Source organism: Esox lucius, chromosome 6 (assembly GCF_011004845.1).
Source record: "Esox lucius isolate fEsoLuc1 chromosome 6, fEsoLuc1.pri, whole genome shotgun sequence".
Lineage (NCBI taxonomy): Eukaryota > Metazoa > Chordata > Actinopteri > Esociformes > Esocidae > Esox > Esox lucius.
In genome coordinates this window covers 23884639-23956727 of record NC_047574.1, presented here as the reverse complement: position 1 = coordinate 23956727, position 72089 = coordinate 23884639, and the positions used below count along the sequence as shown (strand labels likewise).

Sequence of the window (72089 nt, the reverse complement as noted above, 5' to 3'; positions counted from 1 at the left end):
TTTGTTTTAAATGAATAAAGCATAATACGTCAGTCATTAGTTTAGTGTTTTGTTAACGATTAGTGGCAGTGATAAAATAATCCAACGTTTAAATGAAATTAATGCAGGGATTTAGCATCTTAATCCATTCTCACAATTGGCCAAAGTACCCACTGTGCGCAAATGACAGACCTAACTGCTGCCTCGAGCCCATTCTTGGTCTACTCCAAAATATACTTTTCCCCCTAATGTAACTTATCCAAAGTAAAGATTCACATTACTACTAAAAAGTATAAAAAATATTTTTTAGAAAGAAATATCTTTCTATCCTATTTCTGTGGTAAAACTGCCTTTTAAAGCGACAGTACACCAACATTTGAAATATGCTTGATTTTATTAGCAGGACGTGCTTAATCCATTCATCATAACAGACAACACCAGAAAATAGCTTGATTACCTACCACACAGCCAGCAATACCGTTACTGCTAATGAAAATATTCGAGTGGTAGGGTCTATGGCAGGATACTTTACAATACAGGCCCAAAATCTCCAACTGATTTCCAACCAAATGTTATAGCAACCAACACCATAATAAGATACACAGAATATTGAAATGTAGTATAGGAATTTGGGTATTAATTTAACAATATCTACTGAGACTTCTGAGATTATATAATAACTATTATTCTGATATTACACACCAACACGGCACTCAGATGGTAGTTGATATCTTATTCTTCAAAGTATCTACACCATTTTGAGATATTTTAGTTGTTTTGATCGCAAATCATACATGTTTATGACCAGGTTTAACCACTGGCGGAGTGGGACAAAATCAGGTCTGGTAATGGTGTAGATAAGTTCTAAAATTTTTACTAATTGTTCGTCTGTCAGGTTCAGATCAACCCGTAAAAACAATCCGCCCCTTCCAGTGGTGTGAGGATGACAGTCCTGAACACCGCTTTTTTTCTAAAATATATTTTCTGAAATTCTGATTTTAAACCTGACTGTGAACTGTTACCTCATTGCTAACCGACACTGTGGCGGTGTTATCTACTGGAAACAATATTATGTTCTGCCAAATTACAGAAGATTTTTTTCAACGTTTAACAAAAGAAGGACCGTTTTAAATGCATAACTGACCTCAAAACATTAAAGTAATAATATAACAAAAGCAACAATAACGACATTGCTAAAAGTGGTATAAAGGGTCTGGTAATAAACGTGGCTATTATCAGCAATGTAGCAAACTGCTGATGATATTAACATACAAATGGTAGGTTAATTTGTTAAAATTACATACTAATACTAGAAATTGAACTAGGAGTACTACTACGAATAATAACATATTCATGATTACTATTATGATTATTATTAGTATTGGTAATCATTTCAGAATGTGTTTTTTCCCCAACTTTTCCTATCTGAAAACAGTGTATTTTATTAGACCTACCAACTAGGGACTGATTTCTATAGAAATCATTTATAGTAAAATTGGCTGACTAATTACCATCGATTATTATGAAAGGCATGTTTTATATTAGGCTTAGTGAGTTTTGTAAGAAAATATCTAACTTCTCTATAAATTATTAACAGCTTGCTGGCACAATATTACCTTCTCTCAACTTAAAAATTGCTATAGACAAATAAAAATGTAACTAACAGAAAACCATACTGAGAAAACAAAGCCCTCCACCAATCGAACAAAAATATGGGAGTACCCTATTTAGCATGAAAAACACCCAGGCAAAAGCCAAATATTATTTTCACCCGCTGACACAAACACAAAGCATAGGCTAGCCCCTCCAGAATAAGAGACTTCAATTGAGATGCATAGACTTGTTTAAATCGCGAGTTAAAAAGCTTGACAGTGATAGCTATGAGCCCAGATGCCCTCACTTGCGTAGGGGCTATGTATGCATTACTGCCTTTCTAACAAAAAGGAGCTAGAAGGAGGGTTAAATCAATCGATCAAATTGACGGAAATTGTGAGGAAAATTCAGAAACCATATGGCCTCCAAACGTTTGTGTCCTTTCTTGTGCGGTGGGACACGCTTCTTTCCGTATTGAGCGCGGCTGGAGTCCGCCCATGCCCCATTGTAGCTGTCACACCGGGGGGCAGTGCTCATTTGTCCGCGGGTTTCACGGTTCTATGCAGAGAATGAGTGAAAAACGCACATACAGCTTGGAGGATCTGGCCCAAAACTGGACGTTTTTGTGTCTCCAGATTGGCGTTTCTCACAAATTCTATTGAGGAAATGAAAACACACGTCGTGGGGTCAGAAGGCAGTTTTGAATGTGTTAAATGTGAAAGAAAAATGATACATTTGCTCGCGGCGCAATTAATTTATTAGATCGAAATGTGACATTTGTTTTTAAACGAAAAGATAATAGCCTATTATAAAACAGAATGTCCGAAGAGCCTTTATGTTTCAATAAATGCTACTAAAATGATGAATACTGAGAAACGAAATGTTTTATTTTGTAATATACACTTTATACATTAGGTTTTAATGATGTTCTGGTATTGAAAGGCACTTATAGGTATACAAACCATTATAAATATATTAAAGTGGCTGATTTTACAACAACCAGATGACATATTATTTATCTTTGACCAGTACTGTAGAAAATGTCGTTATCAAATGTTTGAAATAGGATAACATATGTAATATTTTACAATTTGAATGCTGCTGTAATATTCAAACAATGAGAGTTGTTTAAATTAATATTAAGTTAAACAAAATAAAACATGCACTGAAATAATTAATAGGTTTGACTCTTAAGACTGTGTGTGTGTGTGTGTGTGTGTGTGTGTGTGTGTGTGTGTGTGTGTGTGTGTGTGTGTGAGAGAGTGTGTGTGTGTGTGTGCGCGCGAGCGTGTGCTTTTGGTGTCAAATCATTTGATAGGTGTACATATTGCTTTTCTTTTAACGATCCGCGTTGGTTAAATGAATGGATGAATACAATATGTGTCTATCTGCGGTTGCATATCATAGTCCATGCGTATGCTGGGTGTTCTTCATAAAAGCCTCATGAATACATGTGCTGTAAAAATGGCACTTCAAACTTTTGTAGCGGTAAGAGCGAAATCCATCGGTAAAATCCTTAGTCATCCACGTCAATCTCCTCATCCTCGGAGCAGCCCTTGCTGCTAGTATGGTCTGTATATGGCGACGAAGGGGAGGACAATAGCAGTTTATTCGGGGTGTTGCGCTCATGGTTCGATAGCGAAGGTGATTCTGATCTGTTAGGGCCCAGTGCGCCATTAGCTGCGCATTTTTCCAACTCAGCTAGTTTGGCCATTTTCTCGAAGGACACTGTACCCACTGCTTTGGCCGACTCCACGTCCGCCTTCATCTCCTCCAAGTCCCGTTTGAGCTTGGCGCGCCGGTTCTGGAACCAGGTGATGACCTGCGCGTTGGTGAGTCCAAGCTGCTGTGCTATTTGGTCTCGGTCAGCTGGACTCAGGTACTTCTGGTATAGGAAACGCTTCTCCAACTCGTAGATCTGATGGTTGGTGAAAGCAGTGCGAGACTTTCGGCGCTTTTTGGGATTATTCCGCGAACCAAAAAGTGTCATGCCGTCTCGGCCTGTGAGAGGATATACAGAATAGCAATTTGTGAATCACCATTTAGTTTGTCCCTCTAATAAACCCTATAGAAATAACGTCTAGAAAAATAACAATAATAGGCACCAAGGCCATATCAGCATTAACAACCATAACTACAATATTGTCAATATGCTTTTTATAGCAAGACAATTGGAGTGGTGTTAAAATGGTGTAACTAATTAATACAATTCTTGAACGAAAAAAATCGTATTATATTATTATATGTGCAGCGTGATGTACCAATTTCCCCTCATATAATTGATCATATTTAGGCCTACATAGTGGAACAAGCTAGTAAAATATATTTTGTTCGCTTATAAGTAACCAAACCCATAAGCTAAAAATATCTTGCTAGGATGTAATAAAAAAATACAAACATCGTTTAAGATTTGTGGCACTGCTCCTTGTGCAAATTCCATCGAAAACAAAAACAAAAAAAGATGCCTAGGCTAAATCATCTTGCATCCATTTAATACTCGAATTCTGAAATATGTATAGGCACAGATCCACTGCAAGGCACACACACTGAGACCTGTGATATTGTTATCTATACATTCTGTGCTTAATACCTAATTAAATAAACAATGATCTGTCTCTCTAGACTTACCCTCCGCGGCTTGAAGAACACTAACTTCGAGGCCTTTGAAGGTTTTGCTGGCAAGCTCCTCCAGAGCGCAGAGCGGGGAGGTTTGAGTGAACAGGGCCCGGTTGGACAGGCTATGACCGGATGAAGACAGCTTTTCGCTGGAGGACAGCAGGTGCGCCGTCCCGCAGCTAGAGTAACTTCTCTTCACCGAAGGTTTATTCAAGATGTCCTCTATACTAAACGGCGTCAGGGGCTTGTTTGAGTTGGCTGGCGGCGGAAGCTGGTCCAGCGCACTGCGTCTGCGGTCTTCCATAACAGTGGGATCTTTGGAGGTCATAGTAGCTTATCAGATGACGCTTCGAAGAATTGTTTTGCAAGAGTTACTTCAATAATAATAATGCCGTCAATAAAAATGTTGGTGTATGTGGAGAAAAAAAATCAGATCACAGGTGTTTCTGCAAGCGCATATTGGTCGCTTTGTCGCATGGAAGGGAGACTTTAAGTCTAGTTAAAGTCCCACTTTTTCTGTCCACTCTTCCAGGGTGACGCACGAACCACAACATGAAACCGTCCAGCGGACAGTGATGCCCAAAAATAAGCCGCAATTGACTACCACTGACAAGTGATTGTAGATTGTAAGGCAATTAATTATTGACTGATACACATGTACACACTCCCTCTTTCTTTTTCTCTCTCCCCCTCACTCTTTCTCCCCTCACTTTCTCTCTCTGTCACTCTTTGAGTATGACGCGGTCCCGTGCAGGCTTTAGCGCGAGCAGAGCACCGGTAATTAGAGGGCATGGCTGGGGGAGGAGTCAAGTTGGAATACTTAATGCAAAGCAACAATTCATCGAAATACATATTTTATTTATCCATACAATATTTGTTGGTAGAATAGCCTATTTTCGTGCCACATAATGGACGCATCAATTTACCTATACAATTGCTTTTAAGAATGTAGGTGCAACACGTTTTTTGTCCTCTAAAATGCAAGATAATTTGATTGTACTTGAAATATGTGATTTATGTAAAGGAATGTTTTGTTTTGTTACTACATTACCTTTTAACGCTTACTTTCGATGTATGAAGTAAACATGCATGGTTATTCCTGTAGGTAAAAGGTTACAGCCTGCGTAGCTGCGATTTTAGATATCAGCACTGTTGTTTTATAAAGGTGGGGAATTGTGGAGGTATGCAGTATATCAGGCTGATAATACTTCCTGGCAGAGAGACATCATTCCCAGCCGTGCCAAATCCTCTGCACTATAACTCACACTCAAAAGGCCAGCCTCCATAGCTAGCTGGGAGATATTTCACCTCCTCAATGCTTGGCTGCCATGCAGAGCTAGATTTACAAATATGGTTTTATCTTAGAGGTTAGGTTTTTTGCAGTAGACCTACAGTTTGGAAATAAAGTCCCAGCTTCACCATCCAGCAAGATCTCCCACTGAACACATTGTTGCCTTTAAAGCAAGATCAAAGTTCATAATACGCTTCAGCTTGTATGGATGTTTATCCAGTTCAGATACAAACGTCGGCAGACCAAAGAATCCGGTTGATGAGTTTGTTTTACGTTAGTACTGGGCCTGTCCATGACTACTTCTATTAACAACAATTGTTATAATAATAATAATAATAACAATTATAGGCTAATATTACCATAATGTATACTTATAGTTTTTCATGCTTTGTCCTATTTGTGAATTTTAAAAGATATCCTTACTTACACTTATGTAATTGTCCTGTATGGCTCAATTGGTAGGATAAGGTACCAAGGTTGATTCGTTTCCAGGCACAGATGACTATGATTTGGATAAACGCTTAAGCAGAAATAGGTTAAATTTAGCGTTGGAGTTCACATAACAGAGATCGTATGAAACATTGTGGGACTCTTCCATATATGATTTTCTAACATACTATTACTGGAATTATTCTTGGAAAGGAAATTATACAAACTAAAAACTCAAGTGACGCATTGGTTGCGTCCAATACACTCCACAATTTGAAATGATGCATAATTAAAATCTAACAATTCTCATTTTTAAGATGAGTTCAGAATATGTTTTCATACTGCAAAACTTTCTATTACTGGTGTCTGTCAAATTGGAGGAGATTTTGGGATTTAAAAATCTAAAAAGTTATTTAATGTATTGTAGCCTACAGATCAAGGATATTCAAATACCAAGCTAATCACGAAATGTAAGTACGTTGTACGAGTTTTCTATATATCATTTATTAAATCGAAAGTGCTAATCAATGTTAAATATATTCTAATTAGGATAAATTACATTGTGAGCTAAAATTATTTTAAAAAAAAGTGATGATTACCTTAAATTTGAGCTGTTGTGGCTTCAATACAAAATCCTACCCCTAGTGGCGGCATAATGTAATCAAGGTAAAAAAAAAAAAAGGCCTGTTACTTTTTGTATGTATTTTTAGTATTTTATGCTAATTAATCGCTAGATCTCCCTATATTTGAAAAGGGAACCACATCATTTTAGAATTCTAGAACACTGAAGTTAATGTCCCCCAGAATGCCATGCACACATTTACATTGATATTTGAGTTATATAGTATGCATTCTTATTCAGAGCGACTTGGAAGAGCGGTTAGGGTTGAATATCTTGCTGAAGGGCCCGATGACGGATTGTTCACTTTAGGGCCAGCCCTAAGATTCGAACCAGCGTCACTTCAGTTACTGACCCTAGGCTCCAACCGCTATCTGCCATCTTAATTTCTAGAAAGTCCCATATAACACTTTGTGTGAGTCAATTCTGGAGATGTCCAACAATATGATAAGAACAGATTACATATTTTCAGTCTCTAACAGTCAGTTGTTTCATGTCCAATATCTAACGCCCTTGGGCAATTTACTGGACCAAAGCGCGTGACATTTCAGAGGCTGATTGCTTTCTCTCCCAGATTTCTGTTCATCACAGATTTCGTCTACACGTGACAATACTGCAACAGCATGTATCATTTTCTTTAGATAATGTACTAGTAGCTTGATTGTAGATAAGGCTATGGTATAAAGATTGATTGACGAGTTTTAGGTGTCTGCAATCAAAATGTAACAATGAGTTATTCAGAATAATTACTATGTTACTTAGGTCACTATATTTGGTGCGTTAGAACTTTTCTCGACAGTTTTATTTCGTAATTTACTCACGTCTTCCCCGTGCGTGAGATCTGATTTCACGGCAGTGTTGGATCTTTTCAGGGTTACCCTTTCGCCCGCGCGCGTGCCCTTTCTGTACTCCATCATTGCACCCACATCCGTGCGGATGAATGTGATGTCTTCATTTGATACCCTCTAAGAAATTGAGAAACACTCACATTTTCACGTAGGTCTTGATTTCGTCATCAGGAGAAATTTCTACTCAGGCCTTTCATCTTTTGTTGGCAAAGTCAGAGCAGGGAACCTAGGGATCTGTATTCCCATGTCAAGCAAAAAGAGCAGTTACTGCACATTTGGTTAAAAACTGTGGTACCAACATTTTTGATACATTAAATAATGCTTCATTATAACCTGGACAAATAACCTGGCACCACAGTAATACCTGCAAACAGAACGTGTCAGTTCATGTTTGCAGGTATTACAAAAAGTTACATTGAAAAGAGAAAAAGCAGAACTGCCATCAATCATCTCAGTTTTACCTATAGCTCAGGGCTGCAGTTTCTACAGTTTACCATGGTGTTGTTCTTTGGTGATAGGTATGAAAGTATATGAAACTGACAATCAAATAAAACTAAATGTAACTTCAGGAAAATATTATAATTAATACATATTCCACTGGAATTCCACTAAATATTGATCTATGTTTATTCCAATTAAATAAGTAAATAACTGGTTTTAATAAAATTACGAGTATTATAAAACATTTGTCTGCTATATGTTGTCTTTGAGTAGCCTATCCCTAGCTAAGCCATACAGATACAAAATACACAGCATGTGAAGGCTGGAAGTCTAGTCCACATGCTGGCATCATTTGTTTTTGCCTGTGACCTTCACTCGCTTTGTGAAATCACATGCAATAATGGGACGATGACCGAACTCCTTAATGTGCCATTTTACCAAACCGACTCTCTGGATTTGTTGTCTGCATTCTGTGTGATGAGGTGCAGTTTGAAGGTAAATATATCCAGTAGTTTCCTTATAGGGTCAAATTACTGATTAAAGCATGAAAATAGGAACATGGCCAAATATTGTTCTAGGCAAGTACATTATTTTATAAAACAGCATGATTATTTACAAAAACATTTTTAATATATTTTTTCGCGTGTACAAATGCATAATAAAATATGTTTGTATGGAGAATAGCTTTAAAGGCCAATTTGGTTTTATTTATTTTTAATGCCTACTGAAGATTTTAAATAAAATTGCTAAATAATCTGTCCAAATCAGAACCACAACGAAGGGACCATACTTTTGAGAGTTAAGAGAAATGCTGTGTCATTCTACACACAATATTTCATAATGTTAAAGCAGAATATTGTTCTGAAAAATTGTCACAAATGTTAAAAATGAAAAGTTGAAATTCTATTATTCAATAAGTATTCAACCCCTTTCTAAATGCAAAGTCACAAATTAAGGTGTGTGGACTCCGTGTTCAATAATGGTTAAGATGATAATCAAATAACAACCCTATTTCTGTACGTTTGAAGCAAGTGTGATGGTGGCAGCTTCATAGTGTGGATATGCTTGTCACCAGTAAGGACTATGAAGATTTGGGTGACTAAAAGAAACAAAATAGAGTTAAGAACAGGCAAAATCCTAGAAAAAAACCCTGATCCAATCAGCTTACCATAAAACACTGGAAGAGTAAGTCACCTTTTCGCTGCACAGTAATCTAATCTAAGTCCAGTTCTATGCTGGAGTTGCTTACCAATACAATATTGAAGATTCCAGAGTGATCTGGACTTACATTGGCAAGACAACCAACTTCACAGAATTTTAAAAATGAACAATTAAATAAGAATGGACAGATATTGTACATTCCAGGTGCGCAAACCTTTTTGAGGCCTACTCAGAAAGATACAAAGCTAGATAATATAATGAAAATAGTGTTTTTAATTTACATAAATACTTTAAACATTACATTATTTTATTATATATATCATGCCTGACGGCTGCATCCAGGCACTCCCAATATACTATTGGTTATATCATACTTTTATAAACTGCAAATAATTGTCGTACTTACTCGTATCCCTTCTCATTCTGATTACAAGTCAGAAAAATCTCTTAAGAAAATATCAGAGGATCGGTCCCCTAGCATTTGATGGAGCTATCACTCAACTAATTTGATACATTTTACTAATTGGTTACTAAAGAAAAAATAAACAATATGGGCTAGGGGTTAGAGGGTTGCTTTCAGACTAATATTGGCTCTCACAGGCAGACATGTTGGCTGTGATTATGGAGGCCCGACATTTCTGCCATAAATGTGACCATTCATGGGACTGAGTCTGAGGCACTTATAGTGCACACTGCCGTGGGCAAACAGATCCGCTCGGTGCTAAACGAATGCCTATGTTGACTGGCCTCTCAACGTGGCTATTGGCTAATCCCACACACACAGATGTGTGCCATCGTAGAGCTGATGGGCCCCCAAAAGCAGACAATGACAATGACTTTATCGCATCAAGTTTTGAATGGTCATCTAGTACACCACAGGAGACCTTCCTACCCCAGCCAGCTATAGCTCCAGCTGGTTTCATCACCTGTTCATCCCTTCATTAATTCAATCACTAATTTATTTCTTCATCTGTTCATTCATTCATACATGCATACATACCTACATGCATACACGTTCTCTTTTCCCGGCCATGTGTTGTGGATAACAAGCATATATCTATGTCAGACCCTGAGCCAGCCTTGCCAGGCTGGTAGACAAACAGCTGGTGAAGGAGACTACCCTCTGACCCTGACAGACTTGTTACTAATCACATCATCTCTTCCACCACCGGAGGCAGCAGTGAGAGGTCCAGTCCAGCGATGAAGGCAGAGGGATAACAGGGTGGTTTGGGTTGGGTGGGTCAGCCTGGCATGGAGGGATAAGAGCTCTGATCGATGTCTTCACCTGTGTGTGTCTAAAAGCAGAAAGCTGGACAGGTGTGCCTTGAGGAACACAAGGGTAAAGGGCTTCTTTTGATGGATGGCAGCAGTTAAATCGTGGATGTACTGTATGTGTGTTTGTGTGTGTGTTGTGTGCATCTTTGGCGCACAAAAGTGCGAGCTGAAGGAGAGGGGGTTGTTTATGGGTCTGCTGAGTCTCATGGTGAATTTAAACCTGATTGTCACATTAAAAACAGATTCTGATCTACTCCAGTCATTCTATTTACCAACCAATACGAGCCTAGAAGCAAGAGAAAGCCATAATATGGGCCATGCTCCAGACAGCCCCTCCCACCACAATGTGGGAGCTGTGACTAATGTGATATATTCATTACAGATGAGTGATGACAACAATGTGATGTACTCATTAATAGTGAGTGATGTCACTAATGTGATAGACTCAGTGAGCGATTTCCCCTTCCTCATTCCCAGCTGGTTGGCTATTTTGTCTCACCTATGCTACAATGAACAGTACCATTTTGGGCAAACCACAACGGGTTACTGATAATGAAATAGAAGTCAAGGTTTGGTTGTGGCATGGTGTATCAGTTGGCAGAGTAATGCTGTTACTGTCACTTGGCAACCACTTTTCAGATGTGTGTTGCCAGATTTCAATTAGAGGGAAGAGAGAGAATGATGGCAGAGAGACAAAGACGCGGAGAAAGAGGGAGACCAAGACATGCAGAGATAGAGACAGGGTGACAGAGTGAGAAAGATGGAGACAGAGACATTGATAGACAAAGACAGGGAGACAGAGAGAAAGAGGGATAAGAAGACATTCATAGGACAGAGAGAAAGAGGGAGAGAGAGAGAGAGAGAGAGACAGGGAGAGAAACAGAGACATACAGGAACAGATTTAGAGCGACAGCGACGTGGTGGAAGAAAGGCAGAGAGAGACAGAAAGAGAGAAGCGAGGAATGAGAGGCGGCAGTGACACCATCAGTGCACAGAAAGAAAGATAGCGACAAAATAGAAAAAGAGAATTTCTGTAGTGTAGATACTAAGAAATACCAAAGAGGGCCGGTGATTAATAAGATGCCAGGAGAATAAAAGGAGAATAAAAGAAAGAGAAAGTGTTAGGGGGAAGGTGTGTGGCTAGCCAGTCTGATTCAGCAGCAGATGTTGCTGCCATTCAGCTGTTAATTGAAGCCTCTTTACTGAATCGTAATGAGGAGGAGCTTGCTGACCATGACATTCTACCAACACCTGCCTGCGTGGCTCTAGCACTCGTCTTCATTCCTAACCTGTGCAACCTATCCTATAACTTATTTTCCTTATTCCCTCTTTTCGTATCCGTTCCTCCTCCGTTAGGCCGGGATTCATTCCAGCCACAGGTTACAGTAATTAAGTCAGTGTTTTCCACGTTAACAGGGATTCCGTTCACAGGTAATGATGATTATGTCATCTGTTCGTGGTACACTTCAAACCCAGTGGTCAGATTGAACAATGGCCTTATTTAGCCAGTATTCAATTTATCCTCATTTGTTGCTGTTTATTCTGCCTTTTCCATGCCTCTCCTCTTCCTCTCCTTGTTGTGGGAGGTTCAATCAGAGTACACCTGTGAGGGAAAAGATTGAATTGGAATTGCTCTCTCAATTTTTCAGCCAACTTAATCATTAATGTCATGGTTGTCCAGCCTGTGGTGGTCAATGTGGTGTCCTGTCCAGACGGCATGGTTAACAACCAACTCGTAGGCATAGATGTGACAAAAAGAACATTAAAACAATGTTGAAAAAAAAGAACATTTGAGGATGTGTTTTTAACGGCGGGTGTTCAGTAATGAAAATGTCATTAATGTTGGCGCACTTTTGTAATGTTCCATTCATCAATGCGAGGAGCTCTAAAAGAAAATCAATGTTTAATTTAAGGAAAGGTGTTTAGCAGCATACAGACCAAAAAAACAACCTCTTTAATTCAGACAAACTCAAACGATCGCTGCTGGTCTGACAGGTGCCCTAGCCGATAGGGCTCTGATTAGCTCATTCTATCAACCTAGCCTAGTGAAATAGACAAAATGACCGGCGGATGGTTTAAAGGCAAATCTTTTCAGCATATTGACAACATGTCTGAGAATGTGTGTGTCTGCGTGCAGCTTGTGAAAATCTGAATTAAACAAAATTGTATTTGTCATATGCTTTGTTAACATGTTTAGAATAAAAGTGAAATGCTAATTCAAAAAAAAAAAAAAATCCAAAACTTAAGATTGAAGTAATTAAAAAGAATATATACAGAATGTATAGAAAAAGTACACAAGGATTTAATACACAATAATATGAGCAACAGTATATTTTTCTATTTGCAGAGAGCACTAGATTAAGCAGTCTGTGTAAACCTAAATTACCCATATTGTGGTGGGTGTGATATCCTGCATTAATTCTATAGTACTAGGTTAGTTCTGGCTGAATGGATTTGAATGTGTCGAGTAAATGCTGGGTAGGGAGAATGTGACCCCATGGGCCTCTCTCAGTCACAGCTTCATTAAGGCAAAACACCCATGAATACAAAATCCCACCAATCCGAAAGTGGCATGGTTTACAAATTCTTGTTGAATTTCATCAGAAGATGCTTTCACTGTTTCACACTCAAGGAAGTTTACCCATTAAAATGCCTTACGTAAAACAAAAGGATGCTCAGACTTGAAAATTCTCACTGCAACTTTAAAACCAGGAACTTTTTTCATCTTAATGGGACATAGTTTTTCACTCTCCGTCTTGGGTGTAGCGTGGGTTTTTTAAAGGGTTTAAATGTCACATCTCTCTCCCATTGATCCAGTAGTGGCCTCTCCTCTTCTCAGATCAATGGGAAATCAAAGAAAACCTGGGGCTAAAAGGGGCATGGAGGGTCATAAACCTTCTAGCATAGTCTGATTGGATGAAAAAAGGTCACAGCTGAATGTCACTGCAATCATTCCAGTGGCCTATCAAAGAGATAGTAGTAGTTTGTTGTTGAAACTCACGCATACAGTAAATACACATGCAAACACACAAGTACAGACCTTCGGCTAAACTTAACCTTCGCACTACTTGAACCCTAAACCTAACTCCAAAACCCTAAACCTAACACATAAGTCTATAAATACATATTGGTGAATTTTGGTCATGAAAAAGTAGGGAAACAAGTACACACACCTAACACTACCTAAGACTTTCCAACAAGCATAGAAATCACGCAATTCGTAAGAATGACCACGCCAGCGCTGAACCCCTCTATACTGCCTGTAAGTGGCGGGTTGAACAAACCATCCTATTGGAAATGTGTTGTCTGACAGAAATGACTGCATCGCTGCGAGCACCCTTAATTAACTGATTGAAAAATCAATAGGAATAGTTATTTTACTTAGTTTCTTCTTAATTGACTGTGAAAAAAAAAGAAATCTCAGATGCATTTCTGAAAATGGTATGTATCAAACACTGCAAAGGGATGTGTGTGTGGTTTTAGTGTGTGTGAGGTGTTAAGTGTCGTTTTGCTGCTGACATTTCTCTTTAAATCAGCCCGACTCCCACCCAGGCTCTTCCACACTTGAACTCCTGGTAATGAATCACTTGGCCAACACAATATCCACTCCCCAGGAAGCAGAAAGGCCTTGAGCTTTACAGCAGCATCCATCTGGCCATAAGTCTCCCTGCTGCAAACACACATACACACACAACTACCCACACATACACACATTCCCACTCGTGCCCCCCCCCCCTTCACTCACTAAGCCTAGACAAGAAATCACCCCTATTGAGGCAAGGACACAAATCTCACCCCAGATCACACACAACAACCCCCCCCCCCCCCACCCCACACACACACACACATATACACAATATCTCCAGTGCTCAGATTGCTCTGAGATTTATTCGCCTGCCAAGCCAGCAGAAAATTGACTTGTTTCATGGAGGCAGGCTATTGACACACACTGGTGAGGAGAAAGAGCCAGAGAAATGGAGAGAGAGAGAAATAGAGGGAGACAGAAATAGAGGGAGAGAATGATATAGAGAAAGTGTTAGAAGGTATGGGGGACAGAGCCTGTGAGGAATAGGTTTGGGGAGGAGGGAGAGAGAGAGTGAAGGATGGGGAGTCGGAGGATGAGGGAGCAGATCTCTCCATTCTGAGCTAATGTAATCAGCAGTGTGGGAAATAGCTCTGAGTAAAATGGCACAGCTGACATTTATATAAGAGGATATTGATGACATAAGCCCAGACGGCAGCCGTCCTCCTGATAAAGCAGCTCATTTAGCCAGTACATCATTCTCCCCCTGCAGTCACACACACTCAGGCACAAACCAATGCGCATACACACACACACACACACACACACACACAAACAGTGCGCGCACAGAGACACGGGCACAAACACACATACAGTACACACAAAAACCACAAAAATGGTTTAACACCAGATAGACAGGGGATAAGTAGTCTCTAAGCTCAGACAAACATGACTGACTGAGTCAGACAGAATGAAGGACCAAACTCTTACCTGCTCTGGTTTGTTACAGAAAGAAACCCCAAAACAGAGGACCTCACCCGTCCCATAGGACCATCTTTCTAATTGTGTTGTTATGAGTACTCCCTGTCTCCCTGGGTTATGGTTTCCTAAAACAGACACAGATGAGGGAGTACCCCTCCACCCCGTATCGTCCCCTCAGCCCATCCCACCACTGGTTGAGGAGAGCAGGGGGACATGGGAAAGCTGGTGAGCTAGGCAGATTTTGTGCTGCTCTCAGCTCACCAGTTCACACTGAGGTAGGTTTATTTAGTCTGAGTCAAAGCTCTAGAGTCTGGTATACTTCTACCACACAAAAACAGCAATGTACAATTTTCAGCCTACGTTATAGGCATTGTGGCTTTTCTGTTGTTGCATTTAAACAGTGAAGAGTTTCCCCTTAATTTAGCATTCATATCAAGTTGAAGCACACTCACCTAAAGGATTATTAGGAACACCATACTAATACTGTGTTTGACCCCCTTTCACCTTCAGAACTGCCTTAATTCTACGTGGCATTGATTCAACAAGGTGCTGAAAACATTCTTTAGAAATGTTGGCCCATATTGATAGTATAGCATCTTGCAGTTGATGGAGATTTGTGGGATGCACATCCAGGGCACGAAGCTCTCGTTCCACCACATCCCAAAGATGCTCTATTGGGTTGAGATCTAGTGACTGTGGGGGCCATTTCAGTACAGTGAACTCATTGTCATGTTCAAGAAACCAATTTGAAATGATTCGAGCTTTGTGACATTGTGCATTATCCTGCTGGAAGTAGCCATCAGAGGATGGGTACATGGTGGTCATAATGGGATGGACATTGTCAGAAACAATGATGAGGTAGACCGTCGCATTTAAACGATGCCCAATTGGCACTAAGGGGCCTAAAGTGTGCCAAGAAAACATCCCCCACACCATTACACCACCACCACCAGCCTGCACAGTGGTAACAAGGCATGATGGATCCATGTTCTCATTCTGTTTATGCCAAATTCTGACTCTACCATCTGAATGTCTCAACAGAAATCGAGACTCATCAGACCAGGCAACATTCTTCCAGTCTTCAACTGTCCAATTTTGGTGAGCTTGTGCAAATTGTAGCCTCTTTTTCCTATTTGTAGTGGAGATGAGTGGTACCCGGTGGGGTCTTCTGCTGTTGTAGCCCATCCGCCTCAAGGTTGTGCGTGTTGTGATTTCACAAATGCTTTGCTGCATACCTCGGTTGTAACGAGTGGTTATTTCAGTCAAAGTTGCTCTTCTATCAGCTTGAATCAGTCGGCCCATTCTCCTCTGACCTCTAGCATCAACAAGGCATTTTCGCCCACAGGACTGCCGCATACTGGATGTTTTTCCCTTTTCACACCATTCTTTGTAAACCCTAGAAATGGTTGTGCATGGAAATCCCAGTAACTGAGCAGATTGTGAAATACTCAGACCGGCCCGTCTGGCACCAACAACCATGCCACGCACAAAATTGCTTAAATCACCTTTCTTTCCCATTCTGACATTCCGTTTGGAGTTCAGGAGATTGTCTTGACCAGGACCACACCCCTAAATGCATTGAAGCAACTGCCATGTGATTGGTTGATTAGATAATTGCATTAATGAGAAATTGAACAGGTGTTCCTAATAATCCTTTAGGTGAGTGTATATAATTGTTTTAAGACAGCCATACCCCGAAATTACAGATAAATTGCTCTTTACTGCTTTGGTGTATAGAATTACATTGTAAAACATAAATCCTGTAACATGGTTAAACTAAAAGGTAAAGTTTGCATGGATACTAAAGCTTGTGTGCATTGTACAGCAAAACCATGAACACAAATAGCTGCTGTAGGTATTACTTTGTAACCTTAATGTTCATTCATTTCTGTGACAAGACAATTTCTGAAAAAAATATGTAGGCAATCCTGAATAAATAATAACACTTTGTCTTGTTTTGGTTATGAAAAGCTTTGGAAAAAGAAAACGTGATTCCTAAGGGGAGAAAAAGACTTGTATTCTGTCACAATAAGTATCATGATTAACAATGATTATCATGCCAACAAAACAATGTATTCAAACTGCTGCAAACTATATTCTGAAACAGAATTGTAATACTTCCAAACCATTCGCCAGTTCACAGACATTTTGTTTTTCATACAGCACTACATCGCTCAGGGTGGTCATGAGAACGTAATGTGCAGAACATTTTGGAAAATGATCTGTTTTAACGAGTATAATAAACAATCAGAATAAAAAAAGACCCATTGATTTCATGTGTAATTTGTGTTGTCAACCTAGTGTCATAAATAATTAATAAGACATTAAAAACACAATTTCTTCCAAAATGTTAAAAATAATTGCAATTCGGCCAAATTGCCCAGCACAGGTTTGTTGTGGGGATGTTGCTGTTGTTAATTCATCCACCACCGCTAGTATTGCTCATGGAAGTGACTACGTCAACCAAACAAGCTCAGGTATGGAAAGCTCACAAAAACAACTGTCTATATGTTGCTGCAACACAAAACATAATTAGTTCTAACATGGAAAAAACTGAAATATCCCTTTAAGAGTAATATGTGACACTGTCTCCGGTGTCCGCTGTGTGTAGCAGTGCTCGGCAGGGCTTGAAGTCGTGTTCCTTAGCAGGGCATGGAAAATCCCCCAAAGGTCGTCCTCACATGGGGTCTGACCTGTATCTCATAATACCGCGGAAATCGAACCCAACACTGCCACGAGAAGCTCACCCATGGACTATGGCAATATACCTCAAAGCCCAACAAATATATTTCTCCATCTCTATTGCTTTCCCTGCTTTCCACTGTATTCTAGGCCAAATGTAAGAAAAGAACCACTAAAAGAAAAAACTAATGTAATATGCTAGGCCCCTCTGGTCCTCAACAGCAAGTAGTAATCTGACCATTGGCTACGGGAGGCCCCAGATCCTGTGTGCGTTGGGGATTTTTTTCTACAACTGCTGACTGGTTTTATGTGTGTGTGAGATGTGTTACACACTCAGATACAGTTTTATGTCGGTAATACTTGCAGTACGCAGGTTGCAGGTTACCTTCACAGACCCAGTAAGATTTCAGAGAGTGAGAAGGACAAAGAAACACGCGCACACCGCAGAGGAGGGAGAATGGAGGGCACAACGAATGACCTCTGGATCTGACCCTTCACTCACTCCGCTGTAACTTAATCAGCACTGCTGACACACACACACCACGCACACCCCTAAGAGGCGTGACTGGGCAGTGCGTGGCCAGAGGGCTGTGAGAGGCGTGACGGGCCGTACTGTGGTCTCTCACGCTCCTCTCGTCTCTCAGATAACACACTGAGTAATGACTCTGTTTATCTACATAATCTCTTCCAAAGGAGAACTGACACTGTGCATTAACACTGACATAACTCTGTGTCACACACAAACACATACCCCCACTGAAGTATTCCACAGCCTATCTGCACACACACACACACACACACACACACTAACACCCATGACTTAGACTTCTTTGAATGTATTTGGGTTTTTATTAAGAATTAGGAAGTCCTGTAGGAAAACTACTGTTGCAGTGCATTTGGCTAAACTGAATATTGACAAGAACACAGAGGGGTCTTTTCACCTTAGAAAGCCTTCCGGTCTGGCGTACCTCCCCTCCTATCCTGTCCATCAGGAGACGGTCTATATACTGAGACGGGGGGGTGCTGTTTCATTCACTCCGTTGCCCTTCTCCGGTGAGATTTTCAGAAGTTTCAGACCCTAGCGGAAAGGAAGGTTGACGGGTGCACAATAGGCTATTAAATGTAATGAAATACATAGACGGATAACCTCCAGTTAAGTCTGTAGAACATTCACTTACTTCTCAGTCCTTCTTCCCACTGCCCCTTCTGTGCAGAAACATTAGTTCATGCGGTCTATAGGTTTCCAGCAGGAAATCCGGATGCAGTTAATTAGCTTCATTTCTCAGATATTTAATTTGAACAGAATGTTTTATGAATGGCAATCTTACCTGTTTTGACTACAGAAACATTTTCAGAGCAATCTGCAATGGTTGCCATGGCTTGAAGATGTGGCATGAAATGACAGAAGTCAGTTTCCCCACATACGGTTTCTAAATGTCTAGTTCATGGTTTTATAACAGCATCACGTTTCAGTGGTTGAGAAGACTTGGGTAATGTATCATTCAGCGTCCAATCAATAACAGAGGCCCCGGATTCTGAATCACATTTATCACTGCTAATGATCATTTTCGTTCAAGTCTACAGGCACACACACTTGCAAACACAAATGCCATATTCCTGAAATTCCCTATTTCATTAGTTATCAATTTGTCTCTCAGTTTTTGTCCGATACATCTTTTGTCTCAGTACCATCCCATCATCCTTCGTCTGGTTCCTCATCAGGACTGATAACTGCTCACTTGTTCTTTCTTTTTAGGTCCATAACCTTGTCTTTCCTGGACAGATTTGGAAACAAATGAGAAGCTCACCTTTCCTTCTACTTTGCCCTCTAAAGATTGGTTAAATATGACCTGTGTGTGTAGCTGGTGTCTTTTGGGGAGTCACTGCCCTACAGTAGTGCCATAAATGTCCCATTGAGGCTAAAGGGTAGTCTTTCGCTCAAAACCGTCGGTCCAAGAATCCCCAAACCTCATTGTTCACAGGTCGTTTCTGTAAATCAGGGTGTGTTCTTAGTGTATTTAACTGGTAAAATGGAGGTAAAAAAAATATGGTGCAGTGCCCTTTATACACACGCTTTGTAAATTATCTGTAGGCCAGTTGGGTAGAAATATAATGCTGCTGTATCAATACGTCTACCTGTTGTCTCTAGCCCACCCACCCGCCCACACATACACACACACACACACAGAAAGTGGGTAAGGCCCAGTACAGATCAAACACACAGATGTACAAGAGGAGAAAGGCGAGCTGAGTCGGTCTAGACTTCACCACGGTAACAGATCTGACCACTGAGGCTAGGCTGAGAAGGCCTCTGGCCTCAGTGTTCAGAAGAAACTGACCCCTATTAACTCCTGACCCTTAACACTAATCCGAAAAACAAGATTTCAGAGTGTGTGTGGTTTTATTGAGGTTTTAATTGAGATTTACCTAAATAAAATGTATCTAGACTGTGTGTCTAAACAGATGTCTCTCACAGACTTTCTGGGTGGGTTGTGAATACTTATGTCATGCAAAAAATGCAAATGAATTACTCAAAAATCAAACAATGAGATTTTCTGGATTTTTGTTTTAGATTCCGTCACTCACAGTTGAAGAGTACCTATGATAAAAAGTACAGACTTCTACATGCTTTGTAAGTGGGAAAACCTTCAAATCAGCAGTGTGTCAAATACTTATTCTCACCACTGTATTTAGCGCTGGAAAAAATTAAGAGACCACCAGACCTTTTTCTTTCCTTTCCAAAAAAGTCTAAAAGGAAGGTTTTGAGTGAGGAACAGAAGGGTTAAAATTGAGAGACCACTGCAAATTGAATGCCTCTGTTCCTCACTCAAAACTTTCCTTTTGGACTTTTTTGGAAAGGAGAGAAAAAAGTGCAGTGGCCTCTTAATCTTTTCCAGAGGTGTGTCTATATATATATATATATATATATATATAGGTGCTGGTCATAAAATTTGAATATCATCAAAAAGTTTATTTATTTCAGTAATTCCATTCAAAAAGTTAAACTTGTATATTATATTAATTCATTACACACAGACCTTATATATGTCAAAGTTTATTTATTTTAATTGTGATGATTATAACTGACAATTAATGAAAATCCCAAATTCAGTATCTCAGAAAATTAGAATATTACTTAAGACCAATACAAAAAAAATATTTTTAGAAATGTTGGCCAACTGAAAAGTATGAACATGAAATGTATGAGCATGTACAGCACTCAATACTTAGTTGGGGCTCCTTTTGCCTGAATTACTGCAGCAATGCAGCGTGGCATGGAGTCGATCAGTCTGTGGCACTGCTCAGGTGTTATGAGAGCTCAGGTTTCTCTGATAGTGGCCTTCAGCTCTTCTGCATTGTTGGGTCTGGCGTATCGCATCTTCCTCGCCACTATACCCCATAGATTTTCTATAGGGTTAAGGTCAGGCGAGTTTGCTGGCCAATTAAGAACAGGGATACCATGGTCCTTAAACCAGGTACTGGTAGCTTTGGCACTGTGTGCAGGTGCCAAGTCCTGTTGGAAAATGAAATCTGCATCTCCATAAAGTTGGTCAGCAGCAGGAAGCATGAAGTGCTCTAAAACTTCCTGGTAGACTGCTGCGTTGACCTTGGACCTCGAAAAACACAGTGGACCAACACCAGCAGATGACATGGCACCCCAAACCATCACTGACTGTGGAAACTTTACACTGGACTTCAAGCAAGGTGGATTCTGTGCCTCTCCTCTCTTCCTGCAACATTTACTTTCATCAGAGAACATAACTCAGCAGCAGTCCAGTCATTTTTGTCTTTAGACAAAGTAAAGTAAACACTTGAAATATATCAGTCTGTGTGGAATTAATGCATACATTATACAAGTTTCACTTTTTGAATGGAATTACTGAAATGAATCAACTTTTTGATGTTATTCTATTTGTATGACCAGCACCTGTATATACACTCACCTAAAGGATTATTAGGAACACCTGTTCAATTTATCATTAATGCAATTATCTAATCAACCAATCACATGGCAGTTGCTTCAATGCATTTAGGGGTGTGGTCCTAGTCAAGACAATCTCCTGAACTCCAAACTGAATGTCAGAATGGGAAAGAAAGGTGATTTAAGCAAGTTTGAGCGTGGCATGGTTGTTGGTGCCAGACGGGCCGAGTATTTCACAATCTGCTCAGTTACTGGGATTTTCAAAGAATGGTGTGAAAAGGGGAAAACATCCAGTATGCGGCAGTCCTGTGGGCGAAAATGCCTTGTTGATGCTAGAGGTCAGAGGAGAATGGGCCGACTGATTCAAGCTGATAGAAGAGCAACTTTGACTGAAATAACCACTTGTTACAACCGCGGTATGCAGTAAAGCATTTGTGATGCCACAACACGCACAACCTTGAGGCGGATGGGCTACAACAGCAGAAGACCCCACCGGGTACCACTCATCTCCACTACAAATAGGAAAAAGAGGCTACAATTTGCACAAGCTCACCAAAATTGGACAGTTGAAGACTGGAAGAATTTTGCCTGGTCTGATGAGTCTCGATTTCTGTTGAGACATTCAGATGGAAGAGTCAGAATTTGGCGTAAACAGAATGAGAACATGGATCCATCATGCCTTGTTACCACTGTGCAGGCTGCTGATGGTGGTGTAATGGTGTTGGGGATGTTTTCTTGGCACACCTTAGGCCCCTTAGTGCCAATTGGGCATCGTTTAAATGCCACGGCCTACCTGAGCATTGTTTCTGACCATGTCCATCCCATTATGACCACCATGTACCCATCCTCTGATGGCTACTTCCAGCAGGATAATGCACCATGTCACAAAGCTCGAATCATTTCAAATTGGTTTCTTGAACATGACAATGAGTTCACTGTACTGAAATGGCCCCCACAGTCACCAGATCTCAACCCAATAGAGCATCTTTGGGATGTGGTGGAACAGGAGCTTCGTGCCCTGGATGTGCATCCCACAAATCTCCATCAATTGCAAGATGCTATCCTATCAATATGGGCCAACATTTCTGCTGAAAGCATTCTTTAGAAATGTGGGCCCATATTGATAGGATAGCATCTTGCCATGTGATTGGTTGATTACATAATTGCACTAATGAGAAATTGAACAGGTGTTCCTAATAATCCTTTAGGTGAGTGTATATTTCAAGTGTTTATTTCTTTTAATTTTGATGATTATAACTGACAACTAACGAAAACCCCAAATTCAGTATCTCAGAAAAATAGAATATTTTGAAAAGGTTCAATATTGAAGACACCTGGTGCTATACTCTAATCAGCTAATTAACCCAAAACATCTGCAAAGGCCTTTTCAGTCTAGTTCTGTAGGCAACACAACCATGGGGAAGACTGCTGACTTGACAGCTGTCCAAAAGACGACCATTGACACCTTGAACAAGGAGGGTAAGACACAAAAGGTCATAGCTAAAGAGGCTGGCTGTTCACAGAGCTCTGTGTCCAAGCACATTAATAGAGAGGCGAAGGGAAGGAAAAGATGTGGTAGAAAAATGTGTACAAGCAATAGGGATAACCGCACCCTGGAGAGGGTTGTGAAACAAAACCCATTCAAAAATGTGTGGGAGATTCACAAAGAGTGGACTGCAGCTGGAGTCAGTGTTCAAGAACCACCACGCACAGACGTATGCAAGACATGGGTTTCAGCTGTCGCATTCCTTGTGTCAAGCTACTCTTGAATAAGACACAGTGTCAGAAGCGTCTCGCCTGGGCTAAAGACAAAAAGGACTGGACTGCTGCTGAGTTATGTTCTCTGATGAAAGTAAATGTTGCATTACCTTTGGAAATCAAGGTCCCAGAGTCTGGAGGAAGAGAGGACAGGCAAAGAATCCACATTGCTTGAAGTCCAGTGTAAAGTTTCCACAGTCAGTGATGCTGTGGTTTGCCATGTCATCTGCTGGTGTTGGTCCACTGTGTTTTTCGAGGTCCAAGGTCAACGCAGCAGTCTACCAGGAAGTTCTAGAGCACTTCATGCTTCCTGCTCCTGACCAACTTTATGGAGATGCAGATTTCATTTTCCAACAGGACTTGGCACCTGCACACAGTGCCAAAGCTACCAGTACCTGGTTTAAGGACCATGGTATCCCTGTTCTTAATTGGCCAGCAAACTCGCCTGACTTTAACCCTGTTGAAAATCTATGGGGTATTGTGAAGAGGAAGATGCGATATGCCAGACCCAACATTGCAGAAGAGCTGAAGGCCACTATCAGAGCAACCTGGGCTCTCATAACACCTGAGCAGTGCCACAGACTGATCGACTCCATGCCACGCCGCATTGCTGCAGTTATTCAGGCAAAAGGAGCCCCAACTAAGTACTGGGTGCTGTACATGCTCATACATTTCATGTTCATACTTTTCAGTTGGCCAACATTTCTAAAAATCATTTTTTTGTATTGGTCTTAAGGAATATTCTAATATTCGGAGATACTGAATTTGGGATTTTCATTCATTGTCAGTTATAATCATTACAATTAAAAGAAATAAATATTTTAAATATATCAGTCTGTGTGTAATGAATTAATATATTATACAAGTTTTACTTTTTGAATGCAATTACTGAAATGAATCAACTTTTTGATGATATTCTAATTTTATGCCCAGCACCTGTATATCAGTGTCATAATGTTATGTCTGTGTGTATATATGTGATTGGTGTGTGTGTGTGTGTGTGTGTATATATATATACACTGAACAAAATTATAAACGCAAAACTTTAGTTTTTGCCCCCATTTATCATGAGCTGAACTCAAAGATCTAAGACTTTCACTATGTACACAAAAGGCCTATTTCTCTAAAATATTGTTCACAAATCTGTCTAAATCTGTGTTTGATAGCACTTCTCCTTTGCCGAGATAAGCCATCCACCTCACAGGTGTGGCATATCAAGATGCTGATTAGACAGCATGATTATTGCACAGGTGTGCCTTAGGCTGGCCACAATAAAAGGCCACTCTAAAATGTGCAGTTCCATCTCACAGCACAATGCTACAGATGTCGCAAGTTTTGAGGGAGCGTGCAATTGGCATGCTTACAGCAGGAATGTCCACCAGAGCTTTTGCCCATGAATTGAAAGTTCATTTCTCTACCATAAGCCGTCTTCAAAGGCATTTCTGAGAATTTGGCAGTACATCCAACCGGCCTCACAACTGCAGACCATGTGTAACCACACCAGCCCAGGACCTCCACATCCAGCATCTTCACCTCCAAGATCGTCTGAGACCAGTCACCCAGACAGCTGCTGCAACAATTGGTTTGCATAACCAAAGGATTTCTGCACAAACTGTCAGAAACCATCTCAGGGAACCTCGTCTGCATGCTCGTCATCCTCATCAGGGTCTTGACCTGACTGCAGTTCGTCATCGTAACCGACTTGAGTGGGCAAATGCTCACATTCGATGGCGTCTGGCATGAATCCCGGTTTTCACTGTACAGGGCAGATGGCAGACAACGTGTGTGGCATCATGTGGGTGAGCGGTTTGCTGATGTCAATGTTGTGGATTGAGTGGCCCATGGTGGCGGTGGGGTTATGGTATGGGCAGGCGTGTGTTATGGACAGCGAACAGGCCTTTTAATTGTACCTAGAATTTCTAAACAAACAGTTGGCGGCAGGGCCTTTTCTCATAGAGCTCCACTCCTGTGGAATGATCTGCCAATTAAGGTTAGAAATGCAAACTCAGTGGAAACTTTCAAGTGTCTACTAAAAACTCATCTCTACAGCACGGTTTATAATTAGGTGTAGCCTGGCCCGGGGGCGTGAAGGTGACCAGTAGGCTTGATACTGTCCACCCTTGCTGTCTTGCCAGGTGGGCTCTCGTCGCCACTGGGATGCCCTCCCTCCAATGCCCTTCGGGGGAAGAGTCACTGGCTTGTTGTTGACTCTCTATTGCGCACTTGTGCAGTTGGGCTGTACGCTGCTAGCAATACTCGGCCCTCATTCAGGGGGGTTGCGGTTGGTGGGTGTCCCTTTGGTTGATGCCTGGCAATGTGGTTGGATTGATTTCCTGCCTGTTGGGCCCTGTCCGGGGCCTCCCCCGGGTAGGGCCACAGAGTCACCGGACCCCCCCGTCTCAGTTTCCAAGGTGTTACGCTGCTATATTATTGTGCTGGGGGACATGAGGGATGTACTACTAACTTTTCTCAGTTTCCTCCAATTTTAAATTTTAGAAGGAGATGAGGTCCTGGTCCACACCTGCGGATTACCTGGTTTGGGGGGACCGTTGCTGTTCCTGTCCTTGTCCACCTGGTCATACTTCTGACCTAGTCTAAAATCGAATATACTCTGGATTTAGCCAAGAGAAATGTATTTATTATTCCAATTGGACTCTTAATATCTCACCCGGCACAGCCAGAAGAGGACTGGTCACCCCTCTGAGCCTGGGTCCTCTCTAGGTTTCTTCCTAAAATTCGACCTTCTTAGGGAGTTTTTCCTAGCCACTGAAATTCAACACTGCTGTTGTTTGCTCCTTGGGGTTTAAGGCCGGGTGTCTCTGTAAAGCACTTTGTGACAACTGCTGTTGTAAAAAGCGCTTTATAAATACATTTTGATTGATTGATTGATTGATTGAACACAGGTGCATTTTATTGATGGCAATTTGAATGCACAGAGATACCGAGACGAGATCCTGACGCCCATTGTTGTGCCATTCATCCACGACCATCACCTCATGTTACAGCATGATAATGCACAACCCCATGTTGCAAGGTTCTGTACATAATTCCTGGAAGTTGAAAACATCCCAGTTCTTGCATGGCCAGCATACTCACCGGACGTGTCACCCGTTGAGCATGTTTGGGATGCTCTGGATCAACGTATACGACAGCGTGTTCCAGGTCCTGCCAATATCCAGCAACATCGCACAACCATTGAAGAGGAGTGGACCAACATTCCACAGGCCACAAACAACAACCTGATCAACTCTATGCAATGGAGATGTGTTGCACTGCGTGAGGCAAATGGTGGTCACACCAGATACTGACTGGTTTTCGGACCCCCCCAGATACAGTGAAACTGCACAGTTTAGAGTGGCCATTTATTGTGGCCAGCCTAAGGCACACCTGTGCAATAGTCATGCTGTCTAATCAGCATCTTGATATGCCACATCTGTGAGGTGGATGGATTATCTTGGCAAAGGAGAAATGCTCACTAACACAGATTTAGACAGATTTGTGAACAATATTTGAGAGAAATAGACCTTTTGTGTACATAGAGAAAGTCTTAGATATTTGAGTTCAGTTCATGATAAATGGTGGCAAAAACAAAAGTGTTTGCGTTTATAATTTTGTTCAGTGTATATATATATATATATATATATATATATATATATATATATATATATATATATACACATACACCAATCACATATATACACACATACACATAACATTATGACACTGACAGGTGAACTGAATAACATTGATAATCTTGTTATCATGGCACCTGTCTGTGGGTGGAATATATTAGGCATCAAGTGAACATTCTGTCCTCAAAGTTGATGTGTTAGAAGCAGGAAAAATGGGCAAGCATAAGGATCTGAGCGACTTTGACAAGGGCAAAATTGTGGTGGCAAGACGACTGGGTCAGAGCATCACCAAAACTGCAGGCCTTGTGGGGTGTTCCCAGTCTGCAGTGGTCAGTACCTATCAAAAGTGGTCCAAGGAATGAAAAGAGGTTAACCGGCGACAAAAGGGCCATGGGCGGCCAAGGCTCACGTGGGGAGCGAAGACTGGCCCGTGTGGTCTGATCCAGCAGACAAGCTACTGTAGCTCCAATTGCTGAAAAATTTAATGCTGGCCTGGTACTGATAGAAAGGTGTCAGAACACACAATGCATCGCAGTTTGTTGCGTATGGGGCTGCGTAGACGCAGACCAGTCAGTGTGCACATGCTGACTCCTGTCCACTGCCGAAAGCGCCTGCAATGGGCACAAGCGCATCCGAATTGGACCACAGAATGGAAGAATTTCTCTGTCCCTTTGGTTGATGCATTGCAATGTGGGTGGATTGATTTCCTGCCTGTTGGGCCCTGTCCGGGGCCTCCCCCGGATAGGGCCACAGTGTCACTGGACCCCCTGTCTGAGCCCCAAGGTCTTACGCTGCTATGTTATTGTGCTGGGGGAGTAGGGTCAGTATGAATCCTTGTAGATCTAAGGAATGCATTTTCTTAATTTTCCTGGTCTCCTGCCTTATTTTAAACTTAGGGGGACATAAGGACTTGGCCCACACCTCCGCAGTACCAAGCTTGAAAGACCTGTTGCTCTCCCTGTCCAAAGTCCTCCTGGTTGTGTTGCAGATCAAGACGATGCCTGACAATTTCTGCTGCCATTCCGCATTTCCTAGCCACAGAAATTCAACACAATTGTTGTTTGCTCCTTGGGGTTTAAGCCCAGGTGTATTGTAAAAGCACTTTGTGACAACTGCAGATGTAAAAAGGGTTTTATAAATACATTTGATTGATTGGACGTTGGTGACCTGGTCTGGTGAATCATGTTTTATTTTACATCATGTGGATGGCTGGGTGCGTGTGTGTCACTTACCTGGAGAACACATGGCACCAGGATGCATTATGGAAAGAAGGCAAGCCGGCGGAGGCAGTGTGATGCTTTGAGCTGTGGGTATGGTGTTCTTTGGGTGATGTGCAGTGTTGTTTTTGCGCCAAAAAGTTCAACCTTGGTTTCATCAGACCATAACACATTTTCCCACGTGCTGTTGGGGGACTTGATGTTTGTTTTTGCAAACCTCAGCTGGGCTTGGATGTTTTTCTCTTTAAGAAAAGGCTTCCGTCTTGCCACCCTACCCCATAGCCCATTCATATGAAGAATACGGGAGATTGTTGTCACATGTAGCAAACAGCCAGTCCTTGCCAGAAATTCCTGCAGTTTCTTTAATGTTGCTGAAGGCCTCTTGGAAGCCTCCCTGACCAGTTTTCTTTTCGTATTTTCATCAGTTTTGGAGGGACATCCAGTTCTGTTGTGGCTTATTTTCTCCACTTGGTGATGACTGTCTTCACTGTGTTCCATGGTATATATAATGCTTTGGAAATTCTTTTGTACCCTTCTCCTGACTGATATCTTTCAACAATGAGATCCCTCTGATGCTTTGGAAGCTCTCTGCGGACCATGACTTTTGCTCTGAGATGCAACTAAGAACATTTCTGGAAAATCCTACCAGAACAGCTGAACTTTATTTGTGATTAATCAGTTACTTTAAATGATGGCAGGTGTGTAATGACTTCTATTTAACATGAGTTTGAATGTGATTGGTTAATTCTGAACACAGCCACACCCCCAGTTATAAGAGGGTGTGCACACTTATGCAACCAGGTTATTGTAAGGTTTTTATTTTTAATTTTTTTCCCCCCGAAGATTTCAGTTTGTTTTTCAATTTAATTTTTCACATTATAGGTCACATTAAAAGTAGAAAAAGTTCTGACATGATTTATCTTTGTCTCATTCTTTTACATCATTAGACTTTTTATAACCACTGTGTACTCTATATATCTATATATATCAGTGGTGTAACGGTAAGCAGAAGAAACTTTTAAGTCATGTTCAGTACGATTTGGTTAAAGTGGAAAATAACATGCAAAACATAACATATTTACTTTGAAGTTGTAAATTTTGCCCATCGCCACTGTATTTAAAGCATGCAGTAGGATGGATTTTTTTCAGTAAATAAAACAATTACAGCATTTTGCAATTACCAGTCAGAAAGCGGTTCTGCACTAATGCCGATATAGAGAATGACGTTCTAAATAATAACATGAAAAATAGAATTACCTGTTCCAAAAAGCGCTAACTCTGAGTTTGACATTATTCTTAGTCTTGCTAAAGTTAGCTTTGGGTTCCTGGTTGCTAGCTAATAGTTTTGTATGTTTTGCCAGTTTTTTTCCACTGTTCTGAAATTGTACTGAATGTGAAATAAAGGTTTCGGTATGTACCGAACCGTACAGTTACACCGCTAATATATATATATAGTTATAAAAACACTAGGCCCAATTCGAAACCCTTGCTGCGATAAAGCAGTACCCTGGAAGCAGAAGCGTACACCGCTGCCCCCCAGAGCCACAAGGTTAGGTCTTCATTCGGGATGGTTCAGGTAAGGCTTAATGTTTGGGAAAGGCCTAGAACACTTACAGAAAAATGTAAACAAACAAAACAGTCTAGATGGATTTGAACTGAACCTTTGGAGTCAAAGTAGTCGGCATTGAAACCCAATAGAGCTAACACAATAGGAGATGACTGTGGCTGGGTTGTAAGGGTCTGTTTTAACATGGGGACCTTGAGGGGCTTGTTTGTTGTTTCATTGGAACACGTGTGTTTTCTGCCTTGACATTTGGACTCCAACATGATCTCTCACACACCTCGCTGTTAACCCTTTAAGCCCCTCGTGCTGATACTGTCACGTTACAATGGTCATAAGGATCTGTGTCCTCCGTGACCCCATTGCTCTCTGGGGTGGGGAATGGTTTACCCCGCTTGTGTCCTGGGAACAGGTGCAGAAGTTAGGCATCGATCCCTGCATGCTGTTTGGTGTTCAAACTGAGAATGAGGACACTGGAAATTGTCAGAATTTATTTCATTCAATGTGAGGTCATGGAAATATCAAGTTACTCAAAAAAGTTAATGTAAACTAGAAAAATCACTTTTTCTGTCACATAAAGCTAACTGTCCACACACATAAACCCCCTTTTCAACCTGGGGTTATACCTATTAAGTAAACTTTTATTTGATAGGATTAAGTATAGAAAAATATAATTAATTGAAAGGTCAAGTCATAGTCTTGAATGGGGTGTCCTGTTCTATTCATTTTATATGCATTCTCTCTAACAGACATACATCCAACATAATTCAGGTCCATAACCTTTGAAAAACCGGCCTCTGGTGACAACATTCCTTTTCTTGTCCCCATTCTGAGACAGCTGTAGACAATGTAGACACATCGTGATGTAACAGCGGTCAGATCATATGATCAGGCCCTAAAAGCAGGTTTTCCATGAATGGAACACTGTAAAGTTGTGTTATGTGATCTGTAATGTTTTACGTTTGGTGCTAATATCTTTTATATTATGAAAGGTGTCAGTAATGAGGTATTCAAACAAATAATTTAGTGATCTTACAGTAACAGTCAAAACGTATCCAAAAGTGTATGTCAGATTCACAATACCATCTTCAACAGGCAGTTACAGAGATGGAAAGTCTAGACCTTAGCTTCACCCACGTACACAAATGCTTTTCTGCAGAACCCCTGTCACTCCAGTTTACGACGTCGCCCTATTTGATGGAGCAGGGATTAAAGGTCGTTGCATGGAGATTCCGACCGTAACTATTCAATCGGAACGTCAATTGAAGCGCTAACTTCAGATCACTGCCGTGGAACGTGAGGAAACACGGAGAAGGCAACACACGGAGAACACGCAAATCGCACGGAAACACATGTGTAGCTTGCGCGTAAGCAGCACACATAAAATGCATACTTGCAATATCGAGGGCGTGATAGAAGATACACTATCTATATTTAGAATGTAGCAACGCGGTGCAGAGCCTGGTTTGTAGCTACTTAATTATCGCAAGAGAAATGTAACATTCTCATAGCATTTGATACACTAATAAAACCACATAATGTCTACTTTCATTACAGAAACACACGGAGAAAGATGGTGCCAGTGGTGGTCATAAAATGGTCATTGTCTACAGTTTGCCAAACAGCCTTGTACTTAATTGGTTCCTCTGGCTCTCCATGTTCATAAAGCTAGTATCTACTCCCTCAACTCTCCTCTTTAGCATATTTACGATAGAGGCGGCTTGTTTTTTTACGGCGCCTATCCAAAAACCGTGCTCATCGCCTCAAATCATGATGCCGAACGCTGTGCTCACAAATCTGTCGCCGGGGTTCTCAATGACCTTCCCCAATCGGCCTTAGCTGTAGGATTATCGCCAGGTGCTGATTAGTGTTGGTGTGACTGACACCGACCTGTGGGGTGGGGCTGGCCAGGTGCCCCAGACTGCTGAGTCAGGAATCAACCCCACTGTAGTAGCAGACCGCAACCCTAATTACAGCTCAGCAGGGTTGTGGGTGTGTGTGTGTGTGTGTGTGTGTGTATGTGTGTGTAGTATTTGGCCATGTTGATCAAATTTAAATCATTCTTTTAATTCCAGGTGTAGCCTGTAACCTTTATTCGTAGTTTTGCATCAGTCAGCATTAATGTTACCTCCAACCCAAATCTTCCTCACTGACTTTACATTTCTCTTGCTAGACTCTTTTTTTCCAAAGTACTTGGTACATCTGAATGCAGAAAAACACATGCATTGGTTTATAAGCATTGGTTTATATCCCCCCCTCCACACACACACACACACACATTTAACTGAACTTGCAGTGAACTCCGCTGCTGTTTTTACGTACAGCTCTGGAGCCAATCGGAGCGTTGCTGGAGGGCACCATCGCCTCTCCCATTAGAATAATGGGAATCCCTCTCTGGCTCATAATCCACAAGAGACAGAGAGAGAGAGATAGAGGGAGTGGAGAGAGAGAGGGAAATAAAACAGAGGGAAATAGAGAGGGAGGCCAGAAAGAGAGAGAGGAGAGCGAGAGGGTGATGAGACAGCGATGAGAGAGAGTAAAAAGAGAGAGAGAGACAGAGTGATGATGGGGGTGCGAAAGGAGAGAGGGACATATAGAGTGTGAAGAAGGGAGTGAAGGAAAGAAAGAGAGCAGGACAAGCCCAGGGCTAATGCTATGCACAGTACTCCAGTGAGCGTTGAGGTAGTGGGGTAGTGTGCTGAGACAGTTGGCAGTGAGAACAGCTGTGTGTGGTACAGTCTGTGGACAGTGTGTGTGTGTGTTTGTGTGTGAGTGTGTGCGCGTGCATGGGTGTTGTGCAAGCTGTAGAACTGTGCAATGTGTGTGTGAATGCTTGCCGAGATGTTAATTTCCAGCATGGGAATGTGTCCTCAGCATCTCAGCATGATTCATATTAAAACTCAATTGGCCTTTAAATTTGTCCAGACCCCCAAGTCCCCACTGGTGAGAGAGAGAGATAGTGAGAGAGATGGGTGCCAACAATACAGCGACCTGCAATCTTACCACTGAAATTGAATCTGACCATAGAAGCCAATGGGCCAGAGATTGTTTGAACGACTGACCATTACACAGATGACATTCTCTCAGATGGACACTCCCTTCACCCAGACTGCCGGCACCTGAGGTGTGAGTCTTGCAACTTGGTCTGTGATTGTGCACCTGGGTGAACAATCCTCTCTCTGTCTGTGTCTGTGTGTGTGTGTGTGTGTGTGTAACTGGCCTGTTAGCAGTAGCGATCCGTATTGGCCCAGTCTTAATTTCTCGCATGTCTGCCTGCGTTGTGAGGGATGGAAGCACTTGGTTGGAGATGGGAGGCAGAGAGGCTATCACCCCCCTGCTGTCTTTGGGAATTCACTTTAACCTCCAGATAATTACAGCGCAAACTATTTACCGCTACACCAAACTTTGCCACTTATGACATCCACTAAACAACGCCAAAAAGCAGAAACACACAAAATGCCTACAGTATATTATGTATCTATGGCATATTATTAATAGTTTAAAGTGAAAGACTCTTATTGACTACGCGTTCATGGATTTTTGGCCACTAGTTGCAAAAGTGGTGCTGTCGAGCCAAAACGGGTCCTGGATGGTTATGTACTGTCATCTATGCGGCAGTATATGCCCCATGTCATCAAAACCACTTGCTTTCAAAATTGGCTAACTGAGGAAGGATGGTGATTCTATTGCTGTGCACATATAAACAACATTACACTGCCAGAGTGGGAGAAAAATTCACGGATCGCTTCTTTAACTGATATAGAATTGCAGTGGAGCAGTGGAACCTGACATGCTCTTACAACTCCCCCTAGGGCCCTGGAAGCAAATGGCACCTGAGAGGAGAACTGAGCGGACTAGTCCAAGTAACACTCTCACTGAATGCTACGAACCTTTGATTCACGTTTCCTTTCTAACACGAAATCATACAGTTCTACACTCTAACAAGTCCCCTGTTTAATATATGTAGTCCAGTCCTGGCTATATATGAAAACTGTAAAGTTTTTCCCCCCAAATGATGCACGTAACTACCTGCGCTAATTTGCACATTTTAATGTAACCGTATCCAAAACCAGCCTGGCCATTTGTTCAGTTTTATTTCCTTGTGGAAAAGCAGAATGTGAACTCGTAAAAATCTGTCTGTCATTTGAGAGGCCAATCTCAGTGCCCCTTCCCAATCTTTTCCTGGTCCTATCCCCCTCTACAACATCCCTCCCTCCCTCTCCTGTTTCCCCACTTCCCCCTGTATCCATCTCCATGGCAGATGCACAGGGCCTGAGGCCGGTCTTCAGACTACTCTTCTTTACCGTTTCATTCTCTTCCCCCCACGACAGAAATTAGTTGCCATGCTAAACCCTGTCGACTGTGACAGCCAGTCTCAGCTGTGCGGCTCAGCTTGTACACCCAAAACACTCCACCGTTCGGGGCCACACTGTCTGTGCTTCTAATGTTGGTCCCTTTGCTGTTACTGCTCAACCTGTCCATTTTTAACCTGCCATGCCGGGTTTTTCAGCATAATTTCTAGCAAAATGATTTGACAGAATATATATTTTACAAAGAATAAATAGGCTACAAATGTTTTTTTGTTAATAGTGTCTGATTGGTTCAAATGTGTTTCTGTTAAAAAGGGTCTCTGATTGGTTGGTCTCAAACATGTTAAGAGCAAGGATTCAGCAAACATAACTCTTTCTATTTATTAAGGTGTTTATCATTTATCTTACCAGTGCTACATGCTACCATGATGCTAATGTGTGCATCATCAATCACACCAGGGCTATGCTAGCACATGGCTAATGTATTTATCATTAATCTTATCAGTGCTGTCTTTCCACATCATTTCAGGGCTCCGCCATGATTTCTAGCACTAATTTGATGGTAATGAACCCATCCACACACAGTGTTTGATGAATATAGTGATAAATGGCCTTCTGCTATGTTTTGGACAGGCCGCATCTGATCTCATTAGATGATCCCCAGACTTCACTATGTTTACATGCATGTTAACCCGTACGGCTCACAACTGTGGGATGTTTTAAACATTCTCTCAATGTATAGAATGCCTTGATCACTTGCATATCCATAACTACTTTAGCTCGTTTTCCAGCACTGAGTGCATGTTACTCGCTTTCCCGTTAAACGTGGTTTGGTCGTACTTTTACCTCTCTTTCACTTGAAGTGTTTTTATGAAAGCACAGCATTTATACGACAGGTGGTTAGTATCTTCCGATGAGTCATAAGTGGTGATCCGTAGAGTGACTGTTAGGAGACTTACAAACAACCTCTGTTCTAGTCTACAAATCTGCTGATTACAGCGATAGCGTTTTGTTGTCCGTATGTTACAGAGAGTGGTGGAGGTGTGTCCTCGGGTCCACTGTCAACCCGCCCCCAGACAGCACACATTCAGACAAGCACAGGGTCAAGCTGCAGAATGTAAGGATATTTGCAGGGTTAAGGGCCTTGCTCAAGGGCCAGGCGGTAAAGGGCTGTTTTGAGTGATTCATGCTGCATTCCTCCCAGTGCCAGTGAGCTATTAAAACATGTCCAGCTCCATAGTCATTTCTTCTCTAGGTTCAAACCATTACGCCTGGGCTGACATGTTAAGGGTTATTTTAGCCCACCCAATAATACTCAAAACCTACCATCAGTTGAAATGAAGCGGTTTGTTCTGCTTGTTCTTGATAACAAACTGTCTTATATGGTTGTAGTTGATAACAGACTGTATATAGATCTTAACAGACTGTAGTTGATAACAGACTGCCTCTATTTGTTAATAGACTACTTCTAGTTGTTAACAGACTGCTTCATGTTGTTAACAGACTGCTTCTATTTGATAACAGACTACCTCTATTTGTTAACAGACTTCCTCTGGTTGATAACAGACTGTCTCTATCTGTTAACAGACTGACTTTTGTTGATAATATACTGTCTCTTAACTGACTGCTTTTAGTTAACAGACTGCCTCTTGTTGTTAACAAACCACCTATAGTTGAAAACAGACTGCATCAAGTTGATAACAGACTGCTTCTAGTTGATAACAGACTGCCTCTAGTTGATAACAGACTGCCTCTAGTTGATAACACTGCTTCAGGGTTGATAACAGACTGCCTCTAGTTGATAACAGACTGCCTCTAGTTGATAACACTGCTTCTAGTTGATAACAGACTGCATATAATTGATCAGACTTCTTCTAGTTGATGACAGACTGCCTCTAGTTGATGACAGACTGCCTCTAGTTGATAACAGACTTCCTCTAGTTGATGACAGACTGCCTCTAGTTGATAACAGACTGCTTGTAGTTGATAACAGACTTCCTATAGTTGATAACCGTCTGCCTATAATTGATATCAGACTTCTTCTAGTTGATGACAGACTGCCTCTAGTTGATAACAGACTGCCTCTTGTTGATAAGAGACTTCCTGTGGTTGATGACAGACTGACTGCCTGTAGTTGATAACAGACATGGCACGTTGTGTGTGTATTCCACATTTACCCCATAGCCTGTGGCTTTGGAACATGGAGCAGATCCATCCAATTCCAAACGATTCCCGGCTGAACCTGGAGCGCCCTTCCAACCCTATGGGGTAAATGTAGTCCCACTGGTGGTAAAGGAGGGTAAATCTGCCCAGTTAGCCCCCTGGCACCTCTGTCTTTTCATTACCCCCATCCTGGTCTCCTTTACCCTTGAACGCTGCTCCCATATGGAAGAGTCTGTCCTGTCTGCCCTCCAATCTCCACACAGTAGGATGAGCTGTTCCAATGCTTCAGACAATAGGGCACGCTAATATCTGAACACTCCCAATCCACAGATGCTCCGAACAGCGGACTAAAAATACCGTGATCTCTGATTAGAGGACACCATTCAGAACAGGGCCAGCGAGAGAGACCAGGAAGTGCTGACACACACATGCACAAGCAATCACGCAACGTTAATGACGGCTGTGGGTGCAGCTCTATTCCCAAACCCTCTCAGATTTATGCTCTTGCCCGGCACAGTTATTACAGCCAGTTTATTTGGGAAACTGCTACATTATGAGAAGTGTCTAACAAATCGCTTACGCTTCCGTAATTGGATTACAACAGCAGTGTGCTCCCACCGGTGAGTTGGCAGCCAAGACCACACGCACATCCACGCACAAACACCACACACAACAAACAAGACACACACACACACCCACCCACCACAAAGCAAAATGTGCAGACATAGTGACCCATGGAAATTAGAATATGTCTGCAGCAGATTTGCGTGTGTGTGCTCAGGTTAGTCACCACTGCCGTTTACTCACGTGTGTGTGTGTGCGCGTGCGCGCGCTCGTCCGTCCATTCGCATGAGAGAGAAGGCGAAAAAAGTGGGATGCACAATCCTTGCTTCACATGCTTCAGTCTGTTGGTTGGTGGGTTGGGTGTAGGAGATCAGTTATGCTGACACTTCCCATAGTGAGACGTTTGACCCCTGCGACTAAACCCACTGTGGCAGAGGTTCATTCTCTATGCAAATGAGCCGAGTTATTGTCTAGGGCGTGTGAGCCTTTTGTCCGAGGCAGCTTTGACTGATCATTGCCTGCCAGCTCGAAATGTGTGTTTGTGTGTTCATTGACATAATCATTATAGGTGGGTGTACTCAGCAATCGGCAGATTTATTGTGACACACGTACACACACACACACACACCCACACGCAAACCCCTCCCCAAGATTAGCAGCTGAGTCTGTCATGGCACACAAAGGGGTCCTTCAAACACACACACACACGCACACACACACCCCTCATTCATCATGCTGAAGTTAATTGGTGCAGGCTTTAAACAACTCTAAAACCGCCTCTTAACACTCATCCCAAGTGACTGCTGACCTTAACACAACACGTGCGCGCACACACAGTGCCTATTGATTAACCTATCAGTATGGAGCAGTGGGTGAGTTCCAAGCTGGGGGAATACATTACCGATTGTTCCCACAATCGGCATGACTTACATAAGACTGGAGATGCAGAGATGTTTGCCTGGGTGAAACAGTATCCTGTCTGGTATATTTTGTACACACACTCAACACTCAGTAAGCTCATTATCTGGCAGGCTGTTGAGGCAGCTTGAGTGTTTTGCTGCTCATGCTTCAGGAAGCAGACTTAACTGGAGGGCCTGGCAGAGACCCAGACCAACAGAAACAGCAACACACAGAGAAACCAAAGAAAGGGCACGTTAGATCTGTGAGCAACATAAGCTGCGGGTGTTCAGGCGAGATTCGGACCGACAAGTGTGCAGTAGAGAAGAGCTCAGTACTGGACAGTATTGATTGGGTGTTATTCTCTGTTTGCTTTCTGGGCTGGCGTATGTGCAAACTGGAGGCTAACATTTCAACCAGGGCTCAAATCGAATTAGTGTTTTCATCTCAGAGCCCAACGTCCACAGAGAGCCTGAGGGCCTCCCCACACACGCGCAAACAGAGGAGAGGAACTGCCCTTCTCAGCTGTCAATCAAAGGATCTGACAAAGAGAACAAACAGCTCTAGGTATACAGACACTGTATTACCCACCTCAAATGTCAATGACTACAGTACAGTCAGATTGAATAGCCTGCCTCACAGCAAAGTTCAAGGTGCTGGCAAAATCATTCCAGACATTGAAATTGATACATTTTAACGTGTGACCCAAGCATACAGTCACTCTCAAAATGATTGGCACCCTTGATAAAGATGAGCAAATAAGCTGTATGAAATAAATGGGTCACAAGCTATATTGTTATTTTCAGCTATATTGTGAACATAAATATATATTACTTATTTAATGAATCAAGAGAATCAATCAAACTTTTGAAATTCTTCAATGTATTCTTTGCTTCCTTGTTTATAATTTTTTTGTTACCCACCACTTGCAAGCATAATGACACTGAGCCTTTTCCCAAAACATTTTAGACCATTTCCATCATAAACACTCTTTATTTTGGTTTGCACAGGATTTCAATGGGATTTAAGTCCGGAGGCTGAGATGGCCATTGCGGACTCTTGATTTGTTTGGTAAATTAACAATTTCTTTTTAGATTTTTACTTATAGTAAGTTCCACCTACAGACAATTTTCATGTTTGCTGTTATTTAGTTATTTAGTCAAGATTCTGTGAAACAGAAGCGGGAGAGAAGTCCTTTACTTGGTTTATCAGTAGGCTACTTATACATCTTGGAATTGGTTTCTAATTGAAGGAAAGACCGGGGAGTGTAAAGCAGAGATCTGAACAGAAAAAACCGAGCCACAGGTTGCTTGACCCTCTGCATCTGCTTTCCAGTTGCAAATACCTGGTTGAAATCCAATTGTTGTTTGTTGAATCCTAGTTAACACACAGTCGGATGAAGTTCTTAGGTAAACAAGAAACCAGGCAAGCCTAGTTCAGCCGGCCCGCAATAAAAAGTGTTGATCATTGTTGCCTTCCCGAGACTCAAACCCGGATCACCCACATGAAATGCAGCTACACCATCTAGAACTATTAACATTGTGCCAAGTTTGAATATTTCATTAGACGCCATTAACCATTGTGTTAAACTGAGTAACGTTTCTTATTAAGTTTCCCTCCACCACAAATAGCATCTATGAACTGTATGTCTTTTGCCACAGGTCGTTTTAACAGCTTATTAGCCATTCGTGAATGACATTGATAATATAACTATCAATATAGGTGACTATAATGAAAATCCACCAGAAATAGTCGCAATATAACAGTAAACCGTTTCATTTTAGGCTTCCTATAACGTAGCTACTGAAGGTTGTAGCCAGCAAAGTTTTTGTCTATCCTGAACAAATCCTCTTTTGCCACTGGCTGTTTGACCAGCTAATTAGCCATTTGTGAATGACAAATGGCAATATAGGTGATGATAACAGACTTTCTCGTCAAGTGAAAAGACGAGAGAATTGTGTAGCCAGCGAAGTATTTGTCTATCCTAAACAAATCCTAATATCCACCAAACTGTTTTATTTCAGGCTTCCTATTAGGTAGCTACTGAAGGTTGTCTGTCCTGAACAAATCCTGATGCTTAATATGTTTTGACAGTGACGGGAGACAAACGCAGGACCTGTTGTTCTGTAGTCCGTGTCTCTAACCACTATGCTATTTAACAAGGGGTAGTCAGTCAGTCAGGCACTCACCCACTCACTCAGTCAGTAAGAGACATTCGCTCATCTAGGCTGGTTCTGCTTACGTGGTCCAGGCTAAAAAAAACTGCTCGTAATGTATCTTTAATCTTCAGCAGCATATTCAGGGTCAAAGCAATAAAGCAATAAAAAAATATACATTAATATCATCATTACAACTTGGCTGATTGTTGGGTTCTAATAATATATATTGCCTAAGTGTGTTACTATACTTATTCAGCAGAGGTCTATGTCCACTATTATAATACCACCAGCGATGGTGTTTTGAGTAGAGCTGTCAAAATGTTTGACTAATGTACTCAATATTTCTTATAGAAACACTACACCAATGTTTATGTATCATGACATGTATTCAAAAATGTACAACTGAAATATGTTGTTTGTCTAAGTGTTCAAACCCTCTGTTATGTAAGATCCAAGTTTACACAGATTAAAGAAATTGCCCTAGTGAGGACACAGTTACCTTACCATTGACCTACACATTGGCCTGTCACATTGACCCACAATGGCCTACATCTTTGCCTGTCACATTTTCTTGAAGGTCCAGAATTGAAGGAAAAAGAAGACCAAAGACCATTCTACAGAAGTTAAAGGGATGCAAAATTTTTGCCAAAACTCAAAAGCGCTATGTGTGGCGTCAACCTAACACTAACACGCCTCAGCACACAACATCACTTTATTTTCAGTTCAGTGAAGTATGGTGGTGGCAGCATCATGCTGTGTGAATGCTTCCCATCAGCAGGGACTGTGCATACATAGAAACGTATGTAAGAAAGGATAGAGTAAGACACAAAAAAAACTATGCTAGAAAAATTCCCTTTTCACCAGGACAATGATCCCAAACACCAGGCAAAAGCAACATTGGAGTGGCTCAAGGACTTAAAAATGAATGTTCTACTCAATCTCAAACCCTTTGAGAATCTGTGGCACTCTCCAAAACATGTGGTCCATAAGCATCATCCAACAACCTGAGCAACTTGTTCCACTCCCCCAAGAAGAATGAGCCAAAATCACTCTAACACTGTGAGCAAATCTGGTATATACTTACCAAAATAATTAATGCTGTAATTGCAGTACAAGTGTCTCTACCAAATATTAATGTTTTGGAGTAGAATTATTTTTCTTACAAATATTTCCCAACATATTCCTAACCAATTCCACCATACAATAATTGATTGTTTTAAAAGTGTCAGTGTTTTAAAATAAAATATCAAACAGAAGGAAATGTCAATGTACCATTTCTTATTAAATAAAATTAAAGAACTGGTCAGGGTTTTGAATACTTCAAATATATATACAATTTATATACAAATACATTGGAAGCTTTCCTGGTTGCAGTCTCATCACCCCCTGACGAGAATCCAAAAGTCACATGCATCTTCCTTTTATCAAAACTGGAGGGCACTAGAGGGATATATTTATATACAAATATACAGTACCCTCCATAGTGGTTCCCAGCCAGGGGTACTGGGACCCTTGGAGGTACTCGGCCTCTCCACAGGGGGTACATAAAAAACATTCATGACACCATAGGCTTACTAGTGAAATTAACATGAGGGGGTACTTCAGGGGTATTCCGAGCAGAGCAAAATTCTGTCGGTGGTACAGTACTGAAAAAGGTTGGGAACCAATGCTCTAGAATAATTGGTACCATAGGTAAATATGAACAAAAAAATACAGTGAAAGAAATTCTATTGTTGTTTACCAGCTTGATCTTACATTCTAAATATAAAATTAATCTAAATTCTAACTGAGACAAAAACACCAATAAATAATTATTCTATTCAAAAACATACAGCAAACATTCTTATGAACACAATGTAATTTTAATATTCTGATTAAGGGTTAACATTATTTTGATAAAAACTTTACATTTTATTGCAAAGAGTCTCTGGGAACACGAATAGTCATCCGTGACATCCTGTTTCACTGGGGTGTAAATATTAGATGACACAGGCTAAACTCCCCAAGTCTAGTGAAATGAGACAAAAGGGTGTTGACCTTCACAAATCAGCCGAGGGCTGTAATAAGATAATCAAGAAATGTAAAACCACTGAAGTTGTAAAGAACTAGCCTGTAAGATGTCTCATGTGTATGTTGCCAGTACTTGGAAGTATTGTGGGAAAAGTTGAGTGTATCATATCACTAATATTGTGTCTAAAAGAGACTGTGATGTGGCTGTATAAACGAATGTGTGCTCTTTCTCTCTGAGCCTTTGTGGGAAGGGAGTAATTAGATGCTATATCATGGTAGTGAAGGGAGTGGGAGGGACCCTGATTAAACCGTGTTTGAATCCATCATATCTTCTCATGTACACACACACACACACACACACACACACAGGCTGTCTCCCACATAAGTAATGGGTGCATTTCACGGTGATGACAGCAAGCGGCGTGTGTGTGTCTGTCTGACCATTATGGCTGTTATGATAATAATGAGAACAAATTAGAACCATCTATTTCCTTGCCCCACTGCTGATTGGAGCTGATGGTCAATATGGCAGAGTGTAATCCATCTTCCTGCTCCTCCTCCTAGCCCCTCCCCCGGAGACCATCAGGGGCCGCAGCCAGTGGCAACGCAACAGAGGAGGGAGCATATTGAGAAAGAAGAACTGAAGGCAGAACAGAGTGACAACGAGGATAGAATTTAGTGTGGCACCCAGGACTGTCACTAAATTGGGTCACATCTAAAAGTGAGTGTAGATAGGATTGGACATTTCTGTCGTTACGGTGGCTGTGTAAACAAAACAGCGAAAACATTCGGGAAGTTCTGAAAGTCGACCTGTTATTTATTTTACCACCTGGGATTAAAAAAAAACAACATATATTTCTGATTGATAAAGATGAAAAGCTGAGTTTGATAACATTTCAAAATTTTAAAACATAATTGTCAATCACTAAACTCTGGACTTTAACATAGGATTCATCGTTGGGCATCAATTAGATATTTCAGTGACACTTTGCAGAAAGAGTCCTTATGCACACATTTTAACCATGTTTATAACAGCTTTAATAGTTGTTATAAGCTGTCAAGATGTCACACAAGTCCAAAATATTTTACTAATTTAAAATGCTATGAAATATTTTTTGTGTTTACATTTGTGTTTAAATTGTTTCACTGCTGCAGTCTGAGATTATTTAGTAAATGTTCTTCATTTAAAAAAAACAACGTTATTATTTACCATATATTTCTGATATTTAAGCTTAATAAAAGTGATAAAGATGGGGGTGTGTTTATTCCACCAATTATTTTGGAAGTCTACTGTAAAGCCTACATAACATTTGGACACATTTTCTGTAGGTATATGGTATTTTACAGTAGATTGGGTATGCAAAATACAGATTAATTAAAAACAAAATTGGGTGATAGAGAAAACCGAAAATGCTGGGCGGAGTATCCCCAAAGCTTGTCGCTGACTAGAGACATGTTTTTTTTTTTCAGTCATGCAAGCTGAAGTTCACTCTGCCCTCAATACTTGCCCCCATTTGCCATGGTTTTCAAAAGCAGTCCTGTTTTAGACGTTCACAAATCTGTCAACTTAATAATAATTAATAATTATATGAGTTAATGAAATTCGATAATGAATGACAACTGTTAAACAGACTAAAGAGCCCACCTGGTGCTGCATAACAGATGATGTGTAATTATACAAAAAAACAATAATTAATTAAAATGAGACTTGTTCAAATTAGCTTGTATAATATTTGCTAAGTTGTAAAAAGAGGATACTAAGTTAGTAAAATAAGATAATAAATTGTTCTACATAATTTTTATTTCTCAAAATGTTTTCAGAGCTTTTATACAAATACTATAGTCAAGAAGGACACACTCCCACAGAGCTTCCATATAAGTGCATCAGGTAAGTTACATGGCCACTAGGGGGCCTCCATGCTCCAACAACACAATTTATAGTTTACTGTCCTAATATTTTACCTCGATTTAGCTGCATATAACCGTGTCTGTGCATGTGGACACACACACAACAGTTGTCTGTTCACTCTCTTTGTTCCTGTTGTAACTATAGTCTATTCATTAAGTATTACCTTCTAATAAACAATATTGTCAGTTTAATGTCTTCATCGACAATTTTAAGTAAACTTAAAACCTAGTTGTATTAAAAGACCATTTTCTCATAGTCTTTCTTGCAACAATAGACTTGTGAATTCGACATACACGGTCTTAAATGGCATTCAGTAAGTAAAAGACTTATTAAAGATGTTATCACTGTAGTACCTGTGCAGAGGCGTTGGAGTGAGGTTGCTTCTGGGTGGGTGTGGGGGAGGGTTTATCCATTAATCATGCGTTAACATGATCAGGTGTGCTGAGCTAATGCAAGGACAACTAGCTAGAAACTCAATGGACCATCTCATTAAATAAACACAGTCATCCACTGCATCTGCTCTCTGGAGACAAAGACAAAATGACAGACAGACAGAGATAATGAGGAGAGAAAGATATTAAAAGGATAGAAGGAGTAAGCAAGTGAAAACTTAAATACTATTGCCAGATATTGTTCTGTATATCCATCTTATGAATATGGAAATTTGTTTAATTTATGTTTGCATTGTATCCTTAATCTTAGACACCCAGAACAAAAATCTTGTGTAATTGCATCAGATGTTTAAATTCTGGTTGAGGTGTTGAAAATAATATTTCTCGAAACAGAAACTCTAAGAGAGTTATGGACAGGTTTATGCTTCCAAGCTTCCAAGCTAACTGATCCCTGATCTAGAATCACCAACATGCCAAATAAAAAGTTTGGTTTGCGTACAAGTACTTAAAAAATTAAGCAGATTCTGTTTCAATTATACTGTAAGTGACCAAAAACTGCGTACTGGAACAAAGGCCCCTAATTTGTCATTATAATCAACAGTCTGACTACATATGTGCCTACCATTTATATTATATACACGTGTTTACAAGAGATTTTTTGTCATATTGTGTGGGAAATGTCAAAATGTAAATACTCTGCCATTGATGCTTGCTCATTCATCTTCAGCACTCAGATAGAGTTGTAAAGGTAAAACCAATAAGGGGCAAACAAGATGGAGTTATTACACTTCCCCAGGTATTTTGATGCTTGAAGGGGGCATGGAATTAAACATACCACAGATCTTGGTTTTACCTTTACAAATCTGTCACGTGCCTTTCCTGAGAAGTGGCTTCTTTCTGGGCACTGGACCATAAAGGGTGATTGGCGGAGTGCTACAGGGATGGTTGTCCTTCTGGAATGTTCTCCCATCTCCACACAGGAATTCGGGAGCTCTGCCCTAGTGACCCCGATGGGCCAGCTGTAGGAAAGGTGTTGGTGGTTCTAAACTTCTTCCATTTAACAATTATGGAGTCCACTGTGTTCTCTGGGATCTCCAATGAACAGGATACTTTGTACTCTTCCCCAGATCTGTGCCTCGACACAGTCCTGTGTCTGAGATCTACAGACAATTCCTTGAACCTCAAGGCTTGGTTTTTGATCTGGCAGTGTCAATTCCAAATGATGCCTTTCCAAATGATGTCCGATCAGTTAAATTCACCAAACAGTTGTACTCCAGTCAAATTGCAGGAGCATTTCAAGGTAGATTAATGACGATTAAATGGGATGCACCCGAGCTAAATTTCTAGAGTCATAGTAAAGAGTCTGAATACTTATTATTATACTTTTTCTGTTTTTAATTTATTTATACATTTGCAAAATATTTGCTTTGTCATTATGGGCTACTGTGTGTATGGATCAGGGTGAAAAAATATCGTCCATTTTTTATAAGGCTGTAATGTAACATAATGTGGAAAAGGTGAAGGGGTCTGAATGTATTCCAAATGCACTATGGGATGGTAGTCCAGATTCAAGCAGCAGTACAGTGTCTTTGTTACTATGTCTACATGCTATGCAATATATTAGATGTGCTGGACATGGTACATGTCATGTTTGCTCAGCCTCCTGTCCAGCACCAACCTTCAGTGACCCTGGCCTTTCTTTCTAGGGACACTTTCTAACCAAACAGAAAGAAAATGCTGTAGGTGGCATATTTGAAATGTCTTACTTCAAAACATTAAATTGATAACACTTTTATTGTTGATGTTTTGGAATTTTGGTCCAAACATTTTATTACAGATAAGTTATTAAAGATTATAAGATGCGGTTAGTTCGACATGTAGTGTCACATGTGTTTAAAACTGGATGACTGAGCAAGCAGGAGACAAACCCGAGAGGCAATCCAGAGGCCAATGGTAACTCTAAATGTTTTTGGCCAATACTGGTCAAAGTGTACATGTGACCACAAGATCCCAAGCACTTCACTTGAATCCTTTTTAATTATGAAGACACGTGAGAAACAGATTTATGGGTCTGACAAAACAAAAATCTTACGTTGGGCATAAATTTAAACCTTTAATTTCCTCCGGGCCTGAGTTCTATTAAAAGTCTTGGAAAATTATTAACATAAAATACCCTATGTACTTTCAAGTAGGCTATAGCATTTCAGATGTCTCTTGCAGTAGGATCAACAAAGTTAGTTTCTCTCAATGATTACATGGGTAAATGAATTTATTGTAAACATATACGGCTCGTATTTCATTATCTTATAGGAAAACCACTGAGTGTATAAAATGTAATGTCAACTTTGTGTGTATTTTGTGTGTTCTGTCCATCTGTTTTCAACCTTAGGTTGCACAATTACACCAAGTATAATTTTCTGTCTCTGTAAATGTATTTGGAGAATAAAAGTAATTCAGATTTTGATGATAGGCAGTCTGATCTTTGCATTCACTTTTTGTATTCTGCATGGTGCACAGACCAGATGTAACAAAAGGTGTCGTGTTTTCAATTTCTGTGTGGTAGGTAAGGTGTTAGTGTTGATAAGTAAAATTCCTTTACGTCCACAGTTTACCATACAACCATGAACCAGGCTTACCAATTAGGAAAGAAAACACAAGTTGCACACAGATGCAATAACGTTTCATCCCAGTTCTATAAATCATTAGAGATTAAGATTAGACTTGCAATAATTTACTCATCAAAATCAACAAAAATGCCACTTCCAGCTGAAAGCTGTTCTGCCCTAGGCGTGGTGAAGTGCCTGAACACAGCACTCAGGCGTTGTCTATTGGCAACCACAGTGCATCGTTAAAACTCCGGATAATAGTTTCTGGTAAGGGTACGCGAACCAATGTTGTGAGTTGTGCATGAGTGTCCATCCTTCCATCCTCCGAGGTGCATCCTCACCCTCCCTTTTCCATTTGAGAGACTGGGACCGGTGGGAACTTAGATCCTCGTCATTCTCCCTGGACCTCTTCATGTGCTTGTGGTAGGTGTGGAGGTCTTCCTGGTTCACCCTGGATGTCTCCTTGTACCTTTGGTAGGAGAGGAGCGCCTCCTGGTTCTCCACTGATCTCTCCATGTGCTTGTGGTATGTGTGGAGGTCCTCCTGGTTCACTCTGGATGTCTCCTTGTTCCTGTGGTAGGAGAGGACATCCTCCTGGTTCTCCCTGGATCTCTTTGTGTGCCTGCTGTAGGAGTGGTGGGTATGAAAGCTGCAGCTCTTGTGGCTATCGTTCTCAACAGAAAAGCTAGACGGCCTCATAACCTCTGTTCTTCTATGCCTCTCACTGCTGATGGGGTCAGTGACCCTCTCTTGTCGCCAGCTTTGGCTGCTTCTCTTTCCGGGGGGGAGGGAGTGCACACTGTCCTTCTGAAGGGCCTCCCTGTTAGCCTCCCACACGTCTAGCACCAGGTAAGACTGGATGTCCTTCAGCTTCTGGCAGTCTTTGACAGGCTGGTCCCTTGGTCCAGAGGGGGAGGGAGGAGATGCTGGCCTAATCGGTCTCACCAAAACAGAAGTAACAGATGACCTTTTTTTACAGTGTTGACAACCGAGCGCAGTGATCCTGGGTGTAGCTTAATATGTGTTAGTTAATGCATTTGTAAATCATTAATAAAGTAGGGGGTTTTAATTTTTGATGGTTTGTCTTTGTTCATCATTCCTTCATGTTAACTGTATTTGTTAATGCTAATTCATGTACCCTTATCAGAAACCGTTACCAAATTCGGTAATGAGTGGAATATGTATTGTTACAACTTAGGCACCACATTACACCATAACTTGATATTGTAGCGCAGAGTAATTATTTGCGCTTAATCCTACTACTACAAAATTAGTTGAAATAAGGGGATGATGTAACATTAAAAGCCACATACCTTTACTCAGCAATATAAGGTTTTGATTCAGTGCTTATAGGTTTGAGCAGTTTGATTAATTCAGTCATGGTTAACGATTCAGTCACAAGACAATCATAGCATATCTCTTTTAATTTATATTCCTTCATTGCAGTACATACGTGGAGTTAATGAAATGTGACTGTAATTAATTGTATAATTCCGGGCATGTGACTTACTAGGCCTGGTAAAATCAGGAGACCGGAATCGTTAAAAAAGTTTGCTGTACTTTGAGTGTGGCGTCCTCATCTTGAAGCTACTGTAACTGTAAAGGCTTATGAAGGGCATTCTTTCTTTTCCAGACTGCTGTTACTCGGGCTTTGTAAATTCACTTACCTAATTGATTTCAGCATGTGTCTCTCTGGGAATCACGTTGTTCGCCATCATGTGATGACACTGGTCTCCACTTAACCTAAGCGGAAGGCATTACTCGAGGAGGACCCAGACGCGGTAGATGCTTTGAGTTTCAACAACATGACCACGCCTGCCTTCCCAAAATGCGTTTTACTGTGATGCCGGTAGCTTCAAACAGAAAGTAGTTGGAACCTCATACTTTTCTGAACCTTGATGCTTGGAGAGTAAGGGGAACTATTCAATTAACGATTTATAAATGGCTGAAGAACTTATAATTGCGCCACGGAGTAAAATAACATCGGTAAGTTATAAGCAGTAGCTGTTCATTAAAGTTTTTGAGAAATGTTTTTAGTTTATTAGGCTTATGTCAGTCAAAATTCTTTACTCAATGGATAACATTTTGCCATATTGGAGGGCATCGTTATAAACGTGTTATATCTGTGAGATATGCATCTTGTGCCACGTACTGCTCAAATAAAACTTGTCGATATCCGCACTATTTACTGATGATCTTTATCTTCAAAATTACGCAATATCCAATATAAATATAACGGAAAGTAGTTACTTTGACATTGCGCTGTCGCCTAAATATTGGTGGCTAGGTGTCTAAATGTTACAGAGCAATCGCTCCCAACAATGTATGTCCCTTACTTAGGCCTAAACCATTTTTACTTAGAACTAATCAGAACGCATGATCAAGGACAAGTCAATACTTTATTAAGCATCATCATACTTTTGTCCTCTGAAGAAGAGGTTATAATCATTAGGCTAAATGTCACAAGATAATGTCTAGTCTACACAACCTTTCTCACGTGTGTTCAGTAAAAGCCTAATTGGCTGCATCTGACCAGTGCTAAATGAAGTTCCCTGACCTGACCTGGGAGAAATCAACATCATGGCCTTCGTTCTTTGGTTCTGGACTAGAATAGACTTTAAATCGTCTAAATATTGTAATGAAAATCTAAATCGTCTAAAAACTGTAGTATAGTTTCAACTCTTGTCTAGTGCATAATTAGATGCAGTGTATGTGGGCTATACGAATAATTGGAACAAAATTAAGTATGCACACAATTAAAGGGGTTATCCAACGTTTCTAATTGGTCCATGTGGGAAATCGTGAAGTAACGCATCGTGGACAAAAATTCTGGTGACTTGAGCAATAAGCTCAAGCAAGCATTATTTTCATCCAGTAGCGCCCGTCCGACACCTGTTTATCCGATTCTGACCTGTAGCTGCAAACTGAATCCTACTATGAAGACCACAACTTTCCCCTAGTTGGAAAAAGGGAGAGACGGCAGGGTCGTTTTGTGTGTTTTCTATTCATTTTCAAGTGGACCTATACGTAAACATGGCTTTTTATTAATTTAATTTCACTCCAGAGTGTTTTACGATGTGGGTGTGTGTAAGATTCCAATTTAATTCCAATTTAATGTACATAGCGGCCACAGAAGTTGTGTTCAATTCACGCGCTCCAGATTTGCTATTTGTTTTGACCCTTTTGAACAAAACCATGGTCTCCTATTGTTTTTAGTCTAGGCAATGCATTGAAAACATTTAGTTGGAATTCGATACAAATATTCGCCATACGCCTTTATCTTCAATCAATATTTATCAACATTTCCATTTCAATTTGATGAGTCTGCGTGTATATAGAAGTTTATGAAGTTTAGAAGTATTAAATACGCTGAAACCCCATCAATTATTCAACTACACTTTTTAAGTTGCTACACGTGGGGTTTCCTCCCCATGTGGAAGATAGATGAATTACAAGAACATTATGCTTAATTCAAAATAATGATTGTCCAGTTATGTTTCATATCTTAGTGTGACTCTCGTTACTTTTTACTTTTGTATTCATCATTAATTTTTGAGAATATTGTATTTTAAATTGTTATATCCCTTCACTTGTAGTACATGTTTTTTCAAATGAACCCAATAGAATTTTTGCACTCAGATAATAATAACTATTTCTACACTGACCGCTTGCCCTAGCCACAAAGTCAAAACACTGTAATAATTTGTATGTTGAGAAATCATTAGGCAAATACAACAGTCAGTCTCAACAATGATGGGTGAATACTACTGTGGAAAAACATAATTTTACTATTACTGCAGATATTGACATTTTCTAAAATTATAAGAGACAATATTGAGAATTTGCTATTTGATTAGTTTACTGTACTGTTACCCTGTAAAACAGATTTTGGCTAATGTTGTTTTTCACTACAGTATAGTTTTATTTAGATAAATTAGTGTTGATGGGAGATTTGCATCAGATATAAGTTTTCTAAAGTGAGAATTGCAATTGTTGCATGCAATACAGAAACCAATACAGAGGTCTTAAGGCAACACATTGTTCAGTGTGTATTTGAGTGAAATGATCGGTGATGTAGCAAGTCTGGTTCTGTAAGTTCTTCCGGTTCCATAAACAGAATCAGAAAAGGAGATAGTTCTTGGGGAGCAAACAGAAACATTGTTCGATGGAGAGCGTAATGTCGTTTCTAGGTAAACAACATTTTCTGTGAATTCATATGCCGTTCAGGTCTGGCCAAGGTATTGCGTTTCACATGTTGGGTTTCTCATTACTAGTGTGAACTGAAAATTGTTTTTACATATTATTGTTCATATGAAATTGTGTACACAGCAGTGGATCTAGTCTATGCAGCTGTATTTCATCCAAATCTGTCCTAGAGTAAAAAAGGTAATTTAAGTCTCTTAAAGCTGACTCATAGTTTGTTTCCTGATATGAACACATAAATAATGGACTTATGTCACTCAGTAATGCCCAGGAATAATATGTATGGGTAAATCAGGATCAGCACCTAATAATATTCATCCCAGTTGTACCAACACAGCTATGAATGTTAGAAATAGCAATGTGTGTGTGTGTGGTTGTGTGTGAATTGTTAATGTTCTCCACAAGAAATGGTGCCATCATTAACATGTTAAGTGTGGCTTGTACCTACAGTTCCTCAGACCCATGGATTCCTCCAAACTAAAGGCCATGGAAGAGATGAATAAGAGCCCAACAGTAAAGAAATCTTACTGTCATTCATATACAAACAAATATTAAACACTGGTCTATGAATGTCAGCATAAAATGTATTCATTAAGAGTAAAGTTTAACGAAAGAAATACGATGAATATATTCGCAGTTGGTTTACGACAGGTCAACTTTAGGTCAACTTTAATACACACATTTTCTCTGAAATACCTAACATACACATTTTCTCTGTAACACAGGGCTCAGCTGTAAAGGAGACACTGGCCCCAGACTGACTAAACATGAAGATACCTTCCCATTATCCCTTTCTGTTTCCCTCTGCAGCATTTGACTTCGTCTTTGTTGGCGGTGGCATTCCTCACCTCCTTCGGGAGCTCCATGCTCTACGGCTATAACCTGGCGGTGGTCAACTCACCAGCAGAGGTAACACAACTTCACTTATACTCTAGATTTTATATTCCTCACTTCCATACTTTTATGCACCCTGATGCTAATTGTGTGGAATTCAGAATATAACCCAAAAGTGTCAATGCATTATTGTTAATGGAAGCGTTGTGGGATCATTGCGTTACATGCACACATTTTACATCAGATGATGTGTGTTCTTAGTATTGCCAATTCTGTAGCTAATACTGTTCGCCATGGCAAGAGTTATGAAGGTCGGATGCTTAGCCGCATAAAATTACAATGAATCAGTGAGTCAGTGTGGGGTAGCTCAAACTGTGTGTGCATCTGTGAAGGGTTTTTCATCAGGAATGTGGATTGAATGGATATCTTTATCAGAAGGAATGTTGATGTCATGCAGTTAGAATTACTGTAGATTCTGACATTTATAAACAAATGCCATATGCCTCATACTATAGCTCAAAGCAAATGCTAACTGAATTTTACGACCAAAGCCAATGTTAACTGTACCCTACAGCCCAAAGGGAATGCTAACTTCATTCTACATCACAAAGGTAATGCTAATTTATTCCTAGAGCTAATGCTAACACAGATACAATTTACTATTGGGGCTACTGGATTATATTTATGTCCCTTCTGGATAAGGCAATCTGACTTTTTAGTGTTCTCAAATTTTTCCTGTTAGGAAACTGGCTAGGGTTTAGCTAAACTTATAACATGTCCCGAACAATATGATTTTGCAGCATAAACCATTTACAGTTTTCCATAAGGAACCAAGCAAATGTGAGAGACCTACCCAAATTCATCCAGAAAAAATGTTCATGTCAGCTGAATTTTTTTTGTTGCAAAAAGGAAAAAAAAATTCTCAACAGATTCACACTAATGAATACTTTAAAAACATCCTTCATTTCATATAATCTGTTCCTTGCTTTCAGACTTTGGACTGTCCTCTGCCTAGGTTTTGCTGAAACATGCCAGATATTACAATCCATGAATGGGTATTGTTATTATCAGCTAAAGACAAGTATTAGGGCAATCTGGTGTCTGACTGCACAATGACATTGCATGCAGCCATTGATTGATACATGGAACATCTGAGCAGGGAAACACAACTTTTGTCTCTCATTTTAAACTTAACCAGACTATTTATTTCATTAGGTGATACAAATTAAAGGGAAAATCCACCATAAAACACCATTTGGGTGTATGTTTCAGCCTACCTACATAACTGTCAGTGATTGACTTCTTATACCCACTGTGTATGTATATATATATATATATATATATATATATATATATATATATATATATATATATATATATACACATATACAGTATCTCACAAAAGTGAGTACACCCCTCACATTTTTGTTCTTTTCATGTGACAACGCTGAAGACACTACAATGTAAAGTAGTGCGTGTACAGCTTGTATAACAGTGTACATTTGCTGTCCCCTCAAAATAACACAACACACAGCCATTAATGTCTAAACCACTGGAAACAAAAGTGAGTACACCCCTAAGTGAAAATGTCCAAATTGGGCCCAATTAGCCATTTTCCCTCCCCGGTGTCATGTGACTCGTTAGTGTTACAAGGTCTCAGCTGTGAATGGGGAGCAGGTGTGTTAAATTTGGTGTTATCGCTCTCACACTCCCTCATACTGGTCACTGGAGGTTCAACATGGCACCTCATGGAAAATAACTCTCTGACGAGCTGAAAAAAGAATTGTTGCTCTACATAAAGATGGCCTAGGCTATAAGAAGATTGCCAAGACATCAAAACTATGAAACTACATATATTGGGTCATGCATTGACTAAAATTGTTAAACACATGAAAATACATTTCATATTGTAGATGCTTCTTGATATTCAGCCAGTGGGCTTCCATCTGTGGAAGCCCACACAGCCAACATTGTGTTCAAATCACACATTTATAGGGAAGTAGAGTGTAATTACCATTCCATCATGTGTTTTTTAATGTTAATTGGTTAACGACTGAAGTAAAGCAAAACCAACAGTTGATCATTCCAATTCTATGATTGGAAGACACACAAACACTCACGTTGAATTGATTACTTGGTTTATGGCCTCTCTGACCCTCCCTCTGAACTTAATTTTGCTCAGTGAGATATATTGAGATAATAGGTATCTAACGGTGTCGAAACAAGATCACAGTAATTAATGAAATCCATATTGTTAGTAATAACGCTGTGATGATAATACTCTCTCCTGTCTTTGTCACTCTCTCTCTCACACACTCTGTTTATTCAATCTCTTAGTACATTAAAGACTTCTACAACAGGACATCAGTGAGTCGTAATGGCACAGGGCTGGATGGGGAGGTTCTGACCCTCATGTACTCTCTCACTGTTTCTGTCTTTGCCATCGGAGGTTTACTGGGCTCCCTCATGGTGGGCATGCTTGTGACCAGGTTTGGCAGGTGAGACCCTCACACACTCCCCATGCACATACGCCCAGTGACACACACTCGCCGAACACACGCTCACAGAGACACACACTACCAGAGACTCACACTACCAGAGACTCACACTACCAGAGACTCACACTACCAGAGACTCACACAAGCAGAGACAAACAATAGTGTAGGCACACATATTACTACTTAGGGTTTATACAGTATGATTCTATAATAATGTATTGGGTTTTAGTATTTGAATATTCTTTGTCCCCCATTCAAGAGAATGTTCATCTGTATTCAAACATTTGTATGCGTAATAAATGTTAAAAGGAACTCAGGGGATATTTAGTGGGGTTAGATTTGGAAACTGTTGTCCTTTGATTTTGTTTTTTTGCCAATGGCTGTACCCTCCAGACTCTTTGGCCGCAGGTTAGCTGTTGGCCAGTTGACATGAGCAGCCTCAGAGACATTTTGCAACATCTGGAGCTCTGCTTACTGCCACCCTGTTTGGCATTCTGAGCCCCTCTCCCTCATGCACACACCACTGAGAGCATTAGGGCTGCACTTCCATCGATCACCTCTGAGTGACCTTCTGACCTCTGACCCGAGGGATGACCCTGCCGTCTCTCCCCTGGTCTCGTTTGCCCTTCAGAGTGCACAGTTTTCACTTACCACGTACCGAGGTCAGACTCCTGCAACCCGCTACTCCATGGAATACACACATTGTCCCCTCCAACCTTCAGAGGGCACTCTTTCTGTCACCTCGTTGGAGTGCAGTGGGTGCATTCTATGTCCCCTCTGCCCAACTATTGAAAGACTTTTTGGTATTCAGTACAGACTTAAAACTTAATAATCTCCTATATGCACACGTTCTGCCTGGACATGCAAATGAAAGAGAACTATTTACGAGTCCTGTTATGATCTGATAAATCTGACTGCCCAACAGGGTTTTATGAGTAGGGAGTACTCCCATTGCCCTCCCTGACTGTAAATCTGGGGGAGATTTTACTGCTCTGTGTCATAGAAGTAATAATGGTGTGCCTGATATTGCCTGTGGTCCATGAGCTTTTATGCAAAGCTTTTGCAAATTCATAAATCCTGCATCTTTCGGTTTAGTATATTCATTCGCTGGCTCTGATAATCTAAACATTTTATTGGTAGATGGACAACCATAATGTGTGTGTGCGTTTGTTTGTGTGCAGGAAAGGAACAGTGGTGAACTCAACTGTGTTGGTGTTCATTGCTGGATCACTCATGGGCTTCAGCAGGATCTGTGGCTCACCTGAGATGGTCATCTTAGGCCGCTTTGTCACAGGGATCCATTCAGGTACAAACAATCCAGTGTGTCCACTCAGTGGGATGGTTAATGTTCCGGGGTGTGAGTTGGGGTTAGGGGTCAAGGTTCAGTCAGGAAAGTTAATGTATACGGTACACGTGGCATATTTACTGGACCAAGTTGCAAATGTAAAAATGGAAAGAATATTAGCTTAATGTTGACTGTTTAAGTTAATAATTTCACACTGGTAAAAGCATCCTTTTTGTCATTGTGTTGTGTCACGTAGGGATTTCTCTGGGTGCAGTGCCCATGTACCTGGGGGAGATAGCTCCTAAGAATCTGCGTGGTTTCCTTGGGCTTGTGCCCAGCATCTTCATCTGTGCTGGGGTCTTCTCTGCCCAGGTCTTGGGGCTACACGAACTTCTGGGAAAGGTATGTCCATGTCCAGGAAAGAGGTAGCATTCCCATGCTATTCCGACCGCGCTGAGTGACCAGAGGCAGGGCCGTAATAGGCTCTGTGCACAAGTGTATGGACGAACTTCCGCTTTAGCCAGATGTCGGCATATCATTTTCCGGTTTACTTAAGGCGATCACCCGCGTCGCCCAAAATGTCAGTTTTTAGTAGATGTCTCCAAGACCTGCCTAAAATAAGCATTAGTGATGCCCATCGAATTGTTGATGCCTGGTCCCCTGCTCCAACAAGCAAGCGGAACAAGGGATTTAAACTCTACATATCGAGTTATCTGCACAACTACGAGGGTAAGTACTTTACTGTGGTGTGCCGGCCGGCTATCGGCTAAGGTAGTTAGCGAAGTATTTCTTTTTAGTGTAGTATTAGGCAGGACAATAGAACGCTTAAAAATTCACCCTAGCCAAAGAAATGGCAAAAGAACGCTGGCTGAGCTGGAACTCTAGCGCATCCCTATAGCATGTAAATTGAAACGAACCTTCGTTCAGCCTCTTCAACCTGAATGAAGCTTAAAATTCCATAGCCTCAAAAAAGCACCAAAACAGGTCTCCTCTTTTATTTTACTGCTGTAACCTCATTTCACAATGAAACTGAAAAATAACAACTGGCATAGGAAGTAAACATCTGGTCCTATATAGTATTAATTGCGCTTAAACCTGCGTTACATGGAAGTATATAAAAAATCGCCTTTTCTGACTATTTCTAGTCTAGCGTTTAAAGTAAGGATGAGTATTACTAAGTAAACCGGAAACTGCAATACCGACTTGTAGACAAAAGCGGAAGTTCTTCACTACGCTGGTGCACAGAGTCTTTTGTGTGGATGCAACCAACAGGGAATTATCGACAGTTTAATTTTGCTAAAAATATCCCTTTCAAATAAACAAATAACATTTAGCATGGCATGTTCTAATGTCATTTCACTATGCTAGTGTAGGACTGAGTGCTATATGATTCAGAGAAAGGTCAGCATTTCGTTTTGTAGGCTAGCTAGCAATTCATTATAGCTAGCTAAAAACAATGAGACTAGATAGCAATAGGAATGGTGTGATGTCATCGGACAATTTGATGGCCTATAGCATTTTTTCTTGTCGTTTTTCAGTAGCTAAATTTATTGCTGAAGTGATTTGGTTAACTAGAAGGAAACTGAATGACTTGAGAAGCTAGTATTCTAAGTATGTGAGTATGCTGAACTTAAGGAATGTTATCCGCAGTTAGAATATCTCTGCTGCATCACTCCTACTTTGCACGGCTTTGGTTGCAGGACGAAGTTAATATGTTCCCAATTCTGTTAGTATGTTCCCAAACGGATCCCTTGGGTTTTTACAAATGTGCTGTAAAACATTCAGATGAAAATTGTGACTAGCCGATGGTGTCTAAAGACTTAAAGGTGCCAATTTTTTTACTGCTATTAAACACACAGTTTAATTTATTCGATGCCTGGTCATTCCAATGACATGGTGTCCTAGGTTTATTTTACTAGGGCTCCTGTATTCTTTAACAGCACCTGAAATACAAATTTTTTCTCACTCCTTTTACAACTAATACATTTTCAGACTTTATAGTGCATCTTTTTTTTTGGAGAGGTCCAGTGATGAGCTAACTACGGCCAAGAAGGCCTTGTCTGACACCTCCACCATGCGGAAACGTGACGCCCCAGTAATGGAGGAACCTCATGAGGAGCCTCCAACAGTTGCCTGTCTATCAGCTAAATACTGAGCGCTGCACCTGTTAAGGAATTCAAATAATTAAAACAGAGGCCATAACCACTCCATCTTTCTCACATAGCCAAAAAATTGCTGCCCTTGAAAGATCAGCTGAATACACTTCAGCTTGAGCCAAATCATTGGAGACAAAGTGTGCAGACCTAGAGAAAAATAACCACATTCTAACATTTAAGGCTGTAGGGGCCATTTTAGACATAATAATCTAGGAGTTATAGGCATACTTGAATCACTGGAGACAGGCTCTCACCACGCTACTTCCATCTCCAGTCTTTAATTTCACCACCCAACAGTGATTAATGGATGGTCAGTACTCCCATTTCCCTCCCTGACTGTATATCTGGGGGAGACTTTACTGCTCCATGCCATAGAAGTAATAATGGTGAGCCTGATATTGCCTGTGGTCCATGAGCTTTTATGCAAAGCTTTAGCAAATTCATAAATCCAACATCTTTTGGTTTAGTACATTCATTAGCTTGCTCCAATAATCTAAGAGTTTTATTGTGTGTGTGCAGGAAAGGCACAGTGGTGAACTGTGCAGGTGTCAGTAGCTGAATCACAAATGGGCTTCAGTAGGGTCAATGGCTTACCAGAAATAGTCATTTCTGTCCACATTGTCACAGGTACAAACATACCCATGTGTCCACCCAGTGAGAGGGTTAATGCTCAAGGGAGAGTTAAGGGTCAAGGTTCAGTAATAGGTCAACATTATTTCTCTCTGGAATTTACACAATACAGTGTAAATGGTACTGATCATTGCTCTCTGTTTTTATCTGTTTTTGTGCTGGCATGCACATAAATTGGTTGGATGTTTTTGCGTCTCTGCCTGCAATTGTTACATTGGCTGAGGAATGGTGAGGTGTGGGAAATTCTATGAGGAGGGTGAGTGACACTGCTCAAGTCAAGACACTACAAGCGTGGAAGTTCTCACGCGAAAGGGTTCATTGTAGAGATTGTCATTATCTAAGCGTAGTTCAAGAGGTTCACCCAACTCTGATTACTCAAATCTATATCTATAGCTCAAACGTTTTTCCAGGAAAGTCTTATCCCAGTAACCCAATATCTCTCAATCCAATCTGGTTTTAGCAGGATTCCTTAACTGGGTGCTTGTCCTGTACTTAAATCCTCCACTTGTGTTCTGAAGTAACCATAACAATGTAATCTCTGATCACAGCCCTCTTACTTTCTCCCTGAGACTTGGGACTTTGGGCTGGATCAGAGGGTCTGGAAGTTGGACCCTCAGCACCTCGCAAAGCCAATGTTCTGTAAAAGCCCGAAAACCCATTTCATCTTATGGTAGCACAGAGACTTATAAGGGTATGTGAAGTTGGTATTCCTTCACCAAGGGTTTGGGCAGCTTCTCCCATCCTTTGTAAGTCACTTCTAACTCTGTCAGATTGGATGGGGAGTGTCGGTCAACTTCAGTCTCCACAGATGTTCAAAGAGGTCTGGGCTTTGGCTGGGTTAACAAAGGACATTCACAGACTTGTCTCAAAGCAACACCAATATTGTCTTGGCTGTGTGCTTCAGGTTGTTGTATTCGGCCGAATGAAGAAAGTGCTTGGAGCCGGGATGTCAACGCAATGTTAATCTTCTTCCAACCACCTGTGGGTCGGTGCCCAGTGTACTGTAGTTCATCCAATGTCATTTTATGAAAACGTTTTATGAAAAATGGGAAAATGACATCTGTGTTCTCACTTGTCAGAAAATGTAAAAGGAAAAAAGCCATCTTATTATTTCCAAGTGAGCCTTTGGACACGTTTATTTGATGTTATTAAATGGCTGTGAGTTTCTCTTGAATCTAGGTGGATCATTCACAGTGACAGCAAACAACAAAATAATTTGTCATTGGCAGCGTGTTGCATATTTGAGGTTGTGTGGACCACTATGGAGGTTATGATACTGACAACATGTTCACAGGAGGAGCACTGGCCGCTTTTCCTGTCTCTGGTGGTGATACCCACCTTCATCCAACTGATGCTGTTGCCATGGTTCCCGGAGAGCCCCCGATACCTGCTGATTGAGAAGCATAATGTCCACGCCACCATAACAGGTTAGCGTTCTATACCTCGCCAGGACAAGAATAAACACTGTGCTTAGTGTGTGAATTATATAATCTTAATGCTTTGCTTATTGTTCTGCATCAATCATATTGTTCTAGCTAAGTGCCAACCTTTTGGGGCAACTTGGATTTGTTTTGACTCGCCGGGGTCTCAAACTGGTTCCACGGAGGGCCATGTGTCTGCAGGTTTTTGGGTTTTCCTTTAAATTGGTTCCCAGTTCAGACCTAAACAACCAGGTAGTGACCTAATTAGTCAATTAAGTACGGTGAGAGAGAAAACCTGCAGACACTCGGCCCTCCGTGGAACCGGTTTGACTCCTCTGGTTTTGAGGCATACACAAAAAAAAAGAGTTATTTGGTGAATGCAGATATTTGTAAGCAGAAGTGAATCATCACGTTGCAATCAGGCTGCCTGGCAAACTTCCAGGTCTTTAGGTGGGCCTCCAAGGAGGGGTAAGCCCATGATCGGCTGTGTGCTCTGTTTGTTAGGCAATCTGTTAGTGAGCGCCCAGGCTGTTAACTACTGTCCACGCTGCAGCAGAGAAGACAGTAGGAGGAAACAGTGTGTAATTTATAAAAATCTTTTTCAGACTGCAATGTAATTGGTCTGAACCACAAACCGACCCACAGGTTTGAGAAATGTTTTAAATCCACCAATGAGCTGATCCATTTAGTCTCATTCAGCAATAAGAAAACATGCTGAAAATAAACTTTTGTACAGCCCTGAATTGTCACCTAACTATTCCTGAGAAATACAATGTCAAACGTAAAAGAAAAAATCATTACACAATTCAAATTTCTATATAATATAAAAATATTGTCAACAGCATAAAAGATTTAGGAAGATAGATAAGAAAGCTGTCCTTGAAAAGCCAGAATGAACTCAGGTATAACAGGACTTGTTTGGCCTCAGAGATACAGAACAAAGAATGATGTCCACTGTGGATTTTACTGTGAATAATATATTTTTCAGTCTTTAATTCACAATAATTGTAAGTGCCATGTTCCTTGGGTCAGTGTCGTAACTACCTGTTTTATCAGCACTGAAGTGGTACCGGTCCAAGTGTAACATCCAGTTGGAGATTGAGGAGATGCAGGAGGAGCAGCGCTCTCTGTCGTCCATGGAGACTGTGTCAGTATGGCAACTGTTACTGGACCCATGTGTGCGCTGGCAGTTGCTCAGTGTGGTGGTCCTGAACATCGGCATGCAGCTCTCCGGCATCGATGCTGTAAGACTGCTGTTCACTATACCTCCACTCTTCTTACTCCTCTATCCCTGTCAGGTACTCCTGTTTTAACACTGCTTGCACTCTCTCTCTGTCTCTATCACCCAGTCTCTCTCTGTCTCTATCACCCAGTCTCTCTCTGTCTCTATCACCCAGTCTCTCTCTGTCTCTATCACCCAGTCTCTCTCTGTCTCTATCACCCAGTCTCTCTCTGTCTCTATCACCCAGTCTCTCTCTGTCTCTATCACCCAGTCTCTCTCTGTCTCTATCACCCAGTCTCTCTCTGTCTCTATCACCCAGTCTCTCTCTGTCTCTATCACCCAGTCTCTCTCTGTCTCTCTCACCCAGTCTCTCTCTGTCTCTCTCACCCACTCTCTCTCTGTCTCTCTCACCCAGTCTCTCTCTCTCTGTCTCTCTCTCTGTCTCTCTCACCCAGTCTCTCTCTGTCTCTATCACCCAGTCTCTCTCTGTCTCTCTCACCCAGTCTCTCTCTCTCTGTCTCTCTCTCTGTCTCTCTCACCCAGTCTCTCTCTGTCTCTCTCACCCAGTCTCTCTCTGTCTCTCTCACCCAGTCTCTCTCTGTCTCTATCACACAGTCTCTCTCTGTCTCTCTCACCCAGTCTCTTTTTGTTTCTCTCACCCAGTCTCTCTCTCTCTGTCTCTCTCTCTGTCTCTCTCACCCAGTCTCTCTCTGTCTCTCTCATCCAGTCTCTTTCTGTTTCTCTCACCCAGTCTCTCTCTCTCTGTCTCTCTCTCTGTCTCTCTCACCCAGTCTCTCTCTGTCTCTCTCACCCAGTCTCTCTCTGTCTCTCTCACCCAGTCTCTCTCTGACCCTCTGTCCCTCTGTCTCTCTCACCAAGTCTCTCTCTGTCTCTCTCACCCAGTCTCTCTCTGACCCTCTGTCTCTCTCACCCAGTCTCTTTCTGTCTCTCTCACCCAGTCTCTTTCTGTTTCTCTCACCCAGTCTCTCTCTCTCTGTCTCTCTCACCCAGTCTCTCTCTCTGTCTCTCTCACCTAGTCTCTCTCTGTCTCTCTCACCTAGTCTCTCTCTGTCTCTCTCACCTAGTCTCTCTCTGTCTCTCTCACCCAGTCTCTCTCTGACCCTCTGTCTCTCTCACCCAGTATCTCTCTGACCTGATCTCTCTCATTCTCTTTCTGTCTCTTACCCTCTCTCTAACTCATTTTCTCTCACAAATTTTCTCTCTGTTACCCTCTATAGTGGATATAAAAAGTCTACACACCCCTGTTAAAATGCCAGGTTTTTGTGATGTAAAAGAATGAGACAAAGATAAATCATGTCAGATCTTTTTCCACTTTTAATGTGAGCTATAATGTGAACAATTCTGAAATCTTCGAGGGGAAAAATGAAAAATAAAAACCTTACAATAACCTGGTTGCATAAGTGTGCACACCCTCTTATAACTGGGGATGTAGCGGTGTTCAGAATTAACCAATCACATTCAAACTCATGTTAAATAGAAGTCATTACACACCTGCCATCATTTAAAGTGACACTGATTAATCACAAATAAAGTGCAGCTCTTCTCGTAGGACTTTCCTGATATTTTCTTAGTTGCATCCCAGAGCAAAAGCCATGGTCAGCAGAGAGCTTCCAAAGCATTAGAGGGATCTCATTGTTGAAAGATTTCAGTCAGGAGAAGGGTACAAAATAATTTTCAAAGCATTAGATATACCATGGAACACAGTGAAGACAGTCAACAGAGACATTACCAAGAACTGGACATCCCTCCAAAATGTATGAAAAGACAAGAAGAAAACTGGTCAGGGAGGCTTCCAAGGAGCCTACAGCAACATTAAAGGAACTGCAGGAATTTCTGGCAAGTACTGGCTGTGTGCTACATATGACAACAATCTCCCGTATTCTTCAAATGAATGGGCTATGGGGTAGGGTGGTAAGACGGAAGCCTTTTCTTTCTTTTACATCACAATAACCTGACATTTTAACAGGGGTGTGTAGACTTTTTATATCCACTGTATATCTCTCTCTTCCTTGACTAACCCTCTCTTCCTATTATTTTTGTCTTAACTTCTTGTCTCTCTCTCCCAAGATCCTTGTACTCTTAGCTTCTTCTCTTTCTCCAAAGCTCGTCCATGATCAAAATCCAAACCCAACCTTCATGCATCTTGTGACAATCACAGGCACACAGATCTTACAAAACTGTTTTGATATTCTAAATGAACCTGCTTTCACTTAATTGTCTCATTTTGGCACTGGAAAATGTTTTACTAACTAATATTGAAAACCACACAAATGTATTGGGTATTGAGATTATTTTTTCATCATGAAGGTCAATGCCCTAACTGTAAGTATTTTTGAATAAGAGAATCTGCTAAATGACAATGTAAATTATATACCAACTATTCTTCATCTTTTACAAGCACATGGTTTTACCATGTAGTAGAGCATCCAAAACTATGAATAAATTTTTAGCAATGCATTTATCAGATCCCTTCCTGTATTAAGTTACTGAGAGGCATACATTATTCATAAGATGACCAGGGTGCTGAGGACAGGAAGTGTACACTTTAACGGTCTGGGGGCAGAACTCTCTGCCATGTATTTGTAGTTATATATTTATTTTTTTATGAGGTTTGTCGTTCCATCTGAACAAGCACTGAAACACAGATGGTTAGGGAGAGGATGGGGATGAGAATGAAGGGGTTGTGTAAGGCTTTGGCTAGGTTGTAGGTTAAGTAGAGGTGACCGGTTTCACGCCTTGGTTCTATCAGTCTAGTAGATAGTCTGGAGCAGTGTATTCATGTTTTAATGGCTTGCTTTCTCGGTCTCCATCTGCTCCTCTTGCTCATTATCCCCCATTCCGGAGTCAACCTCCCAAACAGCTCCAAATTGAATTGAATTGAATTTGAGTGGTCTGTGCCCATGCGGTGCCACCTGTGCCAGGTTACGCCACCTGTGCCTACATTTCTGTCTCTCTTGCAGATCTGGTTCTATACAAATGACATCTTTAAGAACGCGGGCATCCCGGGCCCAGAGATCCAGTACACTACAGTGGGTACAGGAGCCATTGAGATCATCGCTGGCCTCATTGGGGTGAGTCTATACATGTGGAATGGGCTTAGTTTGCTCATTCATTGGTTCATCTTTTAATGGTTCAGTTAACGTTTTGTTGCTTTCTGTCTCTTTGGGTTTCTGTCTGTTTCTCTGTCTGTCTCTGTCTCTTTTTGCCCCTCTCTCGATAGTGTTTCACCATAGAGAAGCTGGGCAGGAGACCCCTCATGATTGGGGGGTTTCTGGCGATGGGTCTCTGCTGTGCTGGGATCACTCTCTCTCTTGTTTTACAGGTGCGTGTGTGGGCGGGGGGCATATCTGTGTATGGCGGTGGGGGTTGTTGTGATGTGATGAAGTACAAATGCTTCATATTTGATTTAATAGCTGTAAATAGTAATAGACGAAATAACCGGAGAGATTTTACTCTGTCTCCGTGCCAACAGGTTCACTTTCCATTCATGCGCTACGTCAGTGTTGGATGCGTGGTGGGTATCATCGCTGGCTTCTGCATTGGGCCAGGTCAGCTTCTACAAACTTTATTCAAGCCTGAATGTTCCATTTAAAAAATACTTCAAATGTTTGTCATGTGAACATTGCCCAGGCTACCCAATTCTGTATCAAGTTTGGATTTGGTAACGGAGGCTGTTCAGTCATAGCTTGAAAGGACTACACATAAGCAGCCTGTCAGTAAAGGCCTCTGTGTAGCGGTCAAATAGAGAGACCACTTCCAGAATGAGCACTTCCCTCTGGCCTCCCCCCAAAAAACAACAACATCTGGTGCAATATGGAAGAACACATCATCATCAACATTAGACCAACATCCCCTAAAACAAGAGTGTTTCTGGATGCGGGTTTTCATTAATACTGCTGAATAGACAAGTCTGAATGAGAAGTCGTTCATGTCTCAGAACGTACAGGTAATTTTAAGATTTAAATTTTACAGCAACTATTCACAACATAAAGCAATAAGTAATTACATTTAGCTCATGTAGAACACAAAATATAGCTCATGATTTGCAGTGTGCTAGAGGGCTAAATTGAATTCTGTTGGCCAAACTTGTAACCGCGCCTTATTGCGAAAGAGAGAATGTCCATGGAGAGAGTGGTCAGCAGAGGCCCGAGCAGTGAGCTTTCTGTGCCACCTGAGGACAGTCCAGGCCTTCCTGCTGATGACCACAGGGAAGGTAGGGGATGGCCAGTAAAACAGACAGATGTGGGTCAGTGTGGTAGTGCTGTGAATATTCTTGACATGCTGGACACCCAAACTACCATCTTTTCACGGTTTGGATAATGTAACTTTACAGATAATGTCATGTGTGGTGTATATGATTAACATTAGCCGTCTTTCACCACTTGAACAGGTACTTTCGACAGTTTTGTTAAAAAACTCTGTTTGTGTTATAAGCCTGCTAGGGAGCTCTGTTTTTTTTCTCTTGTTTATTTACAAAAGGTAAATCATAGCAATAATCACAAAAAATACCACTAACGACTCTCGATCATCTTCTAACAGGTCAGAATCATCATTAAAAAAATTCAGTAATGCTGTAATGTTGGCAAGAGAAAGAAAATTATGTGTTTTAGCTACATTATTGGCTGGAGCTGGATGCAGGAGAAAAATATCTGCAATTCAGACAAACAACAATGTGATTTTTAGTGTTGAGTGAAGCAGGGAAATTGATAGATTATAGCATTTAAGTTTAGTTAGTCTGCTCAGGCAAACTAAATTATTGCTTGTTATTTATTATTTCTTTTAATAACGATGTAGCTGTGTTGATGAAATCAACCCGAGAAAAGCTAATTAACCTAGCTAGCTAATGCTAGGCTAATTGAGAAGGCAATATGTTCAGCTGTGCTTTCTTCCCATCCAGTTCTATTGAAGTTATTAGCTAAATAGCAAGCCTTCCTAATGCGGTAGCCTGACCTTATTTTACTTCAAGTTCTGTCATTTTTATTTCATCTTACATTGATTAGCCTGATACTTATTAAACTTGCCACATAGTGGCTCATACATGAATTTGTTCTAGTGCACACACAGGACCGTCAATGTTGTACCATTACAAATCAACATTTCACCTAAACCTTAACCTCAGTAACTTCATGTTTATGACTACTCTTAACCTAACCCTAACTCCTTAACTTAGCCCTTAATGCCTAAACTTAACCCCAAGTCAGATAAAGCTTCTTGTTAAAGTGAGAACTGGCCAAATGGCTTCACTTTGTGTAATTTTCCTTGTTTTACTGTCTGAGTAAGGACAGATATTATTACAGGAACACACACACACAGGCTTTACACAGAGACACGTGAGTTGCCAGATTGTCTGGTAAGCAAAGTGCGCCCTCTGGAGGTCAAAATGGGGAGTGTGTAAATACAGCCAATGGCCTTGCTCTAATCTCCCAATTATCTCTGGTGTGATGATGATGATGATGATGTCCCATGTAAGAGAGACAAATGAGAGAGTGTTCTCCTTCTGGTTCCTAGTGGCTTGACTCCTGCCGCCTGGGAACCTGTCTTTAATTAGGCCTCCTCACGCCTCATTGATCAGAAACGTGATGAATGCTGCCGCTCATAAGAAAATCAAGATGAATAATGAATCAGGGGCCTAACTCCTCATCAGTCTGAAAGTGTTATTCCTCCGCCACCCACAATGATCAGGCACAAATAATTATGCAGAAATAATGCTGTCTCGGCTCATGCCTATTCAGTGCCACATTAGTGATGTAGTAACAAACGCTGTTCCATATTCATCACTTCTGACCAAGTATAATTAGTGACTCCACTTCCCGTAAAACTGTTTTATTCTTAACACCTGAATTCAGTCATTACACATTTGTGCATGTTACACTATTATTTATTCAACATTCTTAACATATTAATTTAATTATTTGCAATGTCTGAGTAACTACTAACTAACAACTACATTACAATGGCCAACAGTTGCTGCCATTCAGACTTGGGTTTCTGATTTAGCATTAACTTGAACCTGCCTGGAGTTTTATATGGGCATCGGAGTGGGTTTGCATTTTTGGGCCAATCCCCTATTTTAGTAATGTGAGGAATCTTGATGTTGTGGACAGGGTTCTGAGGAACCTTGATGCTGTGGACAGGGTTCTGAGGAACCTTGATGCTGTGGACAGGGTTGTGAGGAACCTTGATGTTGTGGACAGAGTTGTGAGGAACCTTGATGTAGTGGACGGGGGTTTGAGGAACCTTGATGTAGTGGACAGGGTTTTGAGGAACCTTGATGTAGTGGACAGGGTGTGTGGAACCTTGATGTAGTGGAAGGGGGTGTGAGGAACCTTGATGTAGTCGACGGGGGTGTGAGGAACCTTGATGTAGTGGACGGGGTTGTGAGGAACCTTGATGTAGTGGACAGGGTGTGTGGAACCTTGATGTAGTAGAAGGGGGTGTGAGGAACATTGATGTAGTGGACAGGGTGTGTGGAACCTTGATGTAGTGGACGGGGTTGTGAGGAACCTTGATGTAGTGGACAGGGTGTGTGGAACCTTGATGTAGTGGACGGGGTTGTGAGGAACCTTGATGTAGTGGACAGGGTGTGTGGAACCTTGATGTAGTAGAAGGGGGTGTGAGGAACCTTGATGTAGTGGACAGGGTGTGTGGAACCTTGATGTAGTGGACGGGGTTGTGAGGAACCTTGATGTAGTGGACAGGGTGTGAGGAACATTGATGTAGTGGACAGGGTGTGTGGAACCTTGATGTAGTGGACGGGGTTGTGAGGAACCTTGATGTAGTGGACAGGGTGTGAGGAACATTGATGTAGTGGACAGGGTGTGTGGAACCTTGATGTAGTGGACAGGGTGTGAGGAAGCTTTGATGGTTTCAATGTGCTGAGTTTATTAACCGGTGTTATTGTAGCGGGCGTTCCGTTCCTGATAACGGCAGAGCTGTTTAAACAGTCTCACCGGCCAGCAGCCTACACTGTGGGAGGATCCCTCAACTGGATGTCAAACTTCACAGTGGGCTTTGTCTTCCCCTTCCTGCAGGTAAGTCATCGCCTTGGCTCTCAGTACATACATCCTCTGCCCTCGTCTTACCTCGACCTGGCTGTGCCCTTTCCTAACATGGGTATCTGATGCTATCTGATTCTTTTGTGTCCTTGAGCATGGCACCTAACACCCAACCTGCTCTAGAGGCCCTGTGGTGCAGCTGACACTGTTTTGTTCCCAGCCTTTGCTGGATTTATCTGCTGAGTGTCTTCAGGGTGTCTCCAGGGTGTGTCGTTTGGGTCTCCCGGGTGTGTCCTGGGGGTCTCCTGGCTGTCTCCTGAGGGTCTCCTAGGTGTCTCCTGGGGGTCTGCAGGGGAGACGTTCTACTTTACATGTCCTCAGCATGGCACTCGTTCTTCCCGTCATGGCTTTGGCCCCATGCAGCATGACCGTACTTAACATGTCATGTGATCTAACATTATCCAACCTCAGCCCGCATGGCCAAATGCCCTGGTCCATCAAAAGAGTATGAGAATGTCAGGTCCAACATACTATGACGGATTAAACCCACTCCGTCCGTCCCTCCCTGGTGTCAGATGTCCGCCGGGTCCTACTGCTACCTGGTTTTCTGCAGTGTGTGTCTGGGGGTGGCGGTCTACGTGTTCTTCGTTATCCCGGAGACCAAGAACAAGACGTTCGTGGAGATCAGCCAGATGTTCGCCTCCAAGGAGGCTGTGCCAGAGACCCAGGGCCTGGGCCTCCCCGACCACCTTAAACTGAAGAAAATGAACGGATACGGAAGCCTGGACAATGGATCGCTGGAGTTTGACAGCTCCTCCTCAGTCCCCTGACAGTTTCTCTTGGAAATGGCTTTCTTTCCTTCATTATCGCCATTGAAGTTGTATAGGGTGCCACAACGTTGTTTTACTTGAGGGGAAATATTGGGCTTTAGCAGATGATCACACAGTTAAGGAGACAAGGCAGTGTTGAACACTATTGGGACAGGGGAAAGAACAAATGAGACCAAAGATGATGGAGTGAGTTACGAGTAAGGGCAAATGACACAAATGCATATTCTGTTCCAAATGGAAAGCCTATGCTACTCTCTCATATTGTTCTGACTGGGATGCACAATATGCCCTTAAAGCATTGGGACTCCAATGCAGACTTTTTAGTTCAGTATATTGTAATGGAAATCTTTGAGGTGCCATTTGTACATATTTCCTTGTTCTGTGAAATAGATTAATAGATTCATTCAGAATATTCAGCAATACAAACATGCCTTACCGATATCTGGATAATGCAAATTTTCTGTTTTACTATTCCAAGTGTCTGTGTTATTTTACATACATTTTAAAGTCTTAGGCAGTATGTTTATTGTGAATATATCTCAACTGCCGTTTTTGTATATTTCTTAACAAGATGTAGCTACATTTGTTTTATACACAGTATGGTTTTATAAATAGAACAGAGTTTGTTTTATGATATATAACTGTATTTGAACTGTGTACAGAAATGTAATGAAAGTGATAATATATGATGCATTATGACGTAAATAATTAACACAATATTTGAGTCTGTGCAATTCTCTTTATTTTATCATAAAACTCAGGAGAGACATTCACTTTCTTTTAATCTAACACAGAAAACAATATATGGGTTTTACTCTTGCGGTTGATTGGGATGTGTTTTGTTTAAAAACAATATATATATTTTATTCATATTGACAAATAAAAGTGACATGGGTTTAAATTATGTGTATTTTTTCTCTTAAGAAAGGAAAATACAAACAGACATAGATGATTAAAACCAAAACAAGAAGCCCCTTTCCCCAAGAAATCTCCCTCCAGCCAAACGACACCCACTTATCCAACAAGATCAACCAACCTCATAGGCCAACATTATAATGGAGGAGTTGTTATTGGGGCCTAGTCCGGTTGACAGGACCTACGTGAATCCCAGCACAGTCAGCAGGACTTTCAGTCAGGTGTCAGCCAGCCATGGTCAACCAGCCCAGATCACTGGAAACTCCCAGGGATATCAACAGTGTGTGTTGGGAACTTCCAGAACCTCAGAGACTGTTTGGGATGAATTTAGGATGAATTACCATCAGTATTGATATTTTCAACAGCAGACATAACTCCTCTGGCAAGCTCTCTGGATGAATTGCATGTGTCTGCCCCCCCCCCCTCGCCCCCACACAGAAACACACACACACACACTGAGCTCCCTAGCCAGGCAGAACAAGACAGGGGTGGGTATCCCCCACTGACTGACTCAAGCTTGGCTTTGCAACATCTGGAACTGTCTTTCATTAGCTAAGTGAATCCCCCCAGACAGGGGAGATATTTCACTGTGACACAAAACACTTGATGAGTTCCTTTCTTCCCACAGGATGTTAAGTGTCAACCACCTATGTCCAATTAGCGGTTGAGGAACCTACTGTCATTCAGCTGGCAGGGTAGACTCAACACTGACGCTCAGTGGCCAGAAAGTGAATAGCTGTCATTGTTCTTTTGGGGTGGTGATCTAGACTATGCTGGGACTGTGTTAGGGCGGTTAATATCTTGCTTTTAACGACAAGCTGCATCAATGAGTTTGAATCCTGGTTGCGGCATATTGACAATGGGCTTACTGCCTTGTGGTAGGTTGGGTCCCTGGTTGTAGGCCTGTGAATGCATTCTCCTCTAAATGTGTAGATTCTGGTGAGTACTTCCTTAGTTGATGAAACACTGTGATAACAAGCAAACCGGTTTGGTTTGCTGTGCATCAGAAGTATTGCCTCTTCTCGCCCGACCCAGCTGCAAGTAGGCAAAGCCATAAGTGCAAAATAACAGGCAAAAGGTACAGACAGATCACTTCAAATGCGCCTTCTCAGTCCTACTTAAATAGCTCACTCAAACCCATGTTTGAATGTCTAAAAAACTCTGCATTACACACACAAAACTCTATTGGAAGCAGTGTAATTAATAGCAGAAGTTCGGTCCTCATAAGCTCTGTAAGGAGCCTTATTGCAGTGTGTGTCCCTGTGGGCGTGGAAGCCTGCTGCTGACGGATGTGTGTGTCGATGGGACTTCCTTGGCGCGGCGCTGTCACTGCGGCTGATGGCATTCACGCACAGGGGATGGTGTGACAAATGCCTGTGATCAGTGAACAAGGCTGATGACAAATGTTAGGGCCGCTCCACGGCCAGCCCCGTCATGGCGTAATAAAAAAAGATGGATGAGTCTTCGACACTGGTCTGTTAATGAGCTTTGGGCCGCCCTCACAGCCTCCAATTAAGACTAAAGAAGAGACAAGAGAGACGAAGGAGAGGAGCACAAGCATTGTTAGGGAGAGGTGGAGAGAGGAGAGGTGGGGAGAGGAGTGGTGGAGAGAGGAGAGGTGGAGGGTAATGCCATTCCTGGCGCCCGCTGTGAGCAGTCGCGTGGGGATGGGATTTGGTGGAGAGAGAGGAGTGAGAGAGAAGAGGTGAGAGATAGAGGTGGGATTGTGTAGAGAGGAGAGCTGGAGCAATATACGAGAGATGGGGAGGGGTTGAAGTGAGGGAGATAGGGGTGAGACACAGATGTGCAGAGGGGAGAGGTTAAAAGAGGGAGGTGCAGATGTTGCAGGAATGTTAAGGCTCTTCTAATAACAGTTTTACAACGCATGACGTTGTAGAGTTATTGATGTTTTCTTTGCTGGAAACAAAACAGCATCTGTGCTGTGCTGCTAAGTTTCCTACAGTGCCTTTGGTACATTCTAAGAAGTCGATGGACCAGTTTTAAATGGAATCGTTGTTAGAGTTTAGTTTACTTGTATTCTTTCAAATGCAAGCTATTTGGCATTTAAGTCCAGAGACGTATATCATAATCTCTTGTACATTTACAAACTGAAATTGATTGTGAGGCTCAACAACAGCCCATATAGATGTTTTGAACATGATGTGTGAAGAATACTTTTATTTGTACCATTACCAATGCCACATAATCATTGTACAGATATTATAATTGTATGCATGTCATATTAAAACAATATCGTACTGCCTTTGTTGACCTTCACAATGCAATTTAAATGCAAACATTTTAGAATAGGTACATTTCTAGAAGGTTCTAAAAAATTTATTTCCCAGGAGCACAGTATACTTCATTATTGGAAAACGGAAAAAGTTTGGAATGACCTAGACTCTTCATAGAGGTGGCCATCCAGCAAAACTAAGGCAAGATGGATCCCAGTCCTGAATAAAAGGCACTTGCCACTTAAAGGACTTCTTTGGTCAAATAAGACCAAAATCGAAATATATGAATGCCAAGGGCTACACCTGG

The 72089-nt window shown here is 41.3% G+C and overlaps 2 protein-coding genes across 4 annotated transcripts; one reads left to right on the top strand and one right to left on the bottom strand.

Annotated features, from left to right (window-relative positions):
• Nucleotides 1-2791: 2791 nt before the first annotated feature.
• On the bottom strand, nt 2792-4898 carry lbx1a (ladybird homeobox 1a). The gene is made up of 2 exons (XM_010863923.3): nt 4201-4898; nt 2792-3573 (listed from the first exon to the last, which is right to left on the bottom strand). Exons 1-2 carry the CDS (start codon nt 4514-4516, stop codon nt 3089-3091), a joined length of 801 nt encoding a protein of 266 aa, XP_010862225.1. The 5' UTR covers nt 4517-4898; the 3' UTR covers nt 2792-3088.
• A 43313-nt stretch (nt 4899-48211) lies between these two features.
• On the top strand, nt 48212-69414 carry slc2a15a (solute carrier family 2 member 15a). 3 transcript variants are annotated; one of them, XM_010866469.3, is made up of 13 exons: nt 48212-48524; nt 51192-51254; nt 51552-51650; nt 53913-54073; nt 55255-55379; nt 55615-55760; nt 59439-59571; nt 60622-60809; nt 63769-63879; nt 64029-64130; nt 64281-64356; nt 67712-67839; nt 68379-69414. In XM_010866469.3, the coding sequence occupies exons 1-13, from the start codon at nt 48480-48482 to the stop codon at nt 68631-68633; spliced, it is 1632 nt and encodes a 543-aa protein (XP_010864771.1). In that variant the 5' UTR covers nt 48212-48479; the 3' UTR covers nt 68634-69414. The 3 variants fall into 3 exon arrangements, with proteins under 3 accessions (XP_010864771.1, XP_019902663.1, XP_019902662.1); XM_020047104.2 differs by lacking the exon at nt 68379-69414 and adding an exon at nt 68024-68372; XM_020047103.2 differs by lacking the exon at nt 51192-51254.
• The last annotated feature ends 2675 nt before the right edge of the window (nt 69415-72089 follow it).

Coding starts and splice junctions, on each gene's coding strand:
- slc2a15a (XM_010866469.3), top strand. CDS start 48,480: ATGGCTGAAGAACTTATAATTGCGCCACGGAGTAAAATAACATCG. Junction 51,651..53,912: donor TGGTCAACTCACCAGCAGAG/GTAACACAACTT, acceptor TCAATCTCTTAG/TACATTAAAGACTTCTACAA. Junction 60,810..63,768: donor AGCTCTCCGGCATCGATGCT/GTAAGACTGCTG, acceptor TCTCTCTTGCAG/ATCTGGTTCTATACAAATGA.
- lbx1a (XM_010863923.3), bottom strand. CDS start 4,516: ATGACCTCCAAAGATCCCACTGTTATGGAAGACCGCAGACGCAGTGCG. Junction 3,574..4,200: donor TGTTCTTCAAGCCGCGGAGG/GTAAGTCTAGAG, acceptor ATCCTCTCACAG/GCCGAGACGGCATGACACTT.